We start from the raw sequence: 72,089 nt of genomic DNA, 5'->3' as shown, positions 1-72,089 counted from the left end.
TTTTGGGGTACTTCCTGAGCTTTTGAGGTACTTCCTGAGCTTTTGAGTGCATTGGGACACCCCCCACCACAATTATCTCCATGTGTGAGGCTCTGTCTTCCCTCCTGGTCTGTGAATGACCATAAGCACATTCCTCTACCATGGGGCTGAGGTGGGGGAGGCCCTGCTGTTCTATGGGGGGCCTAGACCACGATCAGGATCTGAATATGGTCAGAGCCCCAGAGTCCTGTTCCAGGGACAGAGGACAGACCTCAGCAGTCTCTCTTCACTCCCCTCTCTAGACTCAGCACTCATGCCCTGGGGGCTCCTGCTTACCAGCTTCTGCTTCTGGTTCCTGGATCTGGGCTGCTAGGGCCATGCTGCTCCATGTGTGTCCTGAGGGATGGGCTTCATGTGCTCACTCTGGCAGAGGTCCCCCTGCTGATCCCCCAAGTTGTGCCTGATGCTCCCTGGCATGTAGATCAGGAAACTTCCCTCGTTGTTGTGAGCCATGGCTCCCAGTGCCCTGGGGCTGCCTCCTGGAGGCTAAAGTTCCTTTGTTCTGGCTGGCTACCCCTTTTCCAGGTTATCTTGGGTTGCAGAACCACCTCACTGGATACCTCTGTGGGTTCTGTCTCTCAAAAATTTAGTTAGAGTCCTTAGTTTATAAGTTTTGAGAGAGAGCACCTGAGACAATCCTCTCTTGTCGCCATCCTGGCTCTGCCCCCAATACTTTATCTTTTCTTGAGGAATTAGCATTTTATGGAGAGAACTTATTTTCCCATAAGTATGCATACATATACACAAACATGTGTGCAGATATTTTCTATATGCAGTTACATCTATATTATGCATATCTACACACATAATGTTGTTTTTTCTCCCTGTAGAGGATTAATGATTTCTGGTTAGCAACTTTGTGTGTATTTGTGTAGACAGGAAGACAGAGAGAGAGAGAGAGAGAGAGAGAGAGAGAGAGAGAGAGAGAGAGAGAGAGAGAGAAGGGATACTAGCAACTGGGAGAATCAGAATCAGAAAAGGCTTCTTATGGAAGGTGATGGACTATAATATCTGAGGAAGAGTACTAACAAACTCAGATGGACAGAATTGTAGAGTGTGAGGAGGTGAAACAATCTGTAATAAGATTGGAGGAAAAAGTCAGACCCAAGATTTAAAGAACTTTGAATACCAAACAGAATCATTTATATTTGATATTAGATATGATACAGAGCTATTAGAGACAACTTCCAGAGAAGAGAGGATGGAGTTGAAATGCTCCATATTCTATTCCCACATAATTTGCTTTTTAAAATTAACTCTATATATGTAGAAAGCTTATTATTTGATACATATTGCAAAGTATTCAATTGGATATTATTGAGTATTCTGTATGACAACATTAAGAAAAAAATTCATAAATTTTTATAGAACAATTTTATTTTGAGCAAATAGTGAGCAAGAGTTTTATCTGAAAAGATACCCTGGTTAAATTAAAGTTTAGATTTTATTCACTTTTAAAAAAATCTGAATTCCAAATGTCTCTCCTTCCATTCTTTACCTATTGAGAAGATAAGCAAAGCATCAATTATACATATGAAATCATGAAATTATACATATGAAAAAATAAAGTAAAAAGTTATTCTTCAATCTTTACAGTCTTCATCAGTTCTCTGTCTAGAAAATGATAGAAATTTGTATCATGAGTCCTTTGGGATTACTTTGGATTACTGTATTGCTGAGAATGGCCAAGTTATTCATAACTGATCATCATAAACTTTGCTTTTATTGTGTACAGTATTCTTGTGGTTCTGCTTACTTAGCCTCATATAAGTCTTGGGTTTTTTTTTCTGAAACCATCTTGTTCATTATTTCTTATAGTGCAATAGTATTCCATCATAATTTTTTAATATAACTTGTTCCATCAATCCCCAATTGATGAAAGTCCCCTCCATGTTCAATTTTTGTCAGTACTTCATACTTATATGTCATTTTCCCTTTTCTCTGATCTCTTGGTTTTTTAGTAGTGTTAATGATAGTTTTATAATCCTTTGATTACAGTTCCAAATTGTTCTCCATAATGGTTCTATTAGTATATAATTCTACTAACAGTGCATTAATGTCCCAAGTTTTCACACATCCCCTCCAACATTTATCATTTTCCTTTTCTATTATTTTAGCCAGTCTGATAGCTATGAAGTGATATTGTTATTTTTTAATTTGCATTTCTCTAATCAATGATGATTTAGAGCATTTTTTCCCCATATGATGATGGACAGTTTTTGTTTTTCCTTCTTAAAATTCCCTGTTTATATTCTTTAACCATTTATCAATAGAGGAATAACTTGTTTTTATATACTTTCGACTGCAATTCTTTATATGTTTGGGAAATGAGGTGATTATTGGAGAAACTGACTATAAAGTTTTCTCCCAGTTTTTTGCTTTCCTTTTTATGTTGACTTGGGTTGCTTTTGTTTGTGCAAACTTTTTTATTTAATGTAATTAAATTCATTCATTTCATGTCATTCTCAAATTCTTGGTTGGTCATGAATTTTCTCTTAGAGAACTTCATATATCTGAGAGGCAAAATTTGCAATGTTCCACTAATTCACTTATGATATACCCTTTATGTAAATGATATATATGCGAATATATCATATATAAATGCATAAATGCATCCATAAATATATGTAAATATGTAAATTTATCATATATATGTAAATGTATATGTAATGATATGTATATGTAAAAATCATGTAAACATTTTGACCCCAGATTAGTATACAGTGTAAGATACTGATCTGATTCTACTTTCTGCCAAAGTGCTTTTTACTTTCCCCATTGATGTTTGTCATATATTGCATTCTTGTCTCAAAGGCTTAAATCTTTGAATTTATATCAAATGCTATTTTGCTAGAATAATTTAATATTGTTCATTCTGTACCTAGAGGCAGCTAGATGAATCAGTGGATAGAGTGCTGTAACGAAGTCAAGAAGACCTGAGCCAAATCTGGCCACAGATACTCACTAGCTGTGTGAAACTGATCAAGTCATTTAACCTCAATTTGCCTTAATCCACTGCGGAAAGAAATGGCAAATTACTCTAGTATTTTTGCCAAGGAAATCTGACAAAAGAACACAAAATGTCAGACACAATTGAACAACAGCAACAAAACAGCAGTGTGTATGAAATCTTTTCCAATGATCTGTCACTCACTTAGCCAGAACCAGGTTGTTTTCATGACAACCACTTTACAATGTAGTCTGAAATCTGATACTTCCTTCAAATTTTTTTTATTGATTCCCTTGATATTTTGATCATTTGTCCTTCAAGATGGCTTTTACTATTATCATTATTTTTCTAGCTCTCCAAAATTAATCTTTGTTTGGCATGGTATTGAATAAATAAATTAAATAGAACTGTTATTTTTATTATATTGGCTTGATCTATCAATGAGGATTTAATATTTCTCCATTAGCTTACATATCTTTATTTTGTAAAAATTGCTTCATGGGGGTAGAGAAAATATGGTGGAATAAAGGCAAGGATTGTCATGAACTCTCCCTCAAACCATATGATGATGGACAGTTTTTGTTTTTTCTTCTTAAAATTCCCTGTTTATATTCTTTAAGCATTTATCAATTGAGGAATAACTTTTGTTTTTATATAATTTTGACTGCATTTTCCTTTATTTTTTAACTTTTTTTTTTAAGGCAGTGGCTTGAGAGTGACTTTCCCAAAGCTCACAACTAGGCAATTTTAAGTGTCTGAGACTGGATCTGAACTCAGGCCCTCCTGACTCCAGGGTCAGTGTTCTATCTACTCTATCACCTAACTGCCCCACCCCCAATTCATTTAAATAATAACTCTAATCAAATTCTAGAGTGGAAGAACTCAGAAAAAGTCTGAGTGAAATAATTTTCCAGTCCAAGACAACTTGGAAGATATGTGGGAAGTGTCTGTTACTCTGGAGTTAGAAAGGGCCTGCAATGCAATCTGGGCCATACAGAAGAAACCAGCTCCAACAATCCAAGAACAGATCTCAGGATTCCTGGGTCTCTGGGGGTACTTGGACCTGTGGTAGCCATGGAAGTTTCCATACCTCTCAACACAGGGATTGCCAATGACAATTAAAAAAGGTCAAAATGAAAACTGCCACACCAGAGTGAGAGTAGAACCCAATCCAGTGCAGGCCCCAATGCATTCCTGGCCCCAGAGGACCAGGAGAAGACCTAGGGAGCCACCCAGCAGCTGCTTCCAGAGTCCTCAGCCAATAGACAGTAAAGGGGTCAGGGGAGAATTCAAAGGTCTCTTTACTATCCCTGAGGCAGAATTCTGTGACTTTGCCCATACTCAGATCCAGGTCTCAGTCTGGGGCACCAGTCTCAGGAAAAAGGAGCAGGAAACACAGTAGACCTTATCACTTGAAGTGGAACAAGGACTTTCCTCACAGTTCCAGGGCAGAAAGGAGTGCTTGTGGTTATCCATAGACCAAAGTACAGGCCAGGAGAGCAGTAATAACCTCTCATAAGACCTTGGAGGCATTGAGAACTTGTAGACCCCTGAAGGGTATCCCTGAAAACAGCTGCAAAAACCCCCAAAAGCCTGGGACAGTATGTCTTCTACCCTGGAAGCAGAGCCCCACATTACCAAAATTAAAATCAAGTCTGTGGAAATGAACAAACAACAGAAGAAAAATATAACTCACCATAGAAAATTACCTTGTTCCTATAAAAGATAAAAATACAAATTCAGAACATAACAAAGACAAAGCTTCTGAATCCAAAGCATCCAAGAAAAAAAATGAATTGATTTCAGGTTTTGGAAGAACTCAAAAAAGATTTTGAAAATCAAGTAAGGGATGTAGAGGGAAAATTGTGAAGAGAAATGAGAGCCATGCAGGAAATTTGAGAAAACCAAGTCAGCAGCTTGGTGAAGGAGACACAAAAACTGCTGAAGAAAATAACATGTTAACAGTTTGAGTAAAATGGAAAAAGCAGTTCAAAAGGCCAATGAGGAGAAGAATTCCTTATAAAGTAGAATTGATCAGATGAAAATGAGATAAAAAGGTTCTCTGAAGAAAATAATTCCCTATAATGTAGAATGGAACTAATCAGGAACCTGATGATTTTGTGAGAATTCATGAAACAATAAACAGAATTGAAAGAATGAAAAAACTAGGAGAAAATGTGAAATGTCACATTGGAAGAACAACTGCTGTGGAAAACAGATCTAGAAGTGATAATCTGAAGATTTTTGGACTACCTGAAAGTTATGACTAAAAAAAAAAGAGCCAAGACATTATCATTTTTCAAGAAATTATCTAGGAAAACCACCCTGATATCTTAGAAGCAGAAGGTAAAAATAGAAATTGAAAGAATTCAACAATGACCTCCTGCAAGAAATCCCAAAATGAAAACTGCCAGGAATATTAAATCCAAACATCAAAATGCTCAAGTCAAGGAGAAAGTACTAGAGGCAGTCAGAAAGAAACAATTCAAATAGCATGGAAATATTATCAGGATAACATAAGATTTAGCAGCTTTTATATTAAGTGTTCATGGGGCTTGGAATAACACTCCAGAAGACAAAAGAGCTTGGATTACAACCAGGACTCAACTACCTAGGAAAACTGAATGTACTCTTTCAGGGGAAAAGATGGATATTCAATGAAATAGATTTCCAAATTTTCCTGATGAAATGACTATTGCTGGACAGAAAGTTTGAACTTCAAGAACAGAACTCAGGTGAAAGAAAAAGTGCATGGACAGGAAGGGCAAATCATAAGACACTTAATGATGTTGAACTGCTAGTATCTCTGCATGGGAAGATGATACTGATAACTCATGAACCTTCTCATTTATTAGGGGAATTAGAAGAAGCATATATAGACAAGGCACAGGAGGGAGCTGAATTTGAAGGTATAATATATAAAAAAGATGTAGTTAATGGGGGAGAAAGGTATGTACTGGGGGAAAGGGGAAAGGAGAGGTAGAATAGGGTAAATTATTTCATATAAAAGAGGCAAGAAAAAGTTTTTGCAGGAAAGTGAGAATGTTTTGCATCTCACCTCATGTTATCCTCCTTGTCTCCTATTTCACTATAAGGTAAGATAGCTATCTCTACCCAACAGAAAGTGAAAGTTGTTCCTGTATTCAATGAGACTAAAGTTCAAGCACTGCCTGTTGCTGCCCTGCCCCTAACTTTCCCTTAAATATAATAGATCTTTCATGCCTCTTCATGGAGGAAAGTAGTTCCCATTTTACCACTCTCCACTTCTCCCAATGCAAACCTTACCTTACCTCTTATTATTCATCTTATTTTTATATCATCCCATAATGGTAAACTTATATTCATACCATCTATCTATGTATATTCTTTCTAACTATGATAATAGTGGTAAAGTTCTTAAGAATTATGAATATCATGTTTTCATGTAAGAATGTGGACAGTTTAACCTTATTGACTCCTTTATCTTTTCCTCTTTCCTGTTTACTTTTTTTATGCTTCTTTTGAGTCTTTTATTTGAGTCAGATTTTCTATTCTAGTCTTTTTATCAAGACTTTGAAAATTCTCTATTTTGAAGATAAAAAAGAGAAGGCATGAAGTTGTCTCAGTGGTCCCCTGTTTCCCCTTAGAAACAACATTAAATCAAGTCCCTAAAAAAGATTCTGGAATGATAGAACCCACAAAAAGACAGTGAAACCATTTAGAGCTTAAGATAATTTTAAAGGACTTAAGGAAATATCTGTCTCATATATATAGAAGGGAAACACAGTCCAACACAGGTAGCATCCCAGCAAGTCAGCAGGAGGCCCTTAGTCACAGTATAGATAAAAAAAACCAATGCCCTTTAGGTCTGACTCTATCCATTGAAGAGGCCCGTCTGGAGTGGAAGATGGAGGGTGTCTAGAACTTTGAGACTCTGAACTACCTGGTGATGGTGGCAGCAAACTTCCAGCTATAGGGATGAAGGATTAGACACCAACTGACTTCTTCCCTCATTCTCTCAACTCTCCTTGACTTGGGGTTTTGAAGTTTGGCTTTAATATTCTTGGAAGTTTTCATTTGGGGATTTCTTTCAGGAGGTGAAAGCCAGCAATGAAGCTTCTAGCTTCAGTGCAGAAGGTAAATTGCCAACCTGGGTACCTAGGGTCAACAGGTACAAGTAAATTTGGATACCCCAGTGTAGTGGGCAACCCACAAGCATCTGAAGTCCATGTGTGAACAGTTAGTGACCAGAACAAGAAACTTAGGAAAGTGCCCTCTATGCCCCAGGAGCACTTACCTTGGCAAAAAAAGAGCAAAAAAACCCTCAGCACCCTGACTATAGAAAACTATTAAAGTGATATAAAAATTAAAACAAATTCAGAAGAGAAAGTATTGTCAAACTGTCTGCATGAGAAACACTAAAAAGAAATACGAATTGTCCTCAAGTCCAAAAAGTCTTCCTGGAAGAACTTAAAAAGAATTTTCAAAATCAATTAAAAGAGGTAGAAGAAAAATTGGAAAAAAATGAGTTATGTAGGAGAATTAGGAAGGGTCAACAGCTTGAACAAGGAAGCATAAAAACTGACTGAAAGGAAAAGATCTTTTAAAAATATAAATGATCAGGCAGTTAGGTAGACACTGGAAAAGATCTTTTAAAAATATAAATGATCAGGCAGTTAGGTAGCACAGTGTCTAGAGCACTGAACCTGGAGTCAGGAGGACTTGAGTTCAAATTCAGCCTCAGACACTTAATAATTACCTTTGCTATGTGACCTTAGGCAAGTCACTTAACCCCATTGCCTAGCCAAAATACAAAAGCAAAAACATCAAAAATAGAAAAGATCAAATTGAAAAAATAATCCATAGTAGAAGAAACAAATCCTTTAAAAGTTGAATTGGTCAATTGGAAAAGGAGGTATGAAAACTAATGGGAAAAAATAATTTATTAAAATTAGAATTGGACAAGTGGAAACATGATAATATGAGACCTTAAGAATTCATCAGACAAAAATTTAAAAATAGTGAAAAAAGTAGAAGAAAATGTAAAATACCTCACTGAAAAAACAATTAATTTGGAAAATAGATTCAGGAGAGAGAATTTAAGAAATATTGGAATAGCTGAAAGGCATAATTAAAAAAAGCCTGGACAACATTTTCAAGAAATTATAAGTAGACGTTTTCCCCAAATTGACCCAATTTGGTATTTTAAAGAGTTGTTTTCTTTTTTTCCATTATCCAATTTTATTTTAAAGGAGTTTCTTTTTTCTTCAGTCAGTGTGTATGCTCTCTTTTTGAAGCTGCTGACTGTCTCTTGCTTAGCGTCCCAATTTATCAGTTTATTTTATTGGTATTTTATTTTTTCAATTACAAGCTATGAAAGAATTTCAAAATTCATTCACATACATATTTATAAGTCACATACATTACTTCCATCCTCCCTTCCTACCCCTTCTCTTCAGTAGTGAATGGTAATAGTCCATAACATGTTTGCATAATAGTCATTTTCTCTATGAGGAATTAACAATAAAGGAAAAGAAAGAAAACCATGGGAAAGGAAGGAAAAACATAAAAGAAAATTTTAAAAAGTGAATGTAATGGTCACTCAGATTCTGTAGTTTATTTGTTTTGTTTTTATCTGGGTGTTGGTGGTGTTATCCATAACACGTCTCTCAGTTCTCTGAATTGCTGAGAGGAGATGCATCCATCAAAGTTGATTAACTCACAATGTTGTTGTTAAAGTGTACAAGGGTTTCTTCTTTCTGTATCCTTTGCTATATTTCTTTCCATGCTTTGCTAGAGTCTGACCTTTCATGGTTTCTTATTATAGTCCATAATTTGTTCAGTCATTCCCCAAATTTTAGGCATCAACTCAATTTCCAATTCTTTTTCATTACAAAAAGAGCTGTGCTGAATATTTTTAAACTTATGAGATTTTTCTCACTTTTTTATAATTTTATAATTTTTTATAATTTCTTTTTACTGGGTCAAAGGGTATGATCAATTTTATTGCTCTTTGTGTGATATTGCTCTTCAGAATGGTTGAATTAGTTGACAACTCAAACAATAGTGCATTGATATCCCAATCCTCCCACAGCCTCTCCAACATTGATCATTTTCCCATTTTGTCATTTTAGCCAATATGAAAGGTATGAGGTGGTAATTTATGGTGACCTTAATTTGCATTTCTCTAATCAGTAATAATTTGGAGCATTTTCCCTATATGATTATATATAGCTTTAAATTCTTCTTTGAAAAGTGCCTGTTCATATCCTTTGACCATTTATCAATTAAGGTATGACATGTTACTTTATAAATTTGATACAATACTCCATATATTTTAGAAATGAGACCTTTATCAGAACCCCTCCCTGTAAAAATTATTTCCAAGATTTCTGTTTTTATTCTAATTTTGGTAGCATTGATTTCATTAGTGAAAAGACTTAATTTAATGTAATAAAAATTATCCATTTTGCAATTTATAATATATTCTATTTCTTGTTTGATATAAATTTCCCTGTTTTCCATGAATCTGAAAGAATATTTCTTGATATATTAATTGGTCTATGATATTTCCCTTTATGTCTAGATCTTGTACCCATTTTGATCTTATTTTTGTACAGGGTATGAGATGTGGGTCTATGTCAAATTTTTGCCATATCACTTTCCAATTTTGCCAACAATTTTTTTCAAATAGTGAGTTCTTCTTAACCTAGAAGCTAATGTCTTTGGGTTTATCAAACAATGGATTGCAATACTCGTTTACTATTGTTTCTATGGAACCTTTCCTAATCCACTGGTCCATTACTCTATTTCTTAACCAGTAAGAGGTAGTTTTGAGGACTGTCATTTTTATATTATATAGCTTTAGATCTGGTAGAGCTAGGCTACCTTCTTTTACATTTTTTCTTTCATCAGTTCCCTTCATGTTCTTGACCTTTTGTTTGATCCAGATGAATTTTATTGCAATTTTTTCTAGCTTGGTAAAATAGTTATTTGACAATTTGATTGGTATGGCACTAAATATGTAATTTAATTTGGGTAGAATTGTCATTTTTATTATATTAGCTCAGCCTAACCATGAGTTTGGGCTTCTTTGTTCATAGATATATAGAGATAAAGATAGAGATAGAGATAGAGATAGAGATAGAGATATATAGATAGATATACACACACTCATATATGTATATGCTGATGATTTGTTTTATATTCTGCTACTTTGCTTAATTTGTTAAATTTTTAAATTAGTTTTTAGATTATTTTCTAGGGTTCTCTAAGCATGCCATCATATCATCTGCAAAGAGTGAAAGCTTTGCTTCCTCACTGACAATTCTAATTCCTTCAATTTCCTTTTCTTCTTTTTTTCTAAAGCTAAAATTTCTAATAATATATTGAATATTAATGGTGATAATGGGTACTCTTGTTTCACCCCTGATCTTATTGGAAATGATACAAGTTTATTCCCATTGCATATAACATTTTTTGTTGGTTTATGATAGTTATTGCTTTTTATTTGAAGGAAATTTTTCATCTAGGCTTTCTGGTAGACCAATAATTCATAAATTATCTCTCTGGATCTATTTTTCAGGTCATTTGTAAAAAGTACTTTATTTTTTCTTCAATTTTCTCAAGCTTTTTTGATTTTATTTAATAGAACTGTGGTGACTCATTGATTTATTCATTTCTATTTGTCCAATGCTAATTTTTAGGGTTTTATTTTATTTGATAGCTTCTGTGTTTCCTTTTCCAGTTGGTTAATTTTATGTGTTGTTAGGTTTCATTCCCTTTCCAGTTGGTTGATTTCAATTTTAGATGAGTTGCATTCTTTTTCTAGTTGGTGGATTTTATTTTTTGAAGAGTTATATTCTTTTTCCAGTTTCTTATTTTTCTTTTAAAGGAGCTGATTTCTTTTGTCAATTTTTCATAATTTTCCTGCATGACTAATTTCTTTTTTCTATTTTTCTTCTTTTTCTCATCTTTGGTTTTTAAATTCTTTTAAAAACTCTTCTATGAGCTTTTGGAATTAAGTCCAATTCATATATTCCTTTGAAACTTCCCATGTAGGTAATTTGTCACTCCTTTCTTTTTCTGAGATGGCATTTTTTATCATCTCTATCTGCATAGTAGCTTTCTATTATTAGTACTCTTTTTTAGTTTTTTTTTTGCTCATTTTGATTGTTGAGCTCTGATTCCTAGCTTAACCCTGGTCAAGATGTTGTCTATGCAACCCAGGTTTGGCCTATGCAGTGGCTTGTTCTCAACCCTGACTTGTTCTTTTCCCCAGTACTGCCAGAGTTCAGATTTTGTCTGTGGTTGGAATGTTCCCTTCTGCCTTGCTACTGAGCTGCTGGGAACTGGGCTGCACTGTGGCTAAAATTCTCCTGCTGGTTTCCTGATCCCCTGCATAGTTAGGTTTTATTTCCCCTTCTCTCCTCCTGTCCAGCCCTCCCCACGCCCCCTCCCCAACAGATAGACCTCTACTGAATATCCTCCATGATGTTTTGAACATTTTTTGGTGGGATCTGGAGTTTTAGTGTTTGTGTACAGGTTTCATTTAACATTGTGCAGGAAAAACCTCCAGGAACATGCTAGCTTCATATCACCATCTTGGCTCCACTCCAGAAATTCTCTGATTTTTAAAATCCTTTTTGAGATCTTCTAAAGGTCTTTTGGGCATTGAGATCAATACATAATCCTTTCTAAGTTTTCACATGGAGGCCTTTTTTCCATTACCCTCTTCTGAGGTGGTGTCTTTCCCACCTCTACCTGTACTGGGCAATGTTCCCCCTTTACCTGAGTATGACAGATATTTTCTGAAGTCCTTCCAAGATATCTTTAGCTGGAAAATGCTCCACTTTGCCTTTTAGCAGATTCTGTAACTCCAAAATATGTTCAGAGGTTTGTTTTAATGTTGTTTCTGAGAGACCCTGGAAAAAATTCAGGGTAGTTATTGACTTCACTTTGGCAATTTGGCTTTGCCCTGCCATCACTCCCTTCAAGAAATTATCAAGGAAAACTTGTTCTAATATCCTAAAATGAGAGGATAAAAATGTAATTAAAAGAATACAATAATTATCTCCTGAAAGAGATCTCAAAATAAAAACTTCAAGAAATATTGTAGCCAAATTACAGAATCATCAAATCAAGGAGAAAATACTACAAATAATCAAAAACAAGCAACTCAAATATCAAGGAGACATAATATGGATTACATAAGACTAAGAAGCTTCTACATTAAAATGTCAGAAGACTTGGAAAATGAAAGTTCAGAAAACAAAGGAACTTGAATTTCATTAAGAATCAGTTACTCAGCAAAATTAATAATAATTATTCAGGGAAAAAGATGGACATTCAATGAAAGAGGAGGCTTTCTAATTGTTCTTATGAAAAAACCAGAACTGAACTGAAAATTCAATTTTTAATTATAAGAAAAAGAGAAGTATGGAAAAATAAAAAAGGAAAAAAGTTATTAAATAAGATTAAACTGTTAATATTCCTATATAAGAAGATGATATTGTAACTCTTGAGAATGGTATCTCTATTAAGTAGTTAGAAGGAGTATACATGAGCAGATTGTGTAGGTAGAAGTTTAATTTAATGTGATAAAAACATATAAGGGCTGAGAAAATGATTGAATGAGGGGAAAGGAAAGGGGGAAGAATAACTCGGCAAACTACATCACATGTATTCTATTCTATCACATTAGAATGAAAGGAGGGAAGGAGTTAGCAACATTTCAACTTTACTTTCATTGAATCTGGTTCAAAAAAGGGGAAAACATATAGCTCAGCTGAGTATGTAATTTTAGCTTACCTTATAGGGAAGTAGCAGATAAAAGGGTAAGAAAAGGAGAGAGTGATAAAAAGGAGAGCAGATTGAGGATATGGAAGTCAGATGAAAAACAGGGGTGAGGAGGAACCAGGGTGAAAGGAGAGAGAAAAGTATAAATAGGGAAAAACTAGGAAGGAAGGAAATAGATAATTGGTGATCATAACTGTGAATGTGAGTAGGATGAACTCTCCCACAAAATGGAATTGGATAGCACAGGTAATTAATAATCCTATAATATGTTATTTAAAAGAAACACATTTGAAACAAAGAGATACACAAAGATTAAAGGGAAAGAGTTAGAACAGGTTATATTATGCTTCAGCTAAAGTTAAAAAGAAAGCAGGTTTAGCAATCCCAATTTCAGAGAAAAAAAGTAAAAATGGATCTAATAAAAAGAGATAAGGAAGAAAACTACATCAAGCTACAAGGTAGTATAGAAAATGAAGCAATACCAAATATTTTAATATGCTTAAAGATGTTAAGTGAATTAAAGGAAGAAATAGAAAACAAAACTAGGGTAGTATGATACCTCAATTTCCTTCTCTCGGAATTAGATAAATCTAATGGTAAAATAAAGAAGTTAAGTATGGAAACAGAATTTTAGAAAAGTTAAATATGTTAGAACTCTGGAAAAAACTGAATGGGGATAGAAAGGAATGTAAATTTTCTCAAGGTTACACAGCTCCTTTACCTTGTACTAGGGCATAACAATCTTCAATGAAATGCAGAAAGTCAGAAATATTAAATGCATTCTTTTCAGATCATGATGCAATGAAAAATTATACGCAATATAGGGCCATGGAAAGATGAATCAAAAACTAATCTTAAAGCATCAACAGATTCAACATTAAAGAATAAGAAGGCCTGGGATATGTCTGGAGAAATGAGCCAAGATTATAGTAATGAATTAGTTGCCTGAAAAATTCAGCATATTATTTCATGGAAAAGATGAATTTTCAATAAAATAGAGGACTTTCAAACTTACCAGATAAAAAGAAAATAACTGAACCAAAAATGTGATCTTCAAATAAAAGACTCAAGAGATGTGTAAAAAGTCAAACAGAAAGAAAAATAATTTTAGTCAATAAGACTAAACTATCTACATCCATCCCTACAAGAGGAAAACAATACTTATAACTCTTAAAAATTGCATTTTTCTTAGAACAGTTGAAATTCAAGGCATATACTTAGAATTTGTGGTTATCAATTGATTATGATGTAACAAACTTATAATACTTGAGGATGTTATTTCTATTGGTACAGTTGGTGGGAGTATACATGGACAGAGGGTGTGCATATAAGTTGAATTATATTTCTATTGAGAGACTTGAAGGGAACATACATGAATTGAGTATATGGGTATAAATTGATTATAATGTGATGATGCTTACGGCTCTTGAGAATTGTGTTTCTAATGGGACAGTTGAGGGTAGTACTTGGACAGAGTGTATAAATATGAAGTGATTAGGATGGGATGATGCTTATTATTCTTGAGAATTATATTTCTATTAGAACAATACAAAGTAGTATACTTAGAAAGTGTGGGTACAAGACCAGTATAAAAGATTTGGCTTAAAAAAAGGTTTACACTGGGAGAAGAAGGTGAAGGACTTTAAAGATAAATACCTGAAGAAAACACACAATACTTAGGAATTCATACCCCCCCCAAAAAAAACTCCAGAAGCCATATGAACACAATTACAAAACACTTTTTTCATCCATACAGTCAGATCTAAGAAATTGGAAAAATGTCAATTTCTAATGGGTAGACCAAGCTAATATAACAAAAATGATAATTCTACCTAAATTAAATTGCATATTCAAGCTGCTCCAAGGAAACTACCAAAAATTATTTTAAAGAGAAATAACAAATAGTAATAAAATTCATCTCTAAGAACAAAAGATCAGTATCAAAGGAAGGTGATCTAATTGTACCAGCTCTAAAACTAAATTATAAGGTGGTAGTCATCAAAACTGTCTGCTACTGGCTAAGTAATAAAGAATGGGATAAGTGCAATAGATTAGATACAAATGAAGCAGTGGTGAATTACTTAAGTAATCTACTTTTTGATATGAAGAATTTTAATTACATTAAATTAAAAAGTTTGATCAAATAAATCACTGAAACCAAGATTAGAAGGAATGTAGAAAGCTGGGAAATAAATTTTGCAGCTAATGTTTCTGTTAAAAGACTCATTTATAAAATATATTCAGAACTAGTCAAATTTATAAGAATACAGTTCATTTTCCAAATGATAAATGTTCAAAGGATAGTAATAGGCAGTTTCAAATGAAAAAAATTGAAGTTATCTATATTCATATAAATGCATTGAATAATTATTGATTAGAGAAATGTATATTAAAACAACTCTGAGTTACCACATTAAACCTATCAAATTGGCTAAAATGACATAAAAGAAAAATGATCAGTGTTAGAGAGTATGTGGGAAAACTGAGATACTAATGTACTGCTAGCAGAGTTTTGAACATATCCAACCATGAGCAATTTGGAACTATTCTCAAAGTGCAATTAATCTGTGTAAACCCTTTGATTCAGTAATATGACTACTAGATATGTATCCCAGGGAGTTCATAAAAAAGGGGGTAAGATTCACATGTGCAAAGATATTTAAAATAGCTCTCATTGTAGAGGCAAAGAACTGGAAATTGAGGGTATGCCCATCAATTAGGGAATGGTTGAACAAGTTATGGTATGTAAGTAATCACGAGTAGGTAGATTTCAGAAAAGCCTGAAAAGGCTGGCATGAACTGATGCTGAGTGAATTGAGCAGAATCACAACATTGTCCACATTAGCAGCAACATTGTGAGATGATCAACTATGTCAGATGCAGCTCCTTTTGGCAGTTCAATGATCACGGTTAACTTGAGAGATTGTTATAAAAAATGTCATCCACATCCAGAGGAAAAAACTATGCAGTCTGAATGCAGAGCAAAACATACTAGATTCACTTTTAAAAACTTCTTTTGCTTTTTCTTTCTCATTTTTTTCCCTTAAGTTCTAATTCTTCTTTCATAACTATGGAAATGGAAATATATTAAACATGATTGTACATATACCACCTATATCAGATTTGTCACTAAATGGTGAGGGGGAAAGAAGATAGGGTAGTAAAAAAAAATTTGGAACTCAAAAGCTTTCAAAAGTCTGACTTTTGAAAACTATCTTTGAAAGTAATTGGGGGGAAGATAAATAAATAAAGGTGTTTGTGTGTGTGTGTGTGTGTGTGTGTATACACATATGTAAAAGAATGAGTGCGTCAAATAACAAATCATAGAAACAATTACTTCATCCAAGAGAATGACAATAATGAGATAATGTACCAAAATTTATGGGATGTAGCCTAAGCAATTTTTAGGGGAATTTTTTTAAATCTATAAATGATTTTACAAATAAAATAGAGAAAGAGATCAATGAATTGGGCAAATGTTGTGTTCCTGTCGGCTGTTTATCCTTTACTCAGACAAATGTTGAAGAGCTGGGAGCCAAAGATGGAAAGTTCTCTGTTTATTCAATCCCAAACAAGTATTTAAATACCCTTTTTAAAATCCCAATCCCGAGGCATTCTCTAATTACAAGTCAAACAATGCCCCTTGCTTGTGGACAGCGGGTGTTAAAAGTTTACAACAGTCTCTTACAAATTCACCTTTTTGTTTTTGAGGTGAATTTCCAATAAGCCATCCACAAGAGCGTGGACTATTTTCAGACTCAGCATAGTCAGGAGGGAGATCTCATATTGAAGCATTATCAATTTCATTTGCTATTTTTTCCCCAAATCAATTTAAATCAAAACCCAAACCAAATGGAGTAATATTTAACATGATTAACTGTTTGGCACTTATATCAATTTAACATCAAGACAGATCAGATAGTACAAATATGTCTTTACCAAAAGAAATCGTTAAATTATATGATTTAACATTCCCCAAATCCTAGAAATTCAATTTAATATAGTTTCCTTCTGAATTACACACACACACACACACACACACACACACACACACACACACACACACACACACACACATAGACTCAGGCACAAACAACAGAAACAACTCTCTTGAAACACACTTACCAAGCTGAGATTGATACCCTGGCAAGTACCAGACCTCAGAATATAGAAACATTTTCTCACCTCTCCAGGCCAGTAGAGAGAGAGGTGAAAATGTCTTACTGATGATTACATACACACACACACACACACACACACACACACACACACACACACACACACCTCCAATTAAGACTGGTCAAGAAAAACTAACTTTTGCAATCAAACAGAATTTCTTGAGGAACCTCATATATATATTCATGAAAATCTTGAACTAGCCATTTGAAGAAATATGAATACATCCTTGAGCAACTTCATAAAACTCAAAGTTAGCTATAATATTACAGAAATATTAGCCATAAACACAGGTTTCATTCGAAAGATAAAATTTAAATTTCCCAATCCCAGAAGTCTTCTTCCATTTTTTCTTAACTAATTGACCACAAAGTTTCCCAATCAACAGCCTGAGAAAAACATGGTCATACCTCAACCCCCCCCTCCCCAAACCAGGAAGAAGTCTTGGGAGTCCCTTGATTTCTAAAATAAGTTTTTTAGGGGGAATCTTACCCTTCCTGCACCAAAGCATGCATACCTTCTGAGACATAGGTTTGAGTTTCAAAGTTCTAAAGAGGAAGATTTCCTTTCTCTCTCTCCCCCCCTTCTCTCTGAAGAGGGTGGGGTGGCAGAAAATGAGGGAGAGCATTTGAAATTACTTGAGTTGTTAACAACAGTACAATTTGGAATTGTTGCATTTTCATTATAAACTGTCCAATACCATGTGACATTTTTGCTCTCAGAACAGGAAGTGCAATTAGTGTGTACTTCACAGCTTTTTGGTGCCAGAAAAAGAGTTGTGACATGCTTGGTTGTGGACTGGAGAGTGGAATTCATTGTGGCTTTGGAATTGGAATTCTTTGTGGGTGTTACTGTGAGCAGCACTGATGAGGAGTCTCTGAAGTTGGCTGTAGGTTTAGGGGTTTGGGTTGCACTTAGCATGCATAGCACAGCCAGGCAGGTAGCAGCCAAAAGGAGTGACCAGCAGGTCCCCTGCATCCCATTCATGGTGTTGGTATTCAGGTGATGAACTGCTGCTGAGGAAGAAGCTCCATCCCTCTTGGTGCTACCTCAAAGACTTCACTTCCCAACTCAGCAGCAGCCCCAATCAAAGAATTGGTGCTAATTTTTGCCCCAATTGACACAATATAACTCTTCCCCATAATGTTGTAGGGCTTCCTTCAACTATGAAAGGAGTGACAGTCCCTGCTTTATTTCTTTTCTCCATTTCAAGGGTTGACAAGAAATTTTTGTTTCCTGTCGACCCTCAATACCTACTAAATTAGTATAGGAAGCTTATTTAGGCCAAGCTAGTGGCCAGTTCTGGATGGGGAACACAGTCTGATCTTCTCTAGTGTCAGTCAAGCCTAGGAAAGCAATTCCATCTACTTGGATAACACAAAAGAGGTTTTTGCTGAAGAAATTGTAGTAGTAAACATAATTTTGTTTATTCTCACTTTTGGTTTCTTTATCAGCTCCTTATCCTTCCAATTTATACCAGATCTTGAGAAAACAGGTAATTGAGCTATGCATTAGTTCTCATGTAGCTATCATCATCATTAGCATTCATTATTGCAATAGAGAAATTTCCCCACTCACATGCTTTACTAAGGGTATATAATGTGAGTATACTCTGGATTTGGTAGAGCCAAAATAATTGCAAACTCCATATCTGTTAATAGTAAAGGGTAAATAGGTACTTCAGTAGAAGCATATAGAGGCACCCTAAATTTCCTAGCACTTTTGATCATCAATAGTTTGGTATGGGTGGGCTTGCTGCCAAAAATGCATACTGGCTAGGCTATCAAGACTGGAAATGCCAGAGGGTTTCTCCATCAACCATACCCAAGCTTTGGTGTGAGAAAGGTGAGAACACCTGGGGCTATTTCTGTGAATGTTCTGAAGAATGCCATGCCTTCCCTCAGAAATGCCAGGGGATCCTTTGGGAGCACCAGGGGCTTATTGTTAGGGTTATCCAGATCAGTCATGGGTCTGCTGGGCTGCCCTGAATTTCTCTCTGCCTAGCCTCTGTGTACACCACAAAGACTTTTGCGCTCTCTCTCCCCCAATCTCTCCAGCCGTGGTTCTCAGGTTAGTCCCCCACCTCAGCCTGCAATCCATGCTCTGGGTCTCTGCTCTCTGCCCTGGGATATTCAACCCCCACCCCCCCATGACAGACCTTGCTGGAAAATGTTTGCCTCTGTTCTTTTGTGCCTTTTGGCACTCCAAGATCTGTCAAGAGGCTTGATTCTTGTCATTTCTGAGGGAAAGCCAGGAGAACTTAAAACAATAACTTGTTTCTCTGTACCATCTTGGCCAGAACTGTTATCTATCTCTATCTTAAGCCATCCCCAGTCATCTAACTCTGTCCTGCCACCAGATGGTAATGACTTTGGAAGAGAGAGTAAGGCCAACAACTTCATATAATTCTAGCTCAGATCTAATTTATGCTTAAATCAAAAGACATCTCTCATATAATTTTAACTTTTTTATCTCAGAGTCCTGTGATAAGAGGTAAATGATGAAGCAACTAGAGCGAATACAAGACCATGGGTCTTCTTCTCATGGGAAGAAGCCTGCTGGATGTCTAAGCAGCTTTTAAAGGATTCTACTACTTCTCTCTTGGTATAAGGAAGGGGTTAGAAAGCTGACTTTAAAATTGTCTGCATAGAGAAAACAAAAACAAAAACAAAAAACAACCCTTCAGAATCAGATGAACACTTTATAAGAATTATCTCATGTATCTCCCTTAATCCTAACTCCTCATACCAAGAATGACTAATCTGTAAACATGTTTATCAAAAACATGTATATATACAATGCTAACTTGAGTGTTCACCACTGAGGGGAGGGGAATGGGAAGGGAGGGTAGGAGGAAATTTTGTAACTTAAAAATATACATGTGCATATGGATGAAGAAAAAAATAAAAAAAATCTAAAAAATAATTTCTGCTTACCAAACCCATACCTGGTTACTGCAGGTATCCCAGCTGATTGTTAAACCACACACAAATAAGGTACATACAGTGGTCAGAAAAAAGGAATATCCAAGGATACTCTCAAAGTCTCTCATAAGAACTATGGAACTGATTGTGTTAGACACTAGTATAGTACTGCCTAGCATGGTGTGCCCTCATCAGAGAAGGTGCTGTGCTCCATTAGCAAATCAGAAATTGAAGTAGCTCAAAAGAAATATGGCACGCACAAATTTAGAGAATCTATCCCAAATGTTCATTTGGACTATTTGTGCCCAACGTATAATGGAGTATTCTGAGCTGATATTGGTCGGGTCAATCACAGTTGTACACATTGCAACTTGATTCTCTTTGAGAGCAAAGGATAACAAGCAATTATCAACTGGAATAGGAAATCAGTCATGATGCATGCAATTATTGAATAATGGACAGTATTGATTTAGAAAGTAAATATGTAGAAAAATAAAACATGAAAGTAGATCTCCATTGCTTTAGGAAAGATGCTAATAGAAAAGAAAATGAATATTTCTTTAAACATTTCAGAATCAACACATTTACATGATTCCTGGAGTGACCATTAATGCTTAGAGATAATAGCATAGAATGTAAGCTCCTTGAGAGCAAGAGTGATTCATATTTTTTCCACCATAGTGCCTTGCAGAAAGTAGATTCTTAATGCCTGTATAAACGATTTATATTGAAACTGACATGATAAAATTTTAAATGAAAAAACCCTATGATTTCTTGGAGTTCTGATTTTTAATTTTATTATTATTATTATTTACTATACATTTGAGGTTATATTTCTTTTAAAGTTCCCAAATTATCATATTTTTCTATTGTTCTGTTTAGTATCTATATTGAACTCTGATCTACCTATCCTGGAATTCTTTGTGGAGAAAAGAGAGTATCATAATAATCTAGTGCCTTCATTATCAGATCCTTCTCCAACACTTTTTGGTTTGATTAATTATCAAATCAGGACTCAGGCTCCAAATCCTCTTATCATCAACCAACAGTATCCCTCTAATCCCTGTCATTATCTGAGTGATTCAGTACCAGGCCTAGGCCATGAGTAATCCTCTGACCACAAGTTAGGGATAGAGGGCCCTTACTTTGATACTTTTAAAGTTTCTCATATGCCAAATCTCTGGCATCCCTTTAGAGATAATCTGTTCCTTGCATATCGTCTACTGTTTGAACTATTCCTGATCATTAGTATGAGCTTAATAAGCTTTCTTTCTTTACCCATACCCATACTCATTCTCAGATTTTGCAATGCCAATCCTAGGACTATTTCCTCAAAGTCCTAGTTAATTTTGACATACCTAACCTCTAGTCCCATGTAAAGATGCCCTAAATTTATAAACCCTTGTTCAAAATTGGGAGTCTTAACATCCCAGAAGCTTCACCATAGAAAATGTAGAAAACAAGGGATAGGATAATGAACACCAAGGAGAGGAACTCCCTATTTCTCTAAGCAATGGTCAGACTAGCCTTAGGGGCTTATCCTGTTGAGAGTTTTGATTCAGGACTGGTTTCAGTCTGCCTCCTTTGTTTAACAACTTGCAGAGAAATTGTAATTCTACTAGGTGAAAGGCATTAAGTTACATGAAAATCCTTAAGATGTCTTACTCATCTTCAATGATTCAATTTAATTTGGCATTCGTCACTATTTCTTAAAAACTTCACAAACAAATATAAAACTCCTCTTCTCTTGGCAGCTGTTAAGACCTTATATTATTTTGACCAAAAGTCTATGAAAAGTAGAATTAGTTAATGTCTCTATTCAGGCAATTTTAAGTGAATAAAGGCTTAAATTTTGAGAAACCTAAGTTCTCTATGCTAGCTGAGTTGCCAAATACTGTGAAGCTTAGATTCCAAGTAGCTAAATTTCAGTCATCCTTCTCTCTTTCTGTTCTCTAAACCTGGTCTCTATAGAATAGATAATTTGGAATTAAATTGCATGTTATAAAGTGCCACTAATTATATGCCACCATAGCTGTATTGTTATAACTTATTGTATCCTTCGGTTTTAAATTATCTCTAATGTGTTTAAAGTTAATATTTGATGAAAATGTGTTAATATTTAAATACTTTGGCTAATGCAACAGTTTTTATTGAAACCCAGAGTACATCAAGCTCTCATCTTGAAGTTTATTGGGGGTTGGGAGGAATCCTAAATAGCCCTTATATTAATGTTCTTCACTTTAACCAATTGGAGCAAAACCCATCAGGAATTCACTAATATGAGTTGATTGAGCATGTAATACAGAATTTTTCTTTTTTGATTATGATTCTTCAACTGTTTGATGGTGTTTGATGAAATAAAAGCTTTCAGCATTCATTCTCAAGTTAAATTTTATTAGTCTTTTCACATTTTTGCAATTTAGCAATACATGAGATCAATTTTATATACTGAAGTTTCTATTTTTCATTTGTTTTGTTAAGAAGGTCATAATTTTAGGAACTTAATAGAATGAGTCAATAATAGGAATTCTTTGGAATGTTAAGGGAACATGGAATTAAAGAGAAAAGAAATATAAATTGAAAATTGAATTTGTAGATATATTGATTGATGTCTGTGTGAGAGAGACAGACAGAGAGACAGAGACAGACAGACAAAAGATACAGAGAGGAATATGAGAACATTAGTCATTTATTTAAGAACTTTTCATGAAATCAGAGAGTTAAGCCTTTTACCAGCTTCTGCTTGGAGGTGACAACCCTCAGTTGACTCAGAGATTCAAAGAAGCTTTTGTTCATCCTAAGTTAAGTCTATATTCTAACTGAAAGATTTTGGCAACACTCAAGTTGAAGAGAATACAGAACCCCCAGGAAAAGACAGAGACTGAAATTTAATATAGATTTAGATCTAGCTGTCTCTCTGTTTGTCCATCTGTCTGTCCATCCACCTATCCATCTGTCCATCCATTTATCCATCTACTATCCTGCAACTTCTATTGAATAGATAGCTGAGAAGATCAGTTGATTAACCTATCCTACAGAGATTCTATATTTTGAGAAGAGTCCAACACCCACCAGACTGTCCCACTTCAACTTGAAAGCAATAGCTCTATAAAATAATGACCACATACTTATTGGCAGACATTATTCTGTAGTTCCATCTAGTATCCACTGATTAGTGATTTAGTGGCAAAGGCAAATACTTGGCCTCAAATGGCAGCCACTGCCAAATGAGCTGTCCAGACCAGATCAGTAGCAGTAGAGTCTATGAGGAGAGGTCATAGCCTTTGAATGATTTACTCAATCTAGGCCAGTAAGAGATTGGCTTATCTAACAAACATTTCACCTAGTAATAGAAAGCCTGAATGATATGCTTATCTTGACAAGATTCTGTTTTCTGCAGAGTCAGCCTCTGGTGAGCAATAGTTTATAATGAAGTTCATGACAAATTTATGAAGATCAAAAGGACATTGAATATCTGTAGATATGTGAGTTGCTGAGACCATGTGAAAGTCACTATCATTGTACTTTAAATCCATGCCCCCTTTTATCCTCACCTGTTGAAGCTTATGTCCCTAATGTTGAGGAAAATTCTTTGTAATTACTGTTATTCTTATTCCATTTGAGTAATATCTTTTTTGGGGGGGTTTTTGCAAGGCAAATGGGGTTAAGTGGCTTGCCCAAGGCCACACAGCTAGGTAATTATTAAGTGTCTGAGACCGGATTTGAACCCAGGTACTCCTGACTCCAGGGCTGGTGCTTTAGCCACTGCGCCACCTAGCCGCCCTTTTCTTTCTTTTTTTTTTAAAAAATTACAATTTCGTGTAAATAACCCAACTTTTTTCTTTTTTGAATTATAAAGAATTTTATTTTGAGTTTTACAATTTTTACCCTAATCTTACTTCCCTACCCCACCCCCCTCAGAAGGCAATGTGCCAGTCTTTACATTGTTTCCAATGGTATACATTGATCCAAATTGAATGTAATGAGAGAGAAATCATGTCCTTAAGGAAGAAACATAAAGTATAGGGTGGCTAGGTGGCGCAGTGGCTAAAGCACCAGCCCTGGAGTCAGGAGTACCTGGGTTCAAATACCGGCTCAGACACTTAATAATTACCTAGCTGTGTGGCCTTGGGCAAGCCACTTAACCCCATTTGCCTTACAAAAAACCTTAAAAAAAAGAAACATAAAGTATAAGAGATAGCAAGATCAGACAACAAGGTATCATCTTTTTTTTTTTCTAAATTAAGGGTAATAGTCTTTGGTCTTTGTTCAAACTCCACAATTATTTCTCTGGTTATAGATGGTATTCTCCATCTCAGACAGCCCCAAATTGTCCCTGATTGCTGCACTGATGGAATGAGCAAGTCCATCAAGGTTGATCATCACCCCCATGCTGCTGTTAGGGTGTACAATGTTTTTCTGGTTCTGCTCATCTCACTCAGCATCAGTTCATGCAAATCCCTCCAGGCTTCCCTGAATTCCTGTTGCTCCTGGTTTCTAATAGAAAAATAGTGTTCCATCACATACATATGCCATGGTTTGCTAAGCCATTGCTCAATTAAAAAACAACTTTTGGGGGGCTAGGTGGCACAGTGAATAGAGCACCAGCTCTGGACTCAGGAGTACCTGAGTGCAAATCTAGCCTGAGACAATTAAGAATTACCTAGCTGTGTGGCCTTGGACAAGCCACTTAACCCCATTGCCTTGTAAAAACCTAAAAAAAAAAATTGTCTTAGAAAGATTCTGAAGATCACCAAGAGGAAAAGATATAGAGGTCCTTTCTATAGGTAAGCTGCCTAGAATTCTAACATTAATACAGAAAATGCAACTATGATGGGCTGGACACATTGTTTAAATGCCAGACATATGCTTGCCCAAAAAACTGTTTTATGGAGTACTCACACAGGACAAGCAGTCATAAGGGGGTGAGAAGAAGCAGTACTGAGACACTCTGAAGGTCTTATTGAAGAACTTTAGAACTCATTGTTCAGCTTGGGAGACACTAGTACAGGACTACCCAACGTGGCGTGTCCCCATCAGTGAGTATTGCCCTCTATGAGGAAGGCAGAATTGAAGCAACTCAAAAAAAATGTGACTTCTGTAAGTTTAGAGTACCCACCCCAGGTTTTCACATGGACTATTTTTACCCAACCTGTAATAAAGTATTCTGAGCTCATATTGGTCTGATCAAACACATTGTAATGTATCTCAACCAACCATATTTGCTCTGCAGTCTTAGATATCTTGTGCCAAAAGCTGAGATCTTTGCATTTATCAAATAACAAACCATGGTTATTTGCTGCACTGTATTCTGTACCTAATCTACTCTACCTAATCACTCTATCTCTTATCTAGTCATAGGATACATCTTTGTAATACATTTTGAGGTCTGGAACTTCTAGGCCACCTTCCTTTGCATTGTTTCTTTGACATTCTTTTGATATTCTTGATCTTTTGTTCTTCCAGATGAATTTTGTCATTTCATTCCTTAATAGTTTGATTAGTATGACACTAAATACATAAATTAATTTAGATGCAAAAAATTAATTGAGATGCAGTTGCCATTTTTATGTTATTGGTTCAACCTAACTCATGAGCAAATATTTTTCAGTCATTCTGATTTCATCTTATTTATATGAAAATTGTTCTGTAATTTTGTTCATAAAGTTCCTAGGTTGCTCTTGGCAGGTAGAATCCAAAGCATTTTACAATGCTTACAATTATTTTTAATGGATTTTCTCTATCTCTTACTGTTGGATTTTGTTGGAAATATGTAGAAATGTTGATTATTTATAGAGGATTATTTTATATCTTGTATCTTTGGTAAAGGTTCTCCAAGTATATTTTCATATCATTTACAAAGAGTGAGAATTTTGTTTCCCTTTGTCTATTCTAAATCCTTCAATTTCTTTTTCTTGTATTATTGCTATTGCTAGCATTTCTAGTAAAATATTGAATAAGAATGTTGATTGATAGTGATCTTTGATATGTTTTTGATTTTATTGAGAAGGTTTCAAGTATATCTTTGTTACAGGTAAAACTTTGATAGTTTTAAGTCAACATTTTAAGTTGCATAATGTTATTTAAATTTATTTATTTATTTTCATCCATATGTACATGCATATTTCCAAGTTACAAAATTTCCCACCCTTCCCACCTCCCACCCCTTAGCAAGGAACAGTTAGGTAAGCAGTTTACATGCATATTTTGTTAAATATATTTACAAATTAGCAATTTTTGGTATCAGAAATTAGGATTAAGGGAAAGAGATAATTTTTATAAAATGTTCATCATATTTGGAAGCATGTTGTTTTTTTTTTCTCTGTTTTGTTTGTTTTGTTTTTCTTCCTTTGGTTGGGGATAACACAGTCTATAACCAATCACATATAGTTGTCCTAGCTCTCTGGACTGCCAAGAGGAGCTGCTTCCATCAAGATTGTTCATCTCGTAATGTTGTTGTTGATGTGTACATTGTTCTCTTGATTCTACTTCCTTTGCTCAGCATCATATCCCATAAATCATTCCATGTTTCTCCAGAGTTCAACCCTTTATGGTTTATTATACAACAATAGTGTTCCATAGTATTTGTGTAGCAAGTATTATAGTGTTTTTAATAGGAATGGATGTTGTATTTTATTTGAAGTTTTTTGTCTGCCTTTATTGCGATAATCATATGATTATGCTGGTTTTATTATTGATATGGTCAATTATATTGATAGTTTTCTTAAAATTAAACCAGTGTTGCAATCCTGATATTAATCTCACCTTGTCTTAGTAATATATTGTAATATATTTTGTAATATAATGCTGTAATCTCCTTGCTAGCATTTTAATTTTTTTAGTTTCTTTGCTGACCTCTTTAATTAGTTCTACTTTTGCTTTTGCCTTTTCTGAGATCATGATTGCTACCCCTAGTTTTCATTTTTTTTAATTTCATTTGAATCATAATGAATTTTGGTAGTCTCTTATTTTTCTCTGTGATTCTCTGCTTCAAGTGTTTTTCTCATAAACATCATATACCAAGATTTTTAATCCACTCTGCTATCTGCTCCCATTTTATAAATTGGTTCATTTCATCTTATTTACATTTTTGATTCCTGTGTATTTCATTCCATCCTATTTTCCCTTCTTTATCTTTAATTCTTTATCTCTCCCTCTCAGTCTGCTTATCTCTTTCTCCTTTCACCCTGCCTCCCCTTAATAGTGTTTTACTTCTGATAACCACCTCCCCCAATCTTAAGCCTTTCCTATCAGTTCCCCCCACCTTGTAATTCTTCTCCCATTGTATTTCCTTGAAAGATAAGAATGATATTTATACTCAACTTTTTGTGGATATTATTCCCCCTTGAGACAATTCAAGTGAGAGTAAGGTTCAAAAATTTCCCTATCCCAATCTTTCCCTCCACAGTAAAATCTCCTTCATGTCTTTTTATGAGATAATTTACCCTGTTCTACTTTTCCCTCCCCCATCTCCTAATCTATCCCTTTTCTTACTTTTTAATATGTGAATGTAGACTCCCTCTAACTGATCTAATAATGATAAAGTTCTTAGAAGTTATAAGTATTATCTTTCCAATAAGAATAGAAGCAATTTAACCATATCAAGTCCCTTATAATTTCTCTTGGATTTTTACATATTTTATGATTTTATTCAATTTTTTTTTAAAACATCAAATTTCTGTTCAGCTCTGCTCAGTGTCTTTTTTTAATCAGGAATACATGGAATTCTGCAATTATATTAAATATATTTTTTTGGTCTAAAGAATTATACTCAGTTTTGTATGATTGATAGTTCTTTGTTGGACTCCTAGATCCTCTGCCTTCTGCAATATCATATACCAAGGCCCCTCCTTTTCCTTTAATCTAGAACCAGCTATGGTTCTGTGGTATTCTGACTGAAATATTTTCTTCTTCATCTTGGAGTTCTGAAGTTTTTAAAATGTTTTTGTGAGTTTTTATTTTGGAATCTCTTTCATGAGGTGATTAGGGAATTCTTTCAATTGCTATTTTGCTCTCTGGTTCTAGGATGTAGGGCAATTTTCTTTATTAATTTCTTTATATATATCATGGTTTCCAGGGAGGTCAATAATTCCTAAATGTTCTTTTTTGGATTTATTTTATAGATCAATTGTTTTTCCAGTGACATTTCACATTTTCTAATTTTTTCATTCTTTTCATTTTGTTTTATTGTTTTTTGATGTCCCCTGGATCATTTGCTTTCAAATGCACAATTCAATTTTTTAAAAAGATTTCCTTCCATTTCTATTTGGCCATTTAGAAAGCTATTTTCTTCAATAATTTTTTGGTACATCTCTTACCATGTAACAATTTTTTTCTTTTTTTAAGGAGTTCTCTACAGTGGAATTTTTGGTGCCTCTTTTGTCATTTTGCTTATTCTGTTTTATGTTTTATTTAATGCAGTATATTTTGTGCCTCCTTTACCAACCAGTTAACTTTTTTTAATTATGATTTTCTTTTATCACTCTCATTTTTTTAGGTTTTTGCAAGGCAAATGGGGTTAAGTAGCTTGCCCAAGGTCACACAGCTAGGTAATTATTAAGTGTCTGAGACCAGATTTGAACCCAGGTACTCCTGACTCCAAGGCCTGTGCTTTATCCACTATGCCACCTAGCTGCCCCCTCATTTCTTTTCCAAATTTTTCCTCTACCTCTCTGAATTGATTTTTAAATCCTTTTTGAGACCTTCTATAGCCTAAGAACAATTCATGTTTTTCTTTGAGGCTTGGTAACTGATTTAATTTCTTTGTTTTCTTTTGAGTTTGCATTTTGATTTTCCCCCCATAATTACTTTCAGTGATTAGGTTCTTTTTTTAATTGTTTGCTTATTTTTCTAGCTGATTATTTTACTTTAAACTTTATTTTAAAGTTGGATTCTGGGAGCAGAAAAAGAATTGTCCAAACTTCAGGTTTTTTCAAATCTCTTTTTTTAGAGCTGACTCTGGGATTCTGCAAACTCTGTTTTTTTCTAAGGTGATATGGTTTAAAGAGAAATGTGGTCACTGTTCTCCTTGCCTTTACTCTAGTCTGTGATTGACTACAAGCACTCTTTAACTTTGACCAGGGCTCTTATTCCTTCTAATAATCATCCTCACTCTGGTACTACAACCTAGAACCATGTATGGGCAATGGAACAGACTCCTACTTTCAGTGCCAGAAAAGCATCCTCCACAATCTCCTCATGAATTTTCTGAAATCCTTAGTGTTTGCAGGATGAGTGCTTCAGAAACCACAGCCTGGGAATCATTCAGACCCACAACTTTATGTTAATTTGCTTGGTATAGCATCTGCAAGTGAGATAGATCTTTTCTGCTTACCTTCCAAATTGTCTTGGCCTGGAAAATTGTTTAACTCCATCCTTTTATTGGCGGTTCCATACCAAAATGTGTTTGGAAGTGTTTTTAATGTTCTTTGGAGGAGAATTTTGGGAAACTCAGGTAAATTCCTGCCTTTACTCTGCCCCAAAGTAAATGTCTTTTCAAAAGAACTGAATATTTTGTAGCCATTCCCTTTAACCTCTTACTGGATTTACCTCCTAGACACTGACCTCCAGTCTTACCATCAGCAAACTAAGTCTAGTAAAGAAGTTAGGTACTAGCATATATTCCTTTATGCAGCACTAATGGCTGATAAGAGAGTTAGAGGTGGGGGAAAACACATTATATAAGGACTAAGCAAAGGATCCCAATACTCAAAGGATCAGGGAATATTTAAAAAAAAAAGATGGAAAAGAAGGAATTTGAGTTTATGTTTAAAAAAGTGATTAGGGAGATAGACTAGTTTGAGGAGCTAAGATGGTAGAATAAGCACTTGTCATATCTTTTCCATATTGTCCTGTAAACAACCATAAAACAGCACAAAAAAGTACAATTGGCTAAAATATAAAAGCTAACTTTAAGAGTAAAACTATACTTTTAAAAGTTAGAATTGGACAAATAAAAGGTAATGACTCTATAAAGCATTGAAAATCAATCTGAGGGGGCGGCTAGGTGGCGTAGTGGATAAAGCACCAGCCTTGGAGTCAGGAGTACCTGGGTTCAAATCAGGTCTCAGACACTTAATAATTACCTAGCTGTGTGGCCTTGGGCAAGCCACTTAACCCTGTTTGCCTTGCAAACAACTAAAAAAAAATTAATCTGAGGGCACAGCCAAGATGGTAGAGAGACATCAGGGACTTCTCTGAGCTCTTCTCAGCTTCCCTCAGAAGCAATATTAATCAAATCTCTAAATGGCTTCTATATTGAAAGAAACCACAAAAAAGACAAAGTGGGACAATTTTCCAACTTAAGATATCTTTGGAAGTATTTCAGGAAAGGTCTATCTCACTCAGATGTAGGAGGAAGCACTGGCCCAGTGCCAGCGGGTATGGAGGAAGTTAAGGGAAACTCTTAACCACATTGAAAATCAGCAACTGAGGCTTCTTGTCTGGACTTAGCAGACCAGCAGCACAGCAGGCCAATTGGGCAAAAAAAAAAATTTAAAAATAAAATTGTTCAAATGGAAAAGGAGATGCAAAAACTGACTGAAGAAAATAATTCCTTAAAAATTAGAAATAGGAAAGTGGAAACTAAAGACTTACGAGATGTTCAAGAATCAATCAAGCAAAATAAAAAATGAAAGGAGACAAAAATTTTAAATACTTCCTTTGAAAAAAGAATAGTTTCAGAAAAAATAGTTCCAAGAGAGATAACTTGCAAAAAATTATAAAGGAAAATTGTTCTGACATCCTAGAACCAGAGGATTAAAACCGTCATTGAAAGAATCTACAAGTAACCCCTGAAAGAGATCACAAAATAAAAATGCCAAAGGATATTATAGCCAAATTTCAGAATTGTCAAGTCAGGGAGAAGTTACTAAAGACAGTAAGTAAGAAATAATTCAAATACCAAGGAACCACAAAGGCAACTTCAACATTAAAGAATTGGGGGACCTGGAATATAATATTCTGGAGGGCAAAGGAGCTAGGATTATAATGAAAAATCAACTGCCCTGCAATATTGAACAAACTCTTTCAGGGGAGAAGAGATGGATATTCAACCAAATACCTGACTTTCAAATTTTCCTGCTGAAAAGACCAGAACCGAACATAAAATTTGAGCGTCAAGTATAAGACTCAAAAATTACATAAAAAGGTAAACAGGAAGATGAAAATGTTATACAATGAGATTAAACTGTTTACATCCCTACATGGGAATATGATACTCATAACTCCTGAGAACCATCTCTTTATTAGAAAGAGTATGCTAGATGGAGGGTATGGGCTTGATTTTGCTATAATAATATAAAAAAACATTAATAAAAAATAAGAGTGCCTTGGGAAAAGGGGAAAAGTGGAGGCAGAATGGGGGGGGATTACATCACATTAGAGGAACAAATGACCTATAAAAGTAAAGAGAAAAAAAAGGAATAGGTGAGAAGTGCTTGAATTTTACTAGATCTGATTTAACTCAAAGTGGGAATAACATATATGTTCAACTGAATTTAGAAATTTATCCTAAGCTACAAGGTATCAGAAGGGGAATGAGTGGAAAAAAAATGGAAAGAGGGGTTGAAAGAAGGAAGAGCAAAGAGAGAGGGGTTAAAAATAGGAAGGGAAAGGTGAAAGAAAAGGAAGGAAGGCTGTTAGAAGGGAGGGCAGATCGAGGGAGTCAGTAGTCAAAAGCAAAACAGAGGTGAGAAAGAACTGGGTGAAAATAGAGAGAAAAGTACAGAGAGGGAAAATAGGATGAATGGGATTAAATCTCATAAAACAGAAGCAGAGAGCAGAGTAGATTAAAAACCAGAAACCTCCAATGTATTGTTTACAATTTAGAAGCAGAGAGACATGTACAGAATAAAAGTATAAGACTGGAGCAGAATATATTATGTTCCAACTAAAGTTTAAAAAAAGGGGGTAGCAATTCTGATCTCAGGCAAAGCAAAAGAAAGAATACATCTAATTAAAGGGGATAAGGAAGGAAACTACCTCTTCCTAAAAGATACCATAGACAATGAAGTAATATCTTTACTAAACATCTATACACCAAGTGATATAGCATCTATATTCTTAGAAGAGAGATTAAATGTTACAGATAGACATAGACAATAAAATTTTACTAGCGTGAGACCTCAATCTCTCTCTCTCTCTCTTAGACTTAGGTAAATCAAACCAGAAAATAAATAAAAAAGAAGTTAAAGTGTTGAATGGAATTTTAGAAAAGTTAGATATGCTAGACTTTTGGAGAAAACTGAATGGAGATTAAAAAAAAAAAGGCATATATCTTTTTCTCAGTAGTGCATGACACCTACTCAAATTATCTGTGTATTATGGCACAGAAACCTCACAATCAAATGAATAAAAGCAAAAATATTAAATACATAATTTTCCACATTTTGTTGTTAAAAAAAATTATGTGTAATAAAGGATCATGCAAAGATGGACTAAAAATTCATTGGAAACAAAATAATCTAAATTTAAAGAATGATGAGATCATAAAATAATCATTTCATTCAGGAAAACTGCAATAATATGGATACCAAATCTTAAAAACTAAACCAAAGGATTTATCTGGAAAAATTTTGTATCTCTTAATACTTACAAGAATAAAATGGAGAAAAAGAAGATCAATTAATTGGTCATGCAACTTTTAAAAAAAAGCTAGAAAAAGAACAAATTAAAAATCTCTAAATACAAAATTAGAAATTTTGTAAATCAAAGGAGAGATTAATGAAATTAAAACATATTTAATTATTAAATAAAAGTAATAACTAGTTTTATGGAAAAATGAGCAAAACTTTTAATTTAATTTTTCAAAAAAAAGAAGAAAATTACCAGAATCAAAAATGAAAAGGGTGAATTTAGCACCAATGAGGAGGACATTAAAATCAAAATTCAGAAGCATTTTAGCCAAATGTATGACACTTAATTTGACAATATAAGTGAAAAGGATCAATAATTCAAAAAATCTAAATTGTTTAGATTAACAGAGCAGAAAAATTAGATAAATAATCCCATTTCATTAAAAGAAATTGAAGAAGGAGGCAGCTAATTGGTACAGTGGATAGAATACTAGTCCTGGAGTCAGGAAGACCTGAATTCACATCCATTCTCAGACACTTAATAGAAACCTAACTAGATGACCTTGGGCAAATCACTTAACCCTATTGCTTTGTAAAAAAAAAAAAGCAGAAAAAAACCGAAAGAACAAGAAATTGAAGAAACCATCAATTCCCTAAGAAAAAAGTCTCCCAGATCAGATGGATTTACAAATTAATTCTACCGATCATTTCAAAAACAATGAATTTCTGAAAAACTTGGAAAGGTTTACATGAACTGATAGAGAGTGAAATGAATAGAAACAAGTAGAACACTGAACACATTCACAGCAACATTATGTGATGATTGACAATGATAGACTTAGCTCTTCTCAGAAATATAGCGATCAAAAGCAATTCTAATAGACTTGTGATGGAACATGTCATTCATATTCCGAGAAAGAGCTATGGAGTCTGAATTTAGATCAAAGCATAATAGTTTCACTTTTTAAAATTTGTTTAATTTTTTCATTCTCATATTTTCCCCTTTTTTTCTAATTTTTTTCACAACATGAGGAAATATGTTCAATAGAATTGTTCATGTGTAACCTATATCAAATTCAAGGAGGGAAGGGAAAGTGAAAAGAGGAAGATAGAAAAATGTGGAACTCAAAATCTTAAAAAATGATGAATGTAGAAAATTGTCTTTACATGTAATAGAAAATAAATTTAAAAAATTAAAAACAATCAATGAAACAACTTTAAAGAAGGAAAAAATAGAAGAAAATATAAAATGCCTCATTAGAAAAACAAGGAACCTGGAAAGAAGATTCAGGAGAGGCAATGTCAAAATCAATAAAATATCTGAAAGCTATAATCAAGAGGAAGACATATACAGTATCTTTAAAAATATTTCCAAGGAAAATTTCCCTGATATACTGGAACCAGGGGGTAAAATAAAAACACAAAGAATCTACCAATCATCTCAGGAAAGAGACTTCAAAATAAAAACTCCAAGTTATACAATTATCAGATCAAGTTAAAAGTACTCCAAGTGTCCAGAAAGAAACATTCCAAATGTTGACTCACAATCAGGATAAAAGGATTAGTGGTCATGGAACATGATATTGTGGAAGACAAATGTGCTAGGATTACACCAAGAAACACCCACCTGATAAAGTTAAGCATAATACTTCAAGGGAAAAATGGTCATTAAATGAAAAAAAAAGGATTTCAAGATTTCATAAGATCAGAATTGAACATAAAAATTTTGATCTTCAAAATCAAGACCCAGGAGAAGCCTACAAAGGGGAAAATAAAAAAGGGAAAAGAAAGCATAAGGGATTGAAGGGAGTCAGACTGTTTACTTCTCAACAACAGAAGATAGTTGTACCACTAATAGTACAGTTGGAAGGAATATATATATATATATATATATATATATATATATATATATGTATGTATATATACATATATATACACACACACACACACACACAGATAGACAAACAGATATAGAGATAGACAGACAGACAGACAGACAGATAGATAGATAGATAGATAGATAGATAGATAGATAGATATAGATATAGATGGAGGGTATAAGTATATGAGGGAATGACAAAAATAATTAAATGGAAAAAAGAAAAAACCCAAAAGATTAGAAAAAGGAATACACTGGGAGCAGAAGGAAGGAGAGATAAAAATGGAGTAAAGTATTTCACATGAAGAGGCTAGAAAAAATCTATTATAATGAAGGGAAAGATGGGAAGGTGGGCATTGGGCATTGCTTGAGCCTTACTTGCATCAGTATTGACTCAAAAAAAGGGAATAATATACACAATCAGTGGAATATAGAAATTTATCTTGAAGAAATAGGAGAGGAGAAGATTAAGTTAAGGGAGGGAAATTTGAAAGAAGGGAGGGAAGACTGGCGAAGCTGATAGAACAAAATAAAATACCAGTGAGGAGGGAAAGATAAAAGAAGAGAGAACAAACAAAAGAAAAAAATAGAATGGAGGGAATTGCAGTTTGTGAATGTGAATGGGAATGGGATGAACTCACCCATAAAACAGAAGTGTATAGCAGAGTGAATCAAAAATCAGACAACTAATTTTTTTTTCAAGTGAATAACCTAATAGTCATTTAATTGGAAGGGATAAGTCTATATTTAAAACTTAGGGCATTTGATCACTCACAAACAAAAGTTTTTCTAGTATAAACCACTAGAATGAAAGTGAGATTAGATGATAAACTACATTACAAATCTTTACCTGACCCAGGATGGAAGGAAGCTATATATTGCATATATTAAATGATCAAAAGTTTGTCAGTCAGTCAAAAAACATTTATTAAGCTCTATGGCACTATGTTAAGTTATGGAAAAATAAAGAAAAGTGAAAAAATGTCCTGTATTAGAGAGAATAACTAGACTATCTATCTATCTATCTGTATACACACACACACACACACACACACACACACACACACACATATATATGTATATGTATATATATATATATATATATATATATATATATATATATATATATATATATATAAATGTGTGGGAGTGAGAGTGAGAGAGAAGAGTGAGAGAGAGAGAGAGAGAGAGAGAGAGAGAGAGAGAGAGAGAGAGAGAGAGAGAGAGCCAGAGCTGGAGCTGGAGCCCGGGACAGAGAGACAAAGAGACAGAGAACAAAAACAAAAAAAAATATTCTTTCAGGGAAGAAAAGGCAATAGACCCAGAAAGTATCACCAAATGCATCCTATATAAAGTGACATTCCAGCTGATTCTTGAAGGAAGCCAGAGAAATGAAGAGATAGATCTTTCCAAGCATGGGTGATAGTCTCTGTACAGAAATGGCAGGTAGAGTATCCTATATAAAGACTAGCAAGTAAGCCAATGTAACTGGAATGTACAGAGTATGAAAGGCAAAAAAAAAAAAAATAAATTTAAGAACATTGGAAACATAGGAAAAAGTCAGGTTGTGAGAAGCTTTAAAAGTTGAATGCAAAGATAATAGTAATAATATTCATAAGATACTTATATGACAAGAATTGGGCTATGATATTGGATCTTACATGCAATAGAAACCACAGGAACTCTTTGAGCATCTGAGGTGATAGTGAGACAATTTGCAATTTAAACAAACTTGACAGCTAAGTGGGATCTAGATTGGATTGAGGAGAGATTTAAGACAGGGAATTTAGTTAGAAAGCTAATGTAAGAGTCAAGACTAAAAGCAATGAGTATCTGACCTAGGGTGATAGCTGTTGAGTGGGGAAAAGGAGACATATTTGATAGATAATCTGAAAGTAAATCACAAGATTTGACAAGTTGGATGAATGGAATGGGTGAGAATTAGGAGTCAAGGATGGCAATGCTTTTTCATGCCTGAGTGCCTAGGAGGGTAGTGGTGCCCACAACAGTATTGGAAATTTTGGAGAAGGGAGAATTTTAAGAAAAGAAAATAAGTTTGGCTTTGAATATTTGCATTTTAATGCCTCTAGAACATCAGTTATGTCAGAAGGCAATTTGGTGATGTATTCTAGCAGCTCAGGAAAAAAAGGTTAGGGCTGGGTATATAAATGTGAAAATCATCTGTGGAGAGATGGTAGTGATTAGATTATCAAGTGAGATAGTGCCGAGAAAAGAGAAAATTTATTAGTTAAGATTTGTTTAAAAAAAAGTGTACCAAGCATCTGTAGTTAGAGGTAGTAAAAATGTCCCAAATGGAAAAGATAAGACCAAAGGATTATTAAAAGGTAATGGTTTTAATTTGGATTTGGATTGTTGAACCATTTCCACCATCAGTACCAAAAAACATTTTTTTAATACTCTGGAAGTTAAGCATGACAATCCTTTTACTCTTTATTTTATATAAGAAAAATTGAGACTATAGAGGTTTTGAATTTGTCTAAGTTCATTTGACTGGTACATGGGAGAGCCAGAACTTGAATATTGATGAACTGAGTGTTATATGACCATGTAAGAAGTAAGGCTATTTTTCACCAAATGAATTAAAAATGTACTAAATATATAATGACTCAATCCAAATATTTCCATATATATAAGTACAAGACTAAATATTAGAATATTAGATCTTCTGTTTCATGTATTTTTGGTGGTCATTGTTTTATTTTATGTATCTTTATGCATGTGTGCTTCTGGCACATTCCTTTATTTATTGGTGCCTTGTAGTGTGTGTTTGTGTGTGTGTGTGTGTGTGTGTGTGTGTGCATTAAAAATAGGAAAAAGAATTTTGTAGCTCTCTTTTCTCTTTTTCCTCCTGACTAAAGCAGGAAGCCAGAGGCAATGATGCTACTAGTCCTGTTCCTGTCACAGTTATCCATATTCTTATGATTACTTAATCCTAACCTTATAACTTATATCACTTAGCATACATAAAGATCTTCCTGAAAGTTTCTTTCTTTCCCTAGACTGCTGAATGATGAGTGAGTTATATAGCCTTGTCTTAGTACACGTGTCATTTGAATCTGAAGCTTAAGTAAAATCAAGCAAACCAAATGACTACAATGACTTCAAGTATACACTGTGAATTTTTAGAGAATTAGTCTTCAGTCAGAAAATATTTCATGTCTTGTGGACCTGTTGGAACATCTAACAACTGGCATTTAATGAATTTGTTGGCAAAGAAGAAATAAAATGAAAAAGGAGTGAGATGTAATAATTTAAAGATGTTGAATTCTTTTTCAAAGTTATAGTTAATGGTTTTTAAACTTGCCTCTTACACCCACACCTTTACCATCTATCTCATGCCAATCATATCAATGATCCCATGAAAGTAATTAAACTTATAAGAAATAGTTGCTAAACATCACATTTCCATTCTGTACATATCTCTCTCTCTCACTTCAAGGAACTTATAGCTCTATCTATCTCTAAAAGAAAATACCACACACATATTTAGAAAGAAAGATATATAAATATATATACATATATATTTGCTATACATGTGCATATATAAATAAAGTTGCATACATATGCAACAATACATACAATAAATACGTATGTAACCTTTCTTCGCAAAGAAAATGGAGTGGTTTGATTTTTCCTCCTCCTAGCTCATTTTACATAAATATATCCAAAACAAGCATGGTTCATCATAAATCTAATAAGTGTGTGTTTACATGTAAATACTTGCATAATAACTTGTATAATAACATAGATATCTTTAATCCTAATTTGATGATTTTATAATAATACATAGGCATTTATTATAAAATTATCAAGTTAGAATTAAGGATCTGGAGTTCAAATCTCCTTATTTTTCCCATAGAAAACTGAAGCAAGAAAGGAGCACATTCACTCAAGATCACAGTAATATCAAAGGTGAGACTTAGGGCCCAGTCCCTTGACTTTAAATCTCTTTTTCTTTCCACTAATTCAACTTCTCACATAGCAAAGAAAATCTATGTGGGATCTTTTAATTGTCTCTGATTGAATACAATCCTTGACACTACTACTATCTAAAAACAGCACTTTCCATTGATTTACATCTTTGATGTTATTTATTTATTTTTTCATTTAACAAACATTCATAAAGGGCTTACCATTTACTAAGCATTGTGCTAAGTCCTTATAGAACTACAGAATTTTGATGATAAAGACTCTAATTTCACAAAATTGGTAATTCATTTCCATATAGTATTGAAATATGCCAAAATGATTTATTCCAACAATTATTGAAATCAACTCAAAGCTATAAGGTTAAAAATATAGTTATTTTTCATAATTTATATAGCACATAGAGAATTAATTTCAGAATCATGAAGATTTGGGTTCAAATCCTAACAGACTACTGGCTCTGAAATGCTGAGTAAATCACTTAATTACTATACAAAACTTTCTAAAATTATGAGTTGGAGAACAATTCTGGTTCATGGTTGGAAAAAAAATGAACTTTCTATAGTTTTTTTAACCAATTAAATCATAGGAAAGCTCAAAAAATCACTCAACATAGAGGATGGCAAGTAAAAGCAAGTGTCTAATTCTTCTTTCACTATTAGGCATCTTTAATATGAAAATTTCAACTCAATTTACTGAAAGAATAATGACAACAAAAGTTATATAGAAATCAATACAAAGATAAAGAAAATCTCGTTTTTGCTTTTTTTTTATAAGCCAATTGATCTGGTTTAATTATTTCAATTTGTTAGCTTAGACTTCTTTAAAAAAAGTACAATTTTAGGTCTCTGCTTTTTCTTTATTGGTACAGAAGTATGTAAAATTATTTTATCATTTAAAAGAAGATACTTTGTCTTCTGAGGTAGGTCCAGTTTACCTCAATCCACAAGTTTATAGGGCATTATCAGATGAGTAGCTTAGTACCCAATAGCTAGGTTACAGAGTGGAGAGAATGTGTCAGACCTGGAGGGAGGAAGATGAGAGTTCAAATCCAGTCTCAAACAGTAGTTATGTTACCCTGGGTAAGTCACTTATCCTTGTTTTCCTCAATTTTTTCATCTGTGAAATGAGCTGGAGAAGTGAATTAAAAAGTCACTAAAATATCTCTGCAAAGAAAAAATTCAAAACAGGTCATAGTTATACAAAAATTGAAAGAACTAAAGAACAACAGCTTAGTATCTACAATAAAAAGAGGGAGATAGATAAGACAAAGAAAAAGCAAAAGCACAGGGTTAGGGTAATGTTCTGTGTGTCCTAGAAGAGAAAAACAATATGACTTAGAATGAAATCTTTGCTGGTAACAGTTGGCTTTAAATTACAAAAACAATAAAAAAAGCAGTTGAAATCATACATTGTTTCACTATCCCCCTCAAATATATATTTGAGGAATAGAAAAAAATGCAGACAAATATAGTATATTTTGCTTTTAATCTGTTCGTTATATATTTTTTCCTTTAAAATTATCTCTCAGCCAAATACTTTATCAAATTATACTCCCCAATACTATTACCTTTCCAAATGTGATCTAAAAGAAAAAAAGGCACAATAAATGCTTTCTGAATTATTGAAATGATTTTGTGGTATTTTTTGTGGAGTTAGGTTGTTATCCAAAAATTGTTATTCAACAAAGTAGATACAAATGAAATGAACCTGCACAGACCTATTCTGTGAAAGTAGAAATATAATTATTTGGTTTAAAAAGTTGTTTCAAGTAAGCAAAGTAGGAAGCTAATGGCTCCCATTTGTAAATAGGTGACATAACTTATTGTAATGCTCAATTATCTCTGGTCCATGAATTGTTCAATTATGCAAGCACTCATTTGCCCAAATAAATACTCATTAAGGTGAGCATCTATGCCAAAAATATAAATTTGCCATATCCATACTATTTATGTATAGAGTAGACTCTAGAGGAAGCTACTGTAAGAATAGCATCAATAAATACCGTGATATCTAGAAATAATTTCGAAAAGCAGATGCTCATTAAAGAGTGATAAAATGGGTTTGTTTTTAGAAGAACAGTATATGAAAGTAAAAGCATCCTGGGATTGGAATACAACAAATAGAACCTCCCTGCAACCTCCAGTTGCAGTAAAAATAGAAATGGTCAGAGGTGAAAGAAAGAAGAATATCACTCAAGTCACAAGTTAGAATAATAAACAGCAAATAAGCCCTGTGTAAGTCCTCGGATCTTAGTGGGAAGAAAAAAGGAGAGTGCATGCATCTCATTCAAACATCAAAGCTCCTTTCTCCTTTTTATGTCTAAACCAAAGCTTTCAAGAAAGCAGGCCAGGTTTCCCTTACAATTTAAAATTCAAAGAGCACCACTTTGAAATTTAATAGAGCAGTGTTTGCTAAAGTAAACATTTTAGTCACAGCGATGGCAGATGAGTCTAGGCATCTACATCCTTTTCTATAGGTATTAAAGCAGCCCTTCAGAACTACTGGAATGCCATTTCCCAAACAGCCATTCACAAATGAGACTGATTTCATGGAGTGAAGAAATACATTGGAGTAAACACATCTCCAAATAAATGCCACCTTTTCTATTTAAGCAATTTCCAATCCTGGAAACTTTTGGTGCCATTAAGAAAAAGTTTCTTGTTCAAAATACAGATAAGAGAAAAAACAGAAATGGGAAGGCAGCACTTATTTAGAAGCCCTTGTCTCATTCCCTGTATATAGACACAGTATTTGTTCACTCACTCTCTCCTCCCTTCCCTACTTCCTTCTCTTCTGTTTATTACTCTAAGTATGTCTCTCTCATACATTTATACATACATCCACACACACCCCGACAGATAAAAACATCTGGGTGGATTTATCAGTCTTTTATCTCTGGTGAAAGCATAGGAGACAAGTTAGACAAGTCCTAGGGCTAAACTAAGACTTTGCAAACTTTCTTTTGTACTATTCTTAAAATTTGCATTATTCCTATAGCTTTATGAAAGCTACTGTCCCTTTTATATTGCATACTAAATCCAATTAAGCAGATTGAACAGTAGAAATTATTTTCATATTGAGATCAAAACCAGCTTACTAAACCATGTAATTTTTTCCAGTAAGTCTAGAACACATGCATTTATAGGTATTAATGAGACTTTTCTCTATGCTATAACTATTACACATGTCATTCAGGATATTTTCTTTTCCCCTGTACCACTTTTTATCCTCTCCATGAAATTGCCAACCAAGTGACATAAAATCCTGTCAACCCAGTGTGTCCTGTGAAAAAGATGAGGTGAACAGATAAATTTTGTTTTAAATCTAACGGCTGTCAATTACATTAAATAAAAAAAAACTACATTGTAGACACAGAGACAGGGTGTTACAGTGGAGAGGGAAACAGGTCCCAAGTCAGAACTGTGCTGAAACCTCTGACATATGCTAACTATCTGACCCTGATAGAATCTCTTAACTACTCAGAACACTAATCAACTCTCTAAGACTACACAGTTATAGAGAAGCTACTTGCCTGCATTGATAAAGAAGGTTCCCTTACTCTGGAATTTCTTCTGACTATTCTATCCATGAATCTTTGTGCCTTTGAAAATTTCCACCCTATACTCCCTAAAATATTCTTTATATTTAATTTGTAATAAATGTTTAGGCTGTGAACCTGGGAGACTAGAAAAATCATGGTAATAAGAATTTTGGGAAAGGTTTGAGTTAGGGGAAGAGTCTCTATCTCTCTTTTTTTTAAGCAGTCTTCTATGCTTAGAATATATACTTCCACCTCACTTCTGCGTCACAGAATCTTAGTTGTCCTTTCAGATACAGCTCAAGGACAGCCTTCTTCATGAAGCCTTTCCTGATCTTCCTTCATCCTTAATTACCTTGTCATCAATTATTTTGCTTTTGCTCACTTTCCATTTATTTCTGTGTACATTCAGATACTACCTTGTGGCAGCCCCCCATTAGAATGTAAATTACTTAGGAATAATGATTATTTCATTCATTGTTTCCCCAGTCTGAGACATAGGTTCTTAATATATATTTATTAATCAATTGATTTGTTTATACTTATTTATTTATATTTCATCTCCCCTGTTAGAGAGTGTAACTGAGGGTAAGGTTCAATTTCTTGAAAGTTAAGTTTAATGATACAAAAAGTAGATAGATTACTGGATTTAGAGACTGGAAGACATGAATTCAAATTCAACTTCAGATATTGTCTACTTTTGTGATCCCAAAGACTTTTAAACATAGTCTGCCTCAATTTTCTCATTTTTAAAATGGGGATAAGAATAGCAATTACTTCACAGAGTTGTGTAAGAATAAGATGAATTAATATATGTAAACTGTTTTGGAAACATTAAAGTGCTATGTAATTATTATTATTATTTCCCATAATCTGCTACAGTATATGGCATACAATAGGTATTTAATAAATACTTGTCTATTTATCAGTATTTGATATTATTGCTTGCCAAAAGAAGCATATATATACATACATATATATATATATATATATATATATATATATCTTTGATTGTATTTTTCAGATTGTTAATGGAATAATGTTCATTTTTTATAAAGCATATTAAGTCCACCATTTATTGAGATAATTTTGGTCATTAATCATTGGTGTAACATTTAAAAGCTATAATACTGGCATGAGCCAATTTTTTCATCCTATTATAAAAATTAGATATGCAATAAGTATATTTATTATATATATATATATTTTTCTTTAATGAAAAATATAATTTCTCTTTGCAGTTGAGCATTCCAAACCTCTCAAAAGTGATTTAATAAAGGGTCTCCTTTCCATACAGTCCACTTCTTTATCCAGTAGTGCCTTGAAGCACTACTATTTAAATCCTCATATGGACTTTATCCTCAAAAGAATCTCTCTTAAAAGTCCAAGAAAACTACAGTATTCCTAAGCCTTCACAAGGGAAACACAGATTTACTTTCCTTTTCACTGTGCTCTTAGTTGAATATTACTTATTATTTTTTTGTTCCCCTTTCTGGCACAATAATTTTAGCATTGCAGGATGCTGGCAACAACTGGCTGATGGGGTCACCAAATGTCTTTGATTCGCTACAGCATTTAATCTTCCACAAAAGCTGTTTACTGCCTCATAGATGCTGAACGCCAGGAACATTATCCCTTAAATCATGCCTAGATGCTAATTAATGGATATATAAATGTCTAACAGCCAAGTCCTTAAAGCAGAGCAATGAGTGGGCACAGCAGACATTCTGCACAGAGCTAAAATGGGGTTCTGATGAACCATAAACTCTGATTTTTCTACATAGCCTTTGTCATGCTGTGTAGCTAACCAGATTGAGGTGCATTGAAGAAATTTGCTTTAAAGCTAGCTGAAACAGAAAATATATTAGCTGGGCTAAAATGGTTTAGAACTGCCTTATTAGGTTTCAGCACTGTTTGTCTATCTCTGTTTCTCTTGGATATCTACATTTGCCAATCAAAGCAATGGCTAAAAGTTATGAGACCTATACCTACATTGCTCATTCCCTGACTTCTGCCAGCTTAAAATTTCTGATTTGCCTTTCTATGAGAGATAGGGATCATTAGTGAGGGTGACTTTTTTGAATGAATGAATGGATGAATGAATGAAAAATATATTAACATTCTGTGCCAAAAATTGTGATAAGTGCTTTGGCTACAAATATAAAAACATAGAAAAGATCCTGCTCTCAAAAAGCTTGAATTTTAATAGGGAGAAACAACATATATAGGGGACTGGTGGGTGCTCAGAGATACTGACATATACTTCCAGCAATAATGGCAGAATTTATTTGATCATAATTACAAACTTGTGTTGGAGATAGGTCAGTGTGGATAAGGTTGCTAAGAAATTGGTTGTGACATGAAATATGGCTGAGACAGTCAGTTAGATGAGGCATTCACCAATGCAACTGGAGGGCAGGGAAGAGGTTTCAGAGATAAAACAGTTAGGACCCTCAGGATAAAGTATCTAATCTAGGTGGCCCAGTTGCAATCCAGAAAGTTTATATTTATGCAAATTTCCAAGCACAATATTTATTTATAATACTATATAGGATGGAAAATAATGTTGCAGAGAATCAGCATGGTATGGTGTATTGAGGACAAACCTAGAAATAAGGGAAGATCTGTGTGGTGTGCAGTGTGTAGAATGCTTCAAATCAGGAAGACTTGAATAAAAGAATGTGTTGTAACCAGTTCCAACCAGCTTGTAGGGGCTGATGGTTAAATTTTCCGCATTTTTTTAATCTCAAGAAACCTTTAAAAATTAGACCTTGATTTAATGTCTTGCTGTTTTTGTAGACATAGAAAAATGTTAATGATACAGATTAGCCTCAAAAGTGTGTGTGCATACTTTTTCTCATAGGGACCATTGTTAAAGATTTACTAGCAACCCCCCCCCCCCCCTCATTGCTCTATAAACATTGCATGTGTTCAGTAAGAGCTCAATAGAGCATTAGGACAAGGAAATGAAGTCATCAACAGATTGGAAGTCTGATGATATAGACTAAAAATAACTAGTAACAACAAAAATAATTTATATTTATATAGTGCTTTAAAGTTTACAAAGTTCTTTATATCCATTATTTCTTTGATTAACACCCTTGTCTGAGTTCAAATTCTGCCTCAGATACTTGTTGGCTGTATGATTCTGATCAATTTCTTTCAATCTTAGTTTCTTCATCTATAAAACTGGGGACATAATAGAACTTACCTTGTAGCAATTTTGTGTGACATAAAAACATAAAAAGCATTTTGAAAATCCTAAAGCATATAATTTCTAGCTATTATTTATTAATATGAACCATCTATATGGTTTTGAGCATGTCATTTAACTTAACCTCCAGAAATTTAAGAGTATAAAGTACACTGAATTGATCGTCTGTGTAGTGGAGAGTTTTTCCTCACTGACCTCTTTTGGACCTCTCCAAAAGAAAGCAAAAAAAGAGATATTTTAATTTTACAATAATACAACCATTGAGAAGTGATGGGGAGGAAGAAGCAAAACAAATCAGAAGATGATAGAAGATGCTCTTTGACTCATAGAATAAAAAAGAAAAATGAGTGGAAGATGCTAAGAAAAAGAAAAAGGGTTAATTAACAAAGACCTTCTTGAAGGATGTCAAAATGACTGTCCCCCAAACTTCACTTCAGAATTATTATTGCTTTCCATCATACAATATATGCTCAAATACAGATGATTATGAGAAAGTTATAAATCAGTTCCAGAGTATTTTCAGGAAATCCTACTATTTAATTATATTCAGGGAATAAGTGACCCAGCACAAATATTAAATCCCTTTGATTTGTAACTGTAAAATAGTTCCCTCCACATTCCCAAGTTTTATAGTTACAAGTTGCACCTCATTTCTGAGCATGTTATCTTCTGAAAATTCATTTGCAAACTGGTTGTTCAGAACACAGAACTCATTTTTTCTCCAAGGAAAATGTTATAGTAGTTGCTTTTGTAAGTCAGTCTATAATATGGCTGAATATAGTTCTATAGTTCTATAGTTCTTGGACTTTGAATCTTGGAAATAAAAGGTTGTGCTCTAGAAGAAAGGGGGGGGGGTGGAATCCCTTTTTAATTCTAAAGGAAAAGGATCCAAGAAAAACTAAGAAATAAGCAGAACACCTCTTTACCAGACACCTCCCACTTTCTTCCCTATGTAGCTAGTTGTTCCCACCATGACATCCTCTCACTATGGGAGCCCATGAAGACCTACTTTTGTGAACAGTGGTCAAGAGATAATTCCATGGCACATGGAATGTGTCCATGACATATTTCATCTCAATTGACAAAGAAAAATTCCTATTATTACAAGCAGATATGAGGTCAAAGAAGGGTCAGCAGCAACATTTATTTATGGTCTTTGATTCTGGATCATGTAAGCTATACAACCATTATGAAGTCCATGCTTTCCGATTAGGTTGGTACCTAGGATCAGCTAAAGTTATAAGTGAGAATTGTTTCCTTGGCTGTGGGAACTTGAGAGAGTCAAGATCAATACTAATACCAAGATTCTACTAATGCAGTACAAAATTGGTTAGCTACTGCCTTACTACCATACACCTTTGCTAGTAAATCTCAAAAAAAAAAACCAGAAAAACTATCAGTCTTTAGAAAGAGAGTAGCAAAATGTTAATTACAGATTAAGGTAATGTATTTATTTAGTGGATGGAATACTGAATTTGGAGTTAGCTGGGTTGCATTCTGCCTTTGATAGTTAATTAGCAGTAAGACTATGAACTTTACACTGAACCTCTCTATATCTGTTTATTCTTTGAACAATAGAGTTACAGGGTTGTAAAGAGGTTGGAATGAGATAATAGATGCAAAACAATTTGCAAACCTTAAAGTGCTATTTAAACAACAATTGTTGGTTTTGTTGTTATTGCTGCTGCTGCTGCTGCTGTTGCTGTTGTTGTTGATGATGGTGGCAGTGTTCCTTCTGCCCCCAGGCCTCCAGTTTGGTGATGACTTCATTCCTCAAAGCTTTCTATTGCACTCTTGCAGAGTTCAAGCTATGTTTATAGAGTAATACAGGAGTGTGCTAGTAAAAGTTTAACAAACTGATTCTCTGAGAAAAAAGAGTGCACCTGCATACTTTTAAGTTTAATTTGCATGAGCATTTTCTTAAGTCTAGACACTCAATGAAAGAATAAATGAAGACTTGCTTTTTACTGATTGTTTCTGAGAATTTAATGCTCACAATGAAAATTTAATAATAGGCAGAGCAGGCTAAAGCTATCTCTAACATACCTCAGTTCCCAATACCATTAGGACCTATGTTAAAAATAGAAAGAGATCATACATACAAAATTCTTCATAAAATCCAGTATTGTATAAAAGATTAGAGTTTATTTCTATTGATTCATATTGTATTTGCAGTTAAGTAAAACTCCTAGATCTTTAGTTTGCATGGAATCATCTAGGTTAATGATATTATTTTATAGAATAGCAAACTGAGTCTCAAGACAGGGCAGCTTTTGGCCCCGGGAATCAGGAGAATGGGAATTCAAATTTAGCCTCACACTTGAAACTTAGTAACTGTGTGACTTTACCTGACTACCTCACATGCAGGGCCATCTCCAGTTGTCTCGATTTATTTCTGACCACTGGACCCAGATGACTTTGGAAGAGAAAGCAAGACTGGTGAGTTAGCACAGCATCCCCTCACTCAAATCCAGTTCATGTGCTTGTCATGGCATCACCTCTCTGATGTCACAATCAAAGAGAATGAAGGACAAACTCCATCACAAAGTCAAGAAATTATCATGTTTCCTATTTATCTTCTTATTATGTATCATCTATTTGAAATATAATTTTCATCTTTCCTATTCAATACAATCTTGGATTCTATCACTGCATCTTCAGACTCTAATGAGTTAGTTTTCACTGTTTCTTGCTTGCAACAAAGGACTCCATAGAACAACTGTCTGCACCATGCCACTGAGAGTATTGTCAATCTTCATAATCCTTTTCCTAGTTCCAACTTTTTCACTGTCCTTCCCCAAGGGCAGAGATTGTCATTTGCATGCATTTATATTTCTCAGTACTGAATAACTCTCTCTCTCTCTCTCTCTCTCTCTCTCTCTCTCTCTCTCTCTCTCTCCTGTTTCTCTCTGTGTCTGCTTCTTTCTGTCTCTCTGTTTCTTTCTCTATTTCTATCTCTCTCTGTTTGTGACTCTTCCTGTCTTTGTCTCTGTCTTTCTCTCTCTCATGTGTTTCTCTCTGTCTCTGTCTCTCATTCTCTATTTATCTCTCTCCATCTATTTATCCATATACCTATCTACCCATCTCTCTGGCCTCCCTGCTATTCCTTGCCTAGGGCACTCTCCCTCCCCTCATCATTTTCACTGTTTCCCCATGACTGGAATGCTCTTAATCTTTAACTCCTGGTTTCTCTGACTTTCTTCTAACTAAAAATCTTACCTTCTACAGAAACCTTTCCCAATCTTCCTTAATACTAGCACCATCCTGCTGTTCATTATTTCCAGTTTATTCTGTAAATACCTAGTTAATGTTTGTCCTTCATTTTTGAAGAAGACCACAACATCAGGAGGTGATGCCATGACAAGCAGGTGTGTTGGATTTGAGGGGGGGGGGGCTGTACTAAGTCACTCACTTCCTCCTCCAGAACATCTGGGTCCTTTGGCCAGAGATTAATCAGGATGATTGGAGATGACCCTAGATGTAATGCAATCTGGGTTAAGTGACTTGCCCAAGGATTAGATTATGCGCACCTTGAAAACAGAGACTATCATTTGCCTTGTCATTCACAATTCTTAGAATTGTGATATTGTCATAGAATTGTCATAAGTAGACATTTGAAAAATGTTTTACTATTTACTTATTTATTAATCTCATATTAGAAGACAAGTTATTAGTCCAAGATCATATTTAGGCAGTATTGAAACCCAACATAAAAAAGACAAAAATAAAGACTTCTACTTTCATGGAGATTATATTTTTCAAAGGGAGATAAACTGCACATAAATATATAAAAAATGTATAAAAATAAATGTAAATTTTATATATATGTATATTTGTATATATGTTTATACATATACATCTATGAATATATGTATGCATAGATAGATTATTAAATAGACATGAGAGGAGGATCTAACAAACAGGGGTGGTATTCAGAAAGAGTGCACATTAAAGTTGGTGCTTAAGAAGAGTTTTTTGGTGGGATTTTTTTTTTTTAGAAATTCTAAGAATTTGAGGTAGGAGAAAAGAAATTCCAAGCATGAAGGACAGCTAATGCAAAGGCATGGGGATGGGAAATAGAGTATAGTTTCTAGGACACCAAGGACAGAGTGGCTAGACTACAAGGTATGGGGAAAGGGAGAGAAATAATTAGGTTAGAGACAGATTATGAAGCTCTTTAAATGTTTATTAGGTAAACTTCCGTTTGAACCTAGAGGAACTCAGGAATCATGGGGATTTATTGATAATGTTTGCCTTTCATTATTGAAGAAGACTGTGCCATGGGGGGGGTGATGCCATGACAAGCACATGAACTGGATTTGAGTGAGGGGGCTGCTGTGGTAAGTCACCAGCCTCACTTTCTCCTCCAGAGCCATCTGGGCAGATATAAATTGGGATGATTGAGTAAGGGAATGAGTGCCATGATCAGATTTGAACTTGAAACAAATAATTTTGGCTGCAGTGTAAAGAATGAATTAGAAGGGAGAGAGATTTAAGACAGGGAGAACAATTAGGTTATCACAATAGTACAAGGTACAAGTTAGGTGGATCTGAATTAAGGTGGTGGCCACAGAATTCAAGACAAGGAGATAGATAAAAGAGATAATGTGAAGGTAGAAAGGAAAAAATTTGACAATTGATTGGATATGTGGGGGTGGGAGGGGAGAAAATGATGAATCAAAGACAGGGTCCTGTATAAGATACTAGGTGACAGGAAGGTTGTTACAATAGAAATAAAGTTTGGAAATACTTTTGCTGGAATTCAACATGGTACTCCACTTAACTTTGAACTTAATAATAGGGCTTTAAATCTATTCCTGTTAATTTTTATTAAGTTAGTTTGATCCCATAGAACTAGACTACTGAAGGAATTTTAAATCTTGATTCTAGCATTTGATATCTGTAAATATGAAAATATCTTTCTTTCGAATATTGTAGTATTGTAATATTTTCTCTCAGGAAATTTTTACCCTTATGAAAGTATCATTATACTAGTTACAGAATTAAATTCCACCTCTTCCTAAAAATGGAACACTCTCTTTTTTAAGCAAACAAATAAAATGCATCATAATAATGTTTTTATTAGCAAGATATAGCAAGATAAAATTTGAAAACATGCTTATATAAGAGTTTTTCCATTCATTAATTCAACATCATTAATTCAATATCTATTAATTCATTCTCAGAGCATGTTATACATCATAGCAGTTTTGAAAATGTGGCTCTTGGGAATCCTCTGCCTGCATATACGTTTGTCTCCAATAGCACACATGCTAATATTATGAGAATATCTCCATTTTTTGTTTCAGGCATGAATTAATTTCATCTTTTCTTTAGTATATCATTAATAGCAGAAAAATGTTAGATGGAATCTTTTATTCCTGTGAAATAATAATTTTAAAAGTCTGTTGTACTTTCTACATAGTGATTGAATGATTAACACATTATTTAGGGGATCAAGGTCTCTCAATTTTTTCTTGCGACTTAAAATGAGACACTGTGATTCTAAGAACCAAGAGGGGGAAGTGTAGAAGAAAACAAAACAAAACAAATAAAAAATAGACCTCAAAGTAGAAGACTTGGGTCTAAAGATTCAACTCTTTTTGCCATTTATTCCAGTGTCCAGCAAGACACAGGACCTCAATTTTCTTATGTGTAAAATGTGGGAGTTGGGATAAATGATCTCCTATTATTCTTCCTGCTGTTATAGCCTTTGAGTCTATAGAACCATAATGCCAAGAAATATTTTTTGAAATTCCCTAATTGATGAAGGAAATTTGGGACACTAATACATTGTTGGTGGAGCCATGAACTCATCCAATCTTTCTGGAGAGTAGTTTGGGATTATGCCCAAAGGGCAACAAAAATACTCGTTGATCCAGCAATACCACTACTGGGTCTATACCCTGAAGAGTTTATGAAAAATGGTAAAAACATCACTCGTACAAAAATATTTATAGCAGCCCTGTTTGTGATGACAAAAAATTTGAAATTAAGTGAATGCCCTTCAATATATATATATATATATATATGTGTGTGTGTGTGTGTGTGTGTGTGTGTGTGTGTGTGTGTACATCATGGTCATATGATAATAAAAACCCAGGAGGGATGGGAATTCAGGGAAGCCTAGAAAGGTTTGCATGAACTGATGCTGAGCAAGATGATCAGAACCAGAAAAACATTGTACACCCTAATAGCAACACCAGGGTGATGATTAACCTTGATGGACTTACTCATCCCTTCAGTGCAACAACCAGGGACAATTTTGGGTTATCTGTAATGGGGAATACCATCCATATTTGGAGAAAGAATTATGGACTTTGAACAAAGACTATTACTTTCAAATTAGAAAAAATAATATATTATTATGTAATTTTACTATCTCATACTTTATTTTTCTTCCCTAAGGATATGAGTTCTCTGTCATCACATTCAACTGAGATCAATGTATAACATGGGGGGAGGGATTGTAAAACTCAAAATAAATAAAATCTTTCTTAAAAAAATTACCTAGTTAAATCTCATATCATATATACCTGTACATAATCAGATAGGCTTCTTCTAGAATGATTCTGATAAGATATAATTAATGTCTTACAAAATGACCTATTTCATTTAGGAACATCCCCGTTCCATTTCTGTTAGCAGTCAATTAATCAATTAACATTTATTAAACACTTACTATATGCCAGGCATTGGGATAAGCACTGAGTATATACGAAAGACAGAGAGAGAGAGAGAGAGAGAGAGAGAGAGAGAGAGAGAGAGAGAGAGAGAGAGAGAGAGAGAGAGAGAGAGAATACAGTCCCCAATTTCAAGGAGCTTGCAGATCTAATGAGGAGTATACAATCTAATGATTATTAGCACATCATTTCTCATTTTGATTCAAGATCTCCTTTCTTCTAACTGCTATTAGAATGTAAACTACTGATTTCTAAATCACCCAGTCACTCAAAAAGGGTGAAATCATATTCAAATTAGAGGATCAAGAAATAAAAATATCAGCTATTTTTCTTTCTTGCTCCTCTAATTTTGTAGAAGGAGACACAAAGTGTAAACAAAGAACAGAGAGGATCATAGAGAATTATGAATAACTTTGATAACATGAAATTAATATAAGATTTATACAAAGTCAATGTAGGGAGAATTAGAAAGGAAGTAGGTAATTGAGGCATAGGAGGGAGAGGGGATGTTTGCTACAAGTTTTTCCAATAAGGATCTAATTTCCAGAATATAAATAAAGAAATTAATTCAAATTTATGAGTCACTTCCTAATTGACAAATGATCAAATGATATGAAGTAGCAATTTTTTAAATAAAGACATCCAAATCATCATTTACATAAAAATAATGCTACAAATCATGAACAATTAGGGAAATACAAATTTAAGCATTGCTGAGATTCTACCTTGTACCCATCATATTGGCAAAGATCATAGAAAAGGAAAATGACAAATATTAGAAGAACTTTGAGCAAACAAGCACAATAATGCATTGTTTATGTACTATTAATTGGCACAGTCATTCTGAAAAGTAATTTGGAGCTAACTGTGCTTCAGAAGTTAATATATTGGGTATATCTTTTGTCCCAGCCATTTCACAAATAGACCTATATATCAAAAAAAATCAAAGAAAGAATAAAGGAACCCCATATGTACAAAAACAAGGGTGGGAGCTCTATTTTGTTGGAAAAAACCAAAAACTAATTAAATGGGGAATACCTGTATTTATTAAAATCTTGGTATGAAATGATAGAAAGGATGATTTCAGAGAAATCTGGAAAAGCTTGTATGTACTAATATAGAAATGAGCAGAACTAGCAGAATAATTTGTACAATAACAAAGTGTTGTAAATATAATTTTGAAAAACAACTCTAGTGAAAGCAATGACTAATGATGATTCCAGACAAGAAAACTAGTCCTTTGGATATTTGTATATCTGCGTAGTCCTTCAGATATTTATAGGCAGTTATCATTTTCCCATAAATCTTCTCTTTTTTAGCTGAACATTCACAGTTCCTTCAACTGGTATTTTTTTCAGATTTTCAAATGCAAGACTTAAGGCCCCATAAAAGCCTTGGTCCCTTCCTCTATGCATGTGATGTACTACATAAACTCTGAGATTATATTTTCCTATTTGGGATTGTCCCCTTTGCAAGGCTTTGTGCATGAAAATGTAAAAGAAATAGGAGTTAACAAAATGTACAAGTTGATAGAAAATTGGGCAGAGTATCTTTTCTATCCTCCATTTAATGATAGCAAAAGAAAATCAATAAATTCCTGATGTCAACTATGAAAAGCATGATTCTAGGAAACAGAGGGTGGAAAGTAGAACATATTTTAAAAAAAACACAACAAAAAACAATCAGTGTTGGCTACTTCTTGGAGAGTGGGAGTGGAGGGAGGACTTTGAAGGAAAAGTCTATAGGGAAGAGGAGTTAATGGTGCAGAATCTTTTAATTCCCCATTTAAGAGTCCTCTGTTTTTGTCACATTGTCTAAATAATGATTCCTGGGAATTTCCTTCATCCTTAATTTCAGCTACATTGCCCTAGTTCTTCCATTTGGAAAGCATATAGGCAGTTCCAAATCCCCTCTTATTTGGGGGTTACAATTCTCCCTTTACAAGTTTAAGCCACAGATCTTGACTCTATCTCTCACCAAGCTTTTCCCTGAACCATGGCCAAACTTTGATCCTGGCCTCAGCTCACTCAGCTTATTCTGGAAAGTCAGGAGGGATCTTGATATCTTCTCAAACATTCTCTTTGACATTTTACAACAAATTACTTCATTCCTGAGAGAATTCTCATGTTCCAAGAGAAAGTTGAACTAGATTATCTCTGAATTTTTCTGATCCTGGGTCTAGAATCTGGACTGGACTAGACAGTGTATAAAGGTCTCACAGTCAGGACAAGTCTTGGGGCTCTTCAACTGCTGCTATACTTCTATACTTCTTTCCCTTGGGAAAAAACAGAAGCTAATACAGGTGATAGTGGAGTTTGGGGGTGGGGTTGGCAAGTAAGCCAATCCTCAGGTCTCTTATCTACTCCATATATTACCTAGAAAATTATAAGTTTTTTTGAAGTAGGGTGTAAGAATGATGTTGATTACCATTTCCTTAGTCAAAGCTATCCTTTCCACATAAAAGTAAAAAAGTGAGATGCTCAATAAACCAATAGAATCATTGGCTTTAGACTAACTAAAGTTTTTGAAAGGCTTTGAACTTTAGCTATAATTAAATGATACTAGAAAGGACATCTCTTCTGATTAGCTGAAAAATTTCAGCCTTCCCTCTGGCATGTGTCTATATATCCATGCATGTATTATGTATGTATATGTACACATATATACACATAAACACATATTATATAATGAGTATATATATAATGTATGTGTCTACATGAACTATATATAAATATGTGGAGGTATACATAATAAATATGTTAAAATTATATATTGTAATGTACACATACACATGTATTATAATTACAGAGTATCTGCAACCACAAGAAAGAAATGTCTGAGGAAGAACCATAGGAAAGGGAATGGAAGGCAGTGGACTCTATAGTTTCTGCCTTGGACTAGTTTTCCTTCATTCCCCTTCTTTGACTTGAGGAGGAACCAGTTAGCTGCAAAGAGTCGAAAGCATTTTTTTTTTGCTTTTTAGGATTTTGAACTTTCCATATTCCCACTGCTGTCCTTGATTTTTCTTCAAGGATAATAGGAGCTCATTGCAATGTCTGCACTGGGAACCAAGGACACACTGGATTCATAGTCATCATGTATAAGGGAAACAGCTTGAATAACTTATGAATGGGAGAAAAAATATTCTAGCAACCAGGAACCATGAATTACCCATTTGCCACATGTAGTATCTGATTATGAGCCACTTTTCTCTGGGTACTATATGTTGTGGTGGAAAGTATGTCACCAATTTTTGTAAGGATATTTTATACTTATATTTACTTTGGGACCTTACTTGATGCTTACTTTCTAAACAATAGGTAAGGTTCAATGCCTTATGCTTCTCAACTGATAATCTGAGGGTTGGGGGAAGGGAAGAGGAAGCACTTGTTGGAGGCTATAGCCAAAGGCATTAGAGAATTTTCTCAGCTACTCAGGGTTACCCCTATTACCCCTAGAAGAAAATGTAGTTCCATGACCTGAGACTCATCTGTGAGAGTGGGATTTAGCATAAGGTTCCTCAGATTTTTGTGTTTTATTCAAGAACAGAATCTTTTTTATCTCGATAGTTCCTGCTAGGTGTCTTATCAGTGTCTTTCACACTTTTTAAATGTTAAATGGATACTCTCTGCTTCCATATGTACCCTGTCTTCAGGATCTTTTAATATGCTTCTAGAAATTCTCTATGTCTCTAATTAGAGTCATGGCCCAGATTCAGAAACAATACTATAGAGGTAAATGGATCAAATTATGTAGTTGAATTTTTTCTAAACTATTTTAATTAGTTCTAAATGTACACAGTTACTTTTCAAAAGGGATCAGTAAATATTGTTGCAACTGAGGTGTACTAAACTAGTCAAATAAATTTTTTATAGCTTATTAGAAGCCAGAACACATTTTGCCAAGAACTTTCAGCATTTATCACTCCTCCCACCTCACTCCCCTCACCATTCCATCAATCTGTTTTATTCTTCATTTTAAAGAGAGTCAACCCACTCAACATAAAAAATGCTTAAGAATAGATTTTGTTAGACTAAACCCACTTTTACAAATCTGATTGAATCTTCTCACTTACTTTTCAGGAGGGTGTGAGATATGTGTCCTGTAGAAAATTGAGTGAGAAGAGTCTTTTTCCTACCTTACATATTCTCTAGAGTCCTTGGACAAAGGACTAAAGATTTCCTGGACAGTAAGTAATTTAGTTATGGATTATGAAAGAGCATTGAATAGATTAGGAAATCAGTTCCAAAGAGAAAACCATCCTGAGATCTATATGCAGGTGCTCCCTACTTACTATGTTGCCTTATTTAAAAAAAAGTTTTCCAGGAGATATACATATATATATATATATATATATATATATATATATATATAATTACAAATATGAATAAAAGTAGTATAAAGACATTGTATCTTTCATGAGAAGTTTAGATAGATTTTTTTTCGGACTCATTTACATTGTCTGTTCAAGTCCCTCCTCTGTTTTTTTCTAACATGACTGGTACAAAGATCTACTAGGGCTTACTGTTTGCAGAAGAATAAGATCTCCAGAAAGGAAGATTATGGTTAGTAATATACTTGCAGTTCAGACATTGGATCTTCATGATGCATAAAGAATAATAGTAGCTTCTTGTCTAAGACAATCCTCATACTAAGTCTCCTATTGCTTTCAGTTCTTGGTGGTATAATGGATGGAATACAGGACATGGAGTCACGAAGAACAGTTTGAAATCTATAAAAGACAGTAATTGTGTGACTCTGGGCAATTCATTTAAAATAGATATTGCCTCGGTTTCTTCATCTACAATATAGGAATACAAATAGAACCTGCCTCACAGAACTATTGTGTATACATACTGCATCCTAGGCCATTGCCATTTGTCATGACCTTTGTCTTGCCATTGAACTTTGATGACTGGAGAAAAGAGTAAAGCTAACAATTATGTCCAGCTCTGCTCCACTCATATTGTAGATTTACCTTTTTACTTTGACTCCAGTCTTCCTCTAAATTTCAGCAGTTAACCTTAATATACAGGAAAAAATATTTTCTATGAGATTACTAGAAATATAAGTCAAATAATCTCCCGCTATGTGCCTGGGATTTGATGGCATAAAACTTCCAATCTATTTTGGACTCCTGGGAACAGGAGTCAAATTGAAGCATTTAGTATATGATCATCTTAGCAGATTTTTTCTCCACGAAGATACAATTATCTATGTGTCATAATGATACCTTTACTGATTATAATTTGAAAAAATTTCTAGGCACATAAATTGAAAGTCAGATATATAAATTGAAAAAGTGATAAGCACATGTATACCAGGTTAATGCTAGTAATTATTTATATATATATAGATGATTATTTGTATAGCTCTAATAATTATTAGTACCAGAAAAGTCATCAGAGAGTCATCCTCTGTGTCAGCTTTTTTCTTCTGTTATTTCTGAGTTTGAACCATATATTTTATGTATTCTTTGTTCAATTCCCATTTTCAAAGAAGAATCAGAGAAGGTTCAGAAGATTACTTGGAGAGGACTTCAGAGACCATTTAGGTTAATCTTGAATACTGAAGATGAGGAAGTAGAAAACCAGGAAGGTTAAATAACTTGGTCATAATCACACATCTCGCAATCAGTTGGAATCAAATCCAACATTGTAAAATGTTGCTTTGAGAACTTTTAAAATGTCTTATGTGACTATATCTTTGACCTTTCCTTGGAAGGCAAATAGGGGAACATTCTTTGATAAATGTTTCTAGTCTCTGATAAGTTGGATATTTCATCCTAGCATCAATATTTCCACATGGGAAAAGGATCTTTTTTCCCCTCTCTCTGTGCTTCCATGATTTGAAAACTTTCAAGAAAATATTTAAGATTCCAAAGTAGTTGAACACATTCACTCCTGCTAAGTTTTAGTATCCACAAAGGACCAGACAGACCAGTAAACTTTTTAGAGAAGTCAGTCCTCAGAACTTGATGACCTTCATTTACTGAGCTTAAAGAATTCAACAATGTTTTCCAATACAAAATGCTAATAGACTTCTGCCAAATTTTCAATCTTCACTATTTCTTCTTCCACATTGTAAAAAAAAAGACCTTTAAAATTATGTTTCATATTTTGTGATTCTTTATGGCTCTACTCAACTAGTGTTGTAATAAACCTCTGTTTAATCTCTTTTTTGTTACTGGGGCTGATAGCACTGTGTGTGTAGCTTTCTATGTGATTAATAGAAAATCAGAAAACATCATCAATCTTATATTGTTTCTAGTATCTCTAGGATAAAGTAGTAAAACAATGTTATGGCTTTTAAAATCAATTTGCCTCATTGTTCTGGATGCAGTTTGCTTTATGCAATCAAATCACAGAAAATTTACTATGGGGGGGAAACTAGTCAGTTATTTTTCATCCAGGTTATGAATTGTCCTTAAAGAAAATAAAATGTTGCTTTATTGTTGTTTGCAATGCCTACTGTAAATAAGGACCTTATTGGATCCAATATCCATGTATAAAATATGCTTATTTTCCTTACAGGGAAATCACATTTTCAGGAAAAACTGAAGGCTAATTATTCTGAAATTCTTTTCTATATGCCAACATTTCTGGAGGGACTATCTCCTCTTTTCCTACAAGTACACCTTGGTAGCTAGGTGGTTTACCTAATAGAGAATTAAGTCTAGAGTCAGGAAGATGAATTCAAATATGACCTTAGATCTTAACTAGTTGTATCAACCTGGGCAAGTCACTTACTCTCTGTCTGCCTCAGTTTTATCAGCTGTAAAATGGGGATTACTATAACACTTTTCTCCTAGAGTTAGTGAGTATCAGAACAAATATTTATAAAGTGATTATCACAGGACCTGGCAATATACAGGTACTTTATAAATGTCTTAATGTTGCTATGGTTACTATTGTTATCACTGGACAGTAGATAAAGAGATACTGCAAAAAATATTATTAAAAATGAAATTGAGAAAGTTGAAAAGGAATTCATGTTCTTAAAAATGGTAAAAGTGATATTATGAAAAATTAGTCAGATAATTGTTTGTAGAATGAATTAGAACAGAGAAGGAATGACACCAAGGTATTAATTTAAAAGCTGTGGAAGGAATTTGAGGATTTTGTGAAACAAGGGTTGAAAATGGAAATGGGGGCAAAGAGAATAAATTTTAATATAGAAGGGATGTTAGACGTTAACTCCTCTTATTGGACTTGAGGAACTTGAATCTCACAGAGATTATGTAATTTACCCAATGTCCCACAGATAGTAAGTGGCAGAATATAAATTTAGAAGGAAAATAATAATTAACTACCCAGTGAAAATGAAAGGGAAAAAAGTGGATGATATTTCCAAATTTTTAAGTTGGTGTGCACGAGAAAATGATGATGCCATTGACAAAGACAAATTAATTAGGTGGACGGAATAAGTCACAGAACCAGAGATTCATAAAATTTTAATATTGGAAGACTCACCTAGGACAACTCTTAAGAAATTAGAGCTCCATGTAAGGGACTCTAGTGAGAAGGAATCTACTACGTCATAATTTCCATCCATTCCTATCTACTAAGAAAACTCTTATTAGAAAGGTTTTCTTTGTATGGAGATGAAAGTTTTCTTTTTATAACTTTTACCTATCATCTCTAGTTAAGTTTTTAGTGAATCTTGGGAAATCTAAACCTTCTTCCTTATTTAAATGCTTCAAATACTTGAAAAGTACCTACATCCTCAAAGTTTGGTGGTTTTCCCCTCCCCGCCCAGGCTAAATATATGTAATTCCTTTCATCTTTCCTGGTATGACAAGATCTCAAGTCTCCTCATCCTAATGTCCTTCCAAATTTGTTGTATGGCGAATTGAGCACACCATTTGATATAAGGCATGACACAATTAGAGTACATTAGAACTATAACTCTCCGCATTCTGAATGTTTTTCCTTCTATTTACTTAATGATATTTTGGATAGCACAGTCAAAAAAGAGTTGAACTTGGAGATAAAAAAATGTATTGTTTGGTTTTAATCTGTCATTTACTACCTATGTATTGAATAGAAAACTGGGATGGGGAGCAAAAAGACCTACATTCAAATCTCACTTCTGACACATACTGGCTGGATGCTTCTGAACAAATTGCTTAAACAAATGCTTCAGTGAGATGCTATAAAACTAAAGCAAATTAGCCTTTAGGTTGTTAGTAAGAAATTACTGATCTGCCTTATTAGTGGGAGTTTCCTCATGGATAGTTCCTCACACTTAAAGAAATCCCAGACCTAAACCAAATATGAAAATGTGATACTATTCTGCCATCCATTTTATTTATTCTGTTCATTTGGAATAAATTGTTCCATTTTTTATCTTGGTTCTTGTTCTTTATGCTCAAAGAGGACCAAAATGATATCACTATGTTGGGGTCAAGGTACACTGTGTCGGACTTTGACTGATCAGATGAATATGAGCTCAGAAGACTATCATGAGTCTGGCACAAATAATCCATGTGAATGTATATTTCAATTGTTGGATAATTTCACCAAAGTCGAATGATGTCATGAGGTCAAAAACTACTTCCTTACCTCAGGTCTCTAATTCACCATTTTTATTGCCATACTTTGTACACTTAAACAGCTGAAGCCAATGCCTTTTAATTATTAGCATTTCATTTTTTTTTCTGAATTACAGATGCTCTCTTGATGTTTATTAGTGGTTTTATTATTCCTTTTCTTTTCAATCAAAAGACAGTACAGGGGTGGCTAGGTGGCACAGTGGATAAAGCACCGGCCCTGGAGTCAGGAGTACCTGGGTTCAAATCCGGTCTCAGACACTTAATAATTACCTAGCTGTGTGGCCTTGGGCAAGCCACTTAATCCCATTTTCCTTGCAAAAAAAAAAAGACAGTACAAATATAAATATGTATTTTAGCTTGCCCTTATTAGATATATTCCTTCCTTGGCAAAGAGCACACATTCATTTGAGATATGACCAGAAATTCAAATTCTATGGTCAGATACTTTATTTTAGCCAGTCGTTCACTTCCTAAATAGGCACTTCTTTTATGAATCCTTTATGTTCAAAAACATTCAATGACAAAAATATCATCTTAGCCCCTAAAGTCCTACACATGACTTAATGATCCCTATTAGTGCTTTTTAGATGCATTTGAGAAATATTTGTCCTCTCATGATTTCCCAGAAATGGGTATTACTGATCTTGTAAAATGAGATTCAGAAAGCTCCCCATTGACAATGGGTTCTTTTTTTTGGGGGTGGGGAGGGATTCTCTTTTGTAGATTGATGTCTTGGAGAGTAGCTGGAGAAATTAGAGAATGTGATTACTCTTTAGTCAAACTGGTCCAGCAATACCTTAGTGTGAATATAAGTGTGAATGAAAAAAACAGGATCTGAGTCTTTTTCTTCACGACTATAAGCCCATTCATCTGTACAATGGATCCTACTACCCTTGACATTGGTTTCCTTGAATAATTGTGGTTATTGTCTCTTTATTCACAGACAGGAAAGAGAAGTGGCTTTTCAATTTGTTGTCCAGGCCCCCTTGTATTACATTTAGGAGAAATATGCTACAGAAAAACTTAGATAGAAGGAAAGAAAATCAGAATCCCAAAGATAGCAATGATTAAATTAGATTGCTTGTGTAGTTCAACTCTTCCCTGTTTCACTTAATACTGTAGTTACATTTAATTTTGCCATCATAGATGGATACTAGCTAGACTAGACAATGAGGGGAGATATGAAACTGTTGTAGTTCTTCCTTGCATATCCTATACTATCAGTCTGTCTTTTTGGATTAGTAACTGTGTAACAATGGAAGGAATGGGTATGTAGTTGAGAAAACAATGCTCTTTTCTATCATATAATAAAATTTCAGTTGTCTGGGCTGAATGGGCTCAATCCTGAGACTAGAGTTTCAATAAAATATAATTCCACATATGTGCAGACTTTTAAATTAGACAAGTCCACTTAGATCATGTGCAAAGAGGTTGAAACTCTTTTACCTATAGATCTTTATATAGTGGAGTTTTGTCCTATTCAATGAATACTTTTATATAGTGCTGACTTTCTGGTAATGAAGCATTTAAATTTCATGATTTTTTCAACTCATGTCTTTTAATTCAGGAATAAAGATAAAAGACAAGGTCCATGATTAACCACAGTGAAAGAAAAATGAGATTATGAACTGGCAAATATTAAAGACTGAAGACAAAATTTTAAAATCTAAGTGATTTATGAATGATCTAAAATAATTGATGAGACCTATTGATGTTTCAGACACTCTTGAGTGAGTATTTGACTACATTTTAAAGCCTTACTTTCCCAGTCAAGGCTCTTAAATATCTATAGCCTTTTATTTTGTCAAGAGCAGCTCTTTGAGAGTGCAATCACCAAACAATTATTATTTATGAACTGCTTATATATAGGACTATTGTTTTAGTTCTAGCACAAGGATGTCAGTATGACAGTTAAAAGATTTTAATTGGCAAGTTAGAAACCCTTGCTTTTCATCCTAATTTTGCCAATAAATAGATTGCTTTAACCTTGTAATAGTTACTTTAATTCACCAGGCATTAATTTATTCATTGCAAAATAAGAACTTGGGGAAAATATTGTAATGAAAGAAGCACTACATTTAGAAACAGAAAACCAGTCCATCAGTAAGCATGTATTGAGCATGTACAACTTGCCAGGCACTCTGCTAGGTGCTGGAGATAGAAAAACAAAGAATGAAGCAATCACTATTCTTAACAACTTTATAGTCTCAGCAAGGTGGAGAAATTAGGTATATATATGTGTGTGTAGCTGTATAAATAAATACATATATATAATATACATAATTTTTATACATATGTATGTATTTACATGCACTAAAATAGGAGGTAAGCACAAGGTAGTTAGAGAGAGAGATATTAGCATTTGAGTGGATCAGGAAAAGCTCAGGGAAAATTTAGGATCCAATTCTGGCCTTGATACTTATGACTTGTGTGACCTTGGGCAAACCAGTGATTCTCTGGAACTTAGTTTCCTCATTGATAAAACAAAGGGATTGCCAAGAGACCCTTAGAAGTGTCTTACTGCTCTGTATTCTCACAGGGATATTCCATTCACTTCCCTGATCGAAGATCCTAGGTAAAAGTCTAGAAAATGACTTACTTAATTCTTTTCAGTTCTATTCTTTTATGGTCCTTTATTATGGCAATGAATGGAACTTATCAGAAAAGTTGACTACCTGGCAGAAGATCCTGGATTTTTTTAAAAAAAATTTTAATTGGAAAAACCTTTCCAAGAAAACAATACAAAGCCAAACAAAGAAATTCATGAACAATTAGAAATTGCTAGTCATTCTATTTTTTACATGGCTTAGGTAGTTCCCTCAGTAAAAATTAAAGCTTCTGACTCTATCCTATGTGATCCATTGAGAAACACTGTTTCTCAGTTCAGTGATGCTGAATCACAAATGTTTGATTCCTACAGTTAGCTAAGCTCCACTTTATTGACTGGACAGCTGCCCAGACACCTCTGTAAAATCTGTCAACATTCCCTGGAAACAAGCCTGAAGACAGGTGTGTGCTTCAGAAATACTGTGACACAGTTGGCACTAATTTGGCTCTGTTTTAACATTCCAAGCAAAATCAATTATGATAGGAAGAGTTGCATTCCTGCTCTTTTCTTCCTGAGATGGAATGAAGGTACATTATGTGTAGAAACTTATGCTCCTCACTTAGATGCCTTAATTTCTACCCCCCCCCCCATGAAGGAAAAGCTAAGTTTAACTCCTGACACCAAAATAAGTTCAGAGCCAAACTTGAATAATATTTTTTTTTCATTTTTCCATCCCACATTTTTAATTCTGAATGCAATTTAAAAGTTTTATTCTGAATTTGAAATTTGCCAAGGCGGTGGCTGAGTTTCAGATACCCGCTTCTTTCTTGGCAGCAGATGCATTGGAAGGCAGAAGTCTGTCTGCTAGAAATATTTCCAAGCTTAAGAGTGTCCAAAAGACAAGGTGACATATGGTGAAATAAAAGGGATTTCTCATGTGCAATAACACATTTTCATTTCCAAAACATAAAAATAAATAATTTTTTTCAGATTTATAGAAGAAATAATCAGAACTCAATCCAAATATCATAGGCATTTGAAAGTTAAAGCAGTAAGCTGTTCATGTCTACCACCTCCTGCAAGTTTGGTTCTGCAGTGGATGGTTCAGCTTCCATAATTGTCCCTAACTTGCCATATTACCTTTTTGCCTTTGAGAAAATATAAGTAGTACACATCATCAATATGTTAAGGTTTGTTTGATGAATCTTAATGATTTCTTAGCAAACTATTAAAGCCATTTTCCTGAAGAGGTTTTTCTTACCCTTGAACTATTAATGTTAAATGCCATGGGAATTAAGTATGAGGAGATCCTAGAGTATATTTAGACACAGCTTTTAACTATTTCAATTCTTGCCAAGTAACATCCCCTCCATCATAAAGGCAACAATGGCAGACCTGGGCTTTGAACTCAGATCCTTTGGCACCAAGCCTAATGTGTCTTCTACTGCATTATGCTATCAGTTTTTCATAGTCAGTCAAGATGTTTTTCATTGAACAGAGAAGGCTCTTTAGAGACTACTTTTGTCTTTTATCATCCCATTTCCCAGTCTGTTCAATTGTTAAACAAACTGACTTTCCTAACCCTGCCTTGCCCTTGTATTGTTTTTGTTTTCACTTAGGCTTTTAGATAATTCTGCTGTTCATTGGCACTTCCAGAAGGGCAAAGAAAGGAAAAATATATACAAATCAAATCAGTTCCTTTTACTTATTAATTCTGCTATGGGGCTTTCATTTCTAAACTAGCAGCATCTTGGTGGTACAATAGCAAGAGTACTATTGCTGGAGTCCAGAAGACTAGAATTTAAATCTGATCTCACTGTGTAACCTTGAACACGACACTTAACTCTGGTTTATCTTTGTTTCCTCAACTATAAAATGGGGGTAATAATAGCTCCACACTTCTTGGGGTTTTTGTATGGATCAGCTGAGAAAATAGTTGGCAGTACCAGTAATGTAGTAGGTGCTATATTATAAATACTACTGCTGCTGCTGCTACAGCTACTGCTACTATGGTTTCTATTACAACTACCACTAACTGCCCTTTCCAGTAGCCACTTTAAGATTAAGATTAGATTAAGACTAAAACAAGTATAATATTATAATCTATAAATTAGGGAACTCCAGAGTGGCAACATGAAAAAGCCTTTATATTTAAGTACAGACTTTGTAATTTCCCACAAAGTTAAAAGAAAATTAAAAAAAAAAGCAAACAAGAGAAATTTACACAGAAAAATGAGATTAAGAATCGTCTAATACATAAAGTAATATATTTAAGAATATCATAGAGATATGTTTATTTATATAAGATAAATTTTATATATTATATAAGAATTTTGCTTTTCTTATCAATGTAATAAGACATGAAATGTCACTTTTAAGATAACTTTTTTTTCAAATCTATTAAATAACAAAGACTGGAGTCTTGCTAATTGTTTTTTTCCCTAATACCAATTTAAGTCCTTTAACTGGTCACAGACCACTAAAAAAATGCAACTTGTTTATTATAAAAGTGAACTGTTCTATTTTTCCATTTTCTTTGATTCTTTTACAAGGGAAAGAACAGTGTATTAGGATAGACAGATCCTGGAAATATAATTCTTGGCCTTTCTAGTGTGTTATGGCACAATAGTTATTTAATTTCTTTGAACCTCACTTTCCCCATATGCAAAAATCTGCCAATAGGAATTTTATAAGATAAAAGAATATAGACAAAAATCTCTGAGCTTGCCAGTACTGTATGTCAGAATAGGATACCTGTTCAAAGGATCAAAATTATTTTAACATTTGGTATGGACTATATGTGAGGAAATTGTATTTGTAAGGACACCCTGATATCAAATCACTATTTCTCTGGGATTCATTATAAGAGCATTTTACTGAACTTACATCTGAGATCACAGTTTGGCCCATGAACTTGAAACCGAAAAAAATCAAACCCACAATATTCTGGGTAATATAAAATAGAAACACCAAAATATATTAGACATTTGAAGTCATGCAAGTGCAATTTGTTGAACTTAGTATACCTTCTTTATAGGGATTTTTTAAAACAAAATTTGCCTTTTTTTCTTTGAAACTTTCATAAGTAACATACAGGATAGACAAATAATGTTTTTCCAGCTTCATATTAAAACCCTATGTTAACATTGGCGTTCAGCTCAATGGGTTCCCTCAGTATCCTGAAACTAACTCCTAAACAGATTGAAATGCTTCAAAATCAATCTAAAAGAGGATTTTTTCCCCCTTGGACATCAAAATTATCAAACAATTTCCCATTATGAGAATTTCAGGTGTTCAGTAACCCTCAAAATTTCTCATTTTTTACCAAGAGCAACATGGTCATGTTTGCATTTGGCCAAGCAACTGATACAAAAAAGAGACAAAGGTCAAGATTGTATAGAAATGATTTGGACACTTCTGCCAGACACATCTGTTAGATATTAATGTAAAGGTTTAGAGGAAAAATACCTGCCACAAAAAGGAATACAAAATGTTTTAGATATATTATTACATGAAAACAGCCAAATTATAAATTATTTTCTGCAGATTATTCCTTTGATGGAGAAGAGCAAAGAGCTAACATCATAATTTTCACTCTTTTGGGACCTTTTTCCATGAAGGATGTCTATTCCCTGGAAGAACATGAAATACAAGGATGAGGATGAGTGGATATGATGATTCATTGTTCCCCATGTTATATTCTAGTCTGGGAAAAACTATTTTTAAAAATTAGTCCTGGACAGAAATCATCATAGGATCATAAGGTCATGGAGGAAAAGCCAGAAGAGAGCATCTCCTGCTTCCTGGTATTCAGGGAAGTAAAGACTGTATATCTAGGGTCTGATAGATGCAAATATGTAAAGTTATCAAAGTTTATCTTTTGGGTGTTCCCTCTTCTCTTTTGGTACTTATTTGCCCAGACTGTTCCTATCCCTCAAAAATTTACTATCTGAACTCAGATCTGAAATCCTTTAATTTATAATAAATCTTTATCTACTTTTATCAAAACTTACCTTTCTAGATGTCCTGTTTCCTCACAGTTCAAGTAGCTATATTTTGATGTTCCTCTTCTCAGATATTAAGATCTTGAAGCAAAGTAGTAGAAAAGTAAGTATCTTTTTTTCTGGTGGGGGTGGTGGATGGTAGGAATGTACTCTCACAATACCTCTGAAAACATAGATTTATAATACAAAACTGAAAGAGGCATTGAAGATTTTGTACATGTAGAACATAGTAACAAAGATTTTGTAGTTGGAATAAGAAACATGGGTTCAAATTTCATCTTTCTTATTTACTACTTATGTGCTTTGCATAAATTACTTTGTCTCTTCCAATTTCAGTCTCAACATCTATAAAATGTAGGTAAAGAAGGATTGGAATGCACACATGTACACATATGTAACACTTCTGCAATAGTATTTGGTGAATATACATATATACATAAATATGTGTGCATGTATAATGAAGTGTTTTGCATATATTGAATTGTTAGACAAGTGTTAGTTACTATTAGTATTATTAGAATAGATGCTTTTGAGGTGACTAGGTGGTGCATTGGATAGAGCACCAACCCTGGAGTCAGGAGTACCTGAGTTCAAATCTGGCCTCAGACACTTAATAATTAGCTAGCTGTGCGGTCTTGGGCAAGCCACAAAAAAACTAAACAAAAAAAAAAGAATAGATGCTTTATTCTGGAATCAGAGTCAGAATCTCTGTTCAATCTCCAGTTCTTCATTCTGTTTGTGGGACTTTGTTCAATTCAATTTTCTTGAATTTACTATTCCCCACTCTGTAAAAAGAGGGTTGGAATAGATTATATTTGGTCTTTCTCTGAGTTTTAACCCTTTAGCCTGAATCTATTATTATCTCTAAATCTTATGATTCTTTTTTTTATATCTTATGGTACTAAATTGAGGTTTAGAGAGATTAAAGATACTCCATAAGGTTACATATAATTAATAAGTGACAAAGTCAGGAATTGTCCTTAGAGTTCTAGAATGCTGGTGCTGTGGACATACCCCTGTGCCATACTTCCTTTACCTTACTACATTCTTCTCCATTAAGAGAAACTAATGAAAATGAATTGCATCTCGAGGCATTCCTTTTTAACATCACTTTAGCATGCACTTTAATGTGGATAAAGTATCATGGGAAGGATTGGGGGAAGGTGATCAGTGGGTAAATCAGTGGTCATCTGGTAAGTCAATCCACATAAATATCAGCCTTTTCTCCTTCCCCATGCTTGGTACTTTATAATCCCATATAACACGACAGGGATCAATTCCATATTTAACAATTGCCAGTAAATCTTTATCATATGCGCATCCTGATTACCTGCCTGACTGCCTTGCATGTGATAGGTACTTTAAATATTTATTCCAATTTTGGGGGGGGGGGTTGGTACAGTTTTATTTCTTCCTGAATTCTTGCAGAGTCATAAGCTTCCTTTAGTTCCATTCTGCATTTGAAGGAGTCATTTTCTTCAGAGGTTTTTTTTTCAGAGTTTTTTTTTTAAATCTCCTTTTCCAGCTGACCAAGTCTGCTTTTTAAGGTATTCTTTTCCTCATTTGCCTTTTGTGTTGCTTTTTTTATTTGGCCTAAACTGGTTTTAATATGTTATTTTCTTTAGTATTTTTTTTTTATTTCTTTCACCAAGTTGCTGACTTGGTTTTCATGATTTATCTGCATCACTCTCATTTCTCCTCCCAATTTTTCCTCTATCTCCCTTAATTGCTTTTGACAGTCTTTTTGAGCTCATCCATAGCCTGAGCCCATTTTCTATTTTTCTTGGAGGTTTTGGATACAGAAGCTTCAATTTTGTTGTTATCTGAGTATGTATTTTGGTCCTCCATGGGATCAAAGAAATTTTCTAGAGTCAGATTCTTCTTTTTCTGTTGTTTGCTCACTTCCTGAGTCTATGATTGATTTATTGCACTTCCAAGCCTTTGGGATTTCCAAGGTCTTATGAGAGTCTCTTACTGTTCTCTTGCCTGTGTTCAGGCTCTCCCCTCTGCCCTGGAGCTGTGAGCAGGGTCCCTGCTCAGCTATGGTGGTGCTGTGGGGGGGCCCAGAGTGCAACCTGGATCTGAGTGTGGGAAAACAGCTGAGTCCTGCCCTAGGGAGAGCAGAGAGACCTCTGTAGTCTCTCCTGACCCCCTTACTATCTATGGGCTGAGAGCTCTGGACATGCTGAGTGACTCTCCCAACTCCTACTGCAGGTTCTCACCACAGGGCTACTCTGAGGCTGGAGCTCCACTGGGCACTCACTCTGGTGTGACAGAGTCCTCTCACTAACCCTTCAGGCTGTCTCTGATGATCCCTGGGCCAAGAGGTCTGGAAACTGCCAATTCTGCCACAGACCCAGGCACCCAGCTCAGTTGTGCTGTACTGTGACTGTGCTGTGGCTTTTTCTGACCCTGGGTCCCAGTGGAACAGACCTTTCCTGTGAAACTTCTAGGTTGTCTTGGACTGGGAAATCGTACCACTCAATCTTTCTGTGGGTTCTGTTCCTCTAAATTTTGGGTAGTGTCATAATTTGATGACTTTTGGAGTTTTTTGGGGATCGAGTTTCCAGGAATTCCTGCTTTCACACTGCCATCTTGCCTCCCACCCTAAATATTTATTCCATCAAATTAATTCATATAAATTAAGATAAGCCTTACAAATATGAGATTCTTCCTTCCCTAACTATAAAAATGATAAAAGTTCACAAAATTAGAGTGAAGAAAGCCTTGTTAAAATATGGTTTCTTGTACTTTTTTTTGTAAAGTTGAACAAATCACCTTGTTTCTGAGATGTTTTTATATGTAAAATGGTGATAGTAACAATTTTAATATCTATTGTGTAATATGTCAATTGATCAATCAACAGATATATGTTAAAAAACTATCAAGTTCCAAGCATAGTGCTAGGAACTGAGACAAAAATGAAGCAGTATTTGCCATCAAGGTACTTATAATCTATCATATATAAATATATAATTTTATATACAAATATATAAAATCAATATAAGATACTTTGAGGAAGGAAGAACATTTAAAGCTAGGAGATCAGAAAAGTTTTCATGTGCATATATATTTTATGTATAGGAATATATCTTACATATATTATATTAAAATATATAAATATATATTTAATACATATGGAATAAATACATATTAAAATAAATTCAAGATTATTTGAAGAAGGGGGTGTAGTCAAAGCCAAAGAGATCAAGAAATTTTCCATGTAAAATGTAACACTTAAAGTTAATTTTAAAGGAAACTAAGCATTTTGAGAGGTGGTGTTGAGAAAGGAGTGCATTTCATACTTTAGGTATGCCCTTCATACTTTAGGTAAGCCCAGTGAAAATATAGAGAGGTGAGAACTGAAATGTCAAGACCAAAAAGGCTAGACAGATTAGTGAGATATGGGGAGTAGTTTGTAATGAGGCTGTTGAAGTAAGTTAAGAACAAGTTATAAAAGGTTTTTAAACAGGAATACCAAATCAGCTGGAACCAAATTTGAATAGGAGAAAAGGAATGTTATGAATTTCCTTTAATAAATTGAATAGCTCTTTTAAATAATATTTTGATTTATTTTTTAGAATTTTCTCTGAATCCCTCTTCCACTCTTCCAGGGTCCTGATATGTATCTCTATCTATATCTATATCTAGGAGGCAATTAGATGGACCAGTACATAGAGCACCGGATCTAGAGTTAGGAAGATCTAAGTTCTAATTTGGACTCAGATACTAGCTGTGTGGTCTGGGCAAGTCACTTCACTTCTGTTTGCTTCAATACATTTGAGAAGGAAATGGCAAACTATTCCAAAATCTTTGCCAAGAAAGCACATGGACAATATGATCCAAAGGATCACAAAAAATTGGACATCATTCAACAACAACAAATACCTGTCTAATCTATCTATGTGTGTACACCAACAAGTATGGGCATACATAGATAAGATTTATTCATTGTTTTACATATGAACAGACATGTGCACATATATGTGTATCTAAATCAATCAGCAAAACAAATCAATACAGAAACAAATAGATAATTTGGCAGTAAACATAATTTTCAACATTTTTGAACTAATTCTGAAATGGAATATTGGTTGGATATCTTCTTATATCTTTCTCCATTGGACCTAAGCTTATTCTTTATTCTTTTGCAAAATTGAATTTCAATTTTTTTATGGTCAGAGTCATTTATTGAAATTTTCCTGCTTTAGTTAACTTCGATCTTCAGTAATTAAGTCTTTTCATTTTTCCTTATGTATTCACCATGTTTGTGATTTTTTTACAGTCTAAACATATCCTATTGAATTCATATTCCTCAATTTATTTAGTTATTTCCCCAATTGATAGACACATACTTTATTTCCAGTACAAAAACTTTTATATAGAGAATTTTTCTTTTTGTCAATAAAATCATTATTAATTAATATAATAATTAAATAAGTTAAAAAAATTAAATGCCTAAAAGTGAAATCTTTTGGTGAAAATAGCTGATCATTGTATTTATTTTATTTACCTGCTTCCTAATTACTTTCTATAATGGTGAAAGCAATATATGACTACCAATTTTCTATCACTATCTTTCCACATCTTCTCTAACTCTAACTATTCATATTTTGAGAATGATTTTTTCCTGTCTTTTAAACATTTTAATTGAGGATGGGCATTCGTTTCTTTTTTAATTTTTCTATTAGTTACATTTGTTGGTTATTAAATTCTTAACAGAGATATTTGACAAAAATATTTTTTCTGGCTCAACTGTTTCTGTTATTATTCTAGTCATTAGTTTTATTGTGCAAAAACTATATTCAAAATTATATTTTTTCCTTTGAAATTCTTTTTAATCCCCTTTTTCGGCTAAGAGTTCGTCTCTTGCCCCCAACTGTGAAAGTTATATGATCTTTTTCTTTCAACTTTTATGACATATATTTAGCTTATATATCCATTTTAAATTTATTATGGTCTTTATGTAATATGCGAGTATAAATCTAATTTCTTTTAAACTGATTACTGGTTTTCCCAACAGTTCTTACAAAAAAAGAAAGTTCTTTACTGGCTAATTTATGTTTTCAAGTTTATTGGTTTCTATTTCTATTTATTGGTTTCTATTATTGGTAGCATTATTTCTGATTCTTCCTTGTCCAGTGTGATCTACTTCCCTATTTTTAAAAGCTCACACAAATGATTTTTAATGATTCCTGCTTCACAATATAGTTCAAGTTTGGGAATTACTATTCCCCCATCATACTAAACTTTCTTTTTCTTTATTTCTCTTAGATC

Source organism: Macrotis lagotis, chromosome 5, assembly GCF_037893015.1.
Source record: "Macrotis lagotis isolate mMagLag1 chromosome 5, bilby.v1.9.chrom.fasta, whole genome shotgun sequence".
Classification (NCBI taxonomy): domain Eukaryota; kingdom Metazoa; phylum Chordata; class Mammalia; order Peramelemorphia; family Peramelidae; genus Macrotis; species Macrotis lagotis.
This window is presented reverse-complemented; position numbering follows the sequence as displayed.